The 72,089-nt window shown below is 37.3% G+C and overlaps 1 long non-coding RNA gene across 1 annotated transcript; it reads left to right on the top strand.

The window, feature by feature from the left end:
- The first annotated feature begins 28,182 nt into the window (after positions 1 to 28,182).
- Positions 28,183 to 29,463, top strand: LOC129249917 (uncharacterized). Its single transcript, XR_008582746.1, has 3 exons — positions 28,183 to 28,643; positions 28,705 to 28,929; positions 29,377 to 29,463. It is a non-coding gene; the product is annotated as an uncharacterized LOC129249917 (long non-coding RNA).
- The last annotated feature ends 42,626 nt before the right edge of the window (positions 29,464 to 72,089 follow it).

Raw genomic sequence — 72,089 nt, 5'->3', positions numbered from 1 at the left:
GATACTTGAAATGCTTCGGGTATGTAATCCTGAGCTTCCTTGATCGTCATAGAAGGTCACAAAGCTCGACGAACCCAAGGGTGAGTGTCGAAGCGCTACTTTCGTAGTCTGCAAAGACTCGGCGGGCGCACTGGCGAGACCTGACGGTGTAGTAAGCTACCGACTTTCATCTATAACACTGAGAGTCTATAATAAGGACAGGACGTCTAATTCAAAGGACCGGGTTGGAGCTAAGATAGGCCTCATGGTTGCATCTGGTTCTGGCCCTAATACTGCGACAGTGCTACGAAGGGCATCTGCCGATGGCAGTATCTCTTCCTTGTTAGACAGGTTTTTTGATACTACTCTCTCTGATGAAGAAGAGTTACTGGCATCACACTCAGAAGATGCTAATAAAACGGTGATGGAGATAAAGTCCAGTAACCACTCATAATCCGTTGCGTCCGCCAACCTCATAATCCACTTGTCAAAAGGTGGACATCGTATTGTCCTGATTCAAAAACAATGGGTCTTGAGTGCAGACTAAGGACTTAAAAACATAAGCTGAGGTATGCACGCAACAAAGGTAACCCTAGAGCATGTAATAAGAAAAGGGACAAATGCTTTCATGATTTCCAATTACAGCGATACTGATCAATTAACCGTCAGTCTGGAGTCAGAAAACGAACGGATGTGGCTGGCTATCTTCCTGTTACCTCGCGCATGAACATGCGGAGCTACAGAGATCAATACTTAAAGATCTGGTAACGCAGGCGCAAAAGCTTGACGCAAAGCTTTGGTGCGGATGTAAATGCGCTTCAAATGATATGGGGCAGCACTGATACTAATGCTAGAGGTGAGTGTCTTTTTAACTATCTGATGGGAATAAACAACAGATATTTAATGTAAGGTAATAAACCTACTTTTGTCATAAGTAATAGACAGGCCGCCGCAGTCGAATGGGTTGGTGCGTGTCTACCATTCGAAATTCAGAGAGAACATAGGTTCGAATCTCGGTGAAAGACCAAAATAAAGAACAAGTTTTTTCTAATAGCGGTCGCTCCCCGGCAGGCAATCGCAAACCTCCGAGTATATTTCCGCCATGAAAAAGCTCCTCATACAAAAAAAACATATGTATATATGTATATCTGCCGTTCGGAGTCGGCTTGAAACTGTAGGTCGCTCCATCTGTGGAGGTCCCTTCACAAACAGCAGGAGGAGCTCGGCCAAACACCCAAAAATGGTGTACGTGCCAATTATATATATATATACATATACTAATATATATGAATTAATATACAGGAAGTGTTAAAACCTGCTTTGGCTTTTGACTACGTTATTAACAAAATTAGAAACTGGAAAGTGTTCGAAGAACATTCCTTCTCTGATTATAGATAAACATAACTCATTTGAGGCTATTAACAATCTACCGAAACCTAACCCTCGCACTAATATCAGGAATACAGACTAGGAAAAGTATAAAGATTGGATCGGGGTTACCCTAGAAATTTGTCCATTTGTTATACCACAAAGCATAGAAAGACTAGAAAATTTGATTGGCAAGATTATCTATAACATGAATGCTGCATTAGGTGAAGACTGAACGGTAAACCCAAGCCTAAGCGATGGGCGGTTGAATTAGCAAGCTTCAAAACCACAGCAGAAGACAAAGAAAACGCGTCTTGCAAAAGATTGGAAAGGATATAAAGATGCTCTGAGAATATATATGAAGGAAATTAGAAATGCCCAAAGGTAATCTTGGAAGTCCTTTTGCGAAGAAGATGAAGGGGCAGCTGCGACTTCTAGACTTCGAAAGATATTAGCGAGAAGTTCTCAAAATTGGGAACTGTCCTTCCCTACAACTAGTAAAGACTTTTTAAACACTAATTTTTCAGGCTGCTCGGACATTACTAGCATAGCATAGGCAGATACGGAACATTGTCGTGAAGTCAGAATAGACGCTATATCTGAGGACCGCCTCTTATGGGCGATTGAAAGTTCCAAACACTTAAAATCACCGGGACCGGATGATATTTATCCCGTAGAACTGCAGAGAGTCACTGGGTACTTAGCACCTTCTTAAATGGAGACAGGACAACATTTTTTTTCATTCCAAAAGCTGGTAAAAGCTCACATTCATATTCAACCAAAAAACTTAAGATCGATATCTCTTTGTTCTTTCCTACTCAAAACATGAGGAAGTTGATAGAATTTCACTTAAGCCTAACTATAGATAAAAATCTTATCTCGGCACAACATGCCTATACAAAGGGGCAAATCGGTAGAGACAGCAACCTTATTTACACGACAGAGAGTTCATTGCACAAACAGGAATTTACTTTACCTGCTTTTCTTGATATTGGAGGAGCCTTTAACAATGTTAAAGGGGAAGCAATCAATGCAACACTCACTGATCTTGGATAGAACCGGGCTTGGTAGGCTTCATTGGCAAAAATGCTAAATAGCAGAATCATTGAAGCGAGTCTAGGAGAATCGGTACTAAGGAGATTGGCACTTTCCAATAGGAGAGCCGATCCAGCAATTTTTAAATGGGTAAGCAACATACTAAACCCATGGATAATCACTACCTCTCTGGGGCAAGTTACCCTAAATGTTACAGCCGCGAAAAAATGTCCACAAGAGAGGTATAATCGACCATGCTCTGGTCTATCCTGGCTGACGGTTTGGTACAAGCCCTTAACAATAAAGGATATAAAACAATAGAGTATGCAGATAACATTTCTGTAATAATTAAAGGCAATCACGAAAGGACTATAAAGGACTTAGTGCACGATGACTTAAATATAACCTGGAAGTGGTGTAGAAAAGGGAGCCTTCCAAAACCACTATTATCCCATTTATCAGGAAAAGGGGTTCTAAATATACCCCCCCTGGGAATAAATGGAATATACATACCTCTAAAGGAAAAGGTTAAATATCTAGAAGTTATCTTGGATAAAACACTCAGTTGGGAGGCCCACCTCAGCTCAGTAATAAAAAAGGCAACGAAAAACTTTTGGGCAACAAAGCAACTCTTGGGTAAATCCTGGGGTCTGAACCTTAAATTGACCTTATGGATCTACACCCAAATTGTAAGACCTATTGTACTATATGGGGCTTTGGTATGGTGGGTTACAACAAATCAAACTACTGATATATCAAAAATTGGTAAACTATAAAAGCTGGCGTACCTAAGCATAACAGGGGCCATGAGAACTACCCCAACTTCTGGAAAGGAAGCGCGTTTTAACTACCGCTACATTTAGCAATACAAGGGGAAGCTAATATGCAAGCACTCTCTTTTCTTATAAAAGGAGATCTTGCTGGACACCTCAATATCTTGAACAGGGTTCAACATGCAGTATGCATAACCCAGGCGAATGACCACACAGAACCCGTACTCAATTTTATAAAGAGATACAAGGTTATCTTCCCGTCTAGGAAAGAGTGAAACACTAACCCAACATGGCTAAATGACGACTTACAAAAATGGTACACAGATGGTTCCAAAACGCTCCAAGGAGTAGGAGCAGGAATGGTGGGGCCTAGAGCACACAAATCCCTAACACTAAGTACAGATACTACGATTTTCCTTGCGGAGCTTTTCGCCATAATGGAAACAGTGGAAATCATATCCAAAAGAGGGTTCGAGAAAGTAAATACTAAAATACTTTCGCACAGCCAATCGGTTCTCAAAGGTTTAAATAGCTTCACATTCAAGTCAAAGGTCCTAATAGAATGTAACAATGCACTCAACAAACTGGGCACTCAAAATCAGGTCTCAGCGATTTAGGTACCAGGGTCATGAGGTTCACGAAGGAAACGAGGAGGAAGACTTGTATGCCAAAGAAGGGGAAGAATGGCTATTTATTGGACTCACCGCATTTTTCGGCTTTAACAAAAATTATATAAAGCAGGAAACCAAAAAATGGATCCGAACTAAAATCAGTGAACACTGGAACGGCACAAGCGGCCTTAATCATTCCAAAAAGTTTTTGAATTTCAATGCCAACAGAGCAAAATCTGCCCTAACCCTAGATAAAAAGGGCCTCACTTTCCTCTGTGGAGCACTTACAGGTCACTTTGCCTGTAATAAACACTTTAACACAATAGGGTTATCTATGTAGTACAAGATCATACAGATTCTGCCGTGATGAAGAGGAGTCTTTGGAATACTTAATCACCAACTGTGAGGCATTATGTCACAGGAGACACAGAATCCTGGGCTCGTACCTACTAAAGGGTTTTTTAATAAGAGGTGTTATTTTGATATTCAAAGAAAAATGCTATTTTTTAATATAAATGATCGGATGTTTATTTGATTGGAAAATTTTTCCGTAAAAGATCAATGGTTTCTTTGCTTGTGTGGACCGTAGCGCCGTCTTGTTGAAAATAAACGTTGTCCAGATCACTGCAATCCAATTCCGGCCTTAAAAAATCGTTAATCATCTCTCGATAGCGCAATCCATTCAGCTGTAACACCTGTTATTGGAAAACCCTTTAGAGGAGGAAGAACTATAATTGCTCCCTCCTAAGGAGCTGGCTCGATTCCTCGGTACACTAAATAATTATAATTAAGTAATAACGGGCGCACAATAGATCAATCTGGTCGCAGTGCATAAAGGCCTGAGCCTAACCCGTACAACCATTACCATTACCAAGGAGATTGGTGAGTAGAGATACACCGCAAGGCAGAGTGGGTTATAAGGTGATAGTTTACGCCGATGATGTTGTTAATGCGGTCTCTGGTAAATTTGTATCTACATTAAGAGACTTAATACAAAATCCTATAGAAATACTTTCTAGGTGGGCAGAAAAGTGTGGTATAGGAGTCAACCCAGACAAAGCAAAACTCATAATGCTCACTAGGAAACATAGAATCCCTCAGTTAAGACCAATTATGCTTAAAGGGGAAGTTCTTGTGATTTCGGAAGAAACCAAGTACATGGGACTAACCATAGATAGGAAATTGACTTGGAAGTTAGACACTTTGAAAGGGTTAGGAAAGCTAGCCTGGCTTTATATTACTGTAAGAGAGCTTTAGGTAAGACCTGGGGAATTAAACCTAAGGTTGCTCATTGGCTTTATACTGCAGTTATCAGGCCCATTCTTCTATATGGAAATATTGCCTGGTGGTGTGCTATACAGAAAAATACCTATTCCAATTTATTGATTGAGGTGCAGAGATCAGCGGAATTATCAATATGTGAAATATAGAAATTTTGTTCATTCTATGACAAACAACATCATTCGCTGGTGGCGTCCTTAAAGAAGCCGCAGCTTTAAACGTCAAAAAGGCCAAACAAAAAATTTGACTCCGCGAAGCTAAAGTCAGAAAAAGTGCGGAAAGCCTTTGTGATGGAACTGCAAAGCAGCAAGCTGAATGTACTGTTGACGACCTGTGAGATAACACTAAAGAAGCCTGCGCCTAAACCAGCGAAAAAATAGCTGGATTTCGCCCATCAAGCAAAAAGCCTGGGATGAGCGAGGAGACTTAGGAGCATATCGAACACCGTATGTCAGCCAAATGTGTTGGGAATTTGGCAAAAACAGGAGTACAGAAAAATGAGATAGGAAGAAGGTTCAATAAGTCGATCAAAGAAGTCAAAAAGTCATGTAAGCGAGACAAACACGCGTTGTACGGCAGTTGAGCGAAAAAAGCAGAACATACAGCTGTCCCGAAGAACATGAAGTTACTTTACGAACCACGCGTGAGCTGGCAGGAGGGAAACACCGACAATCGCGACCAATAAAAGACAAACGTACTCACTTATTAAACACCACTGAAGATCAATTAGATCGTTGGAAATAACACTTTCCGGCGATACTTAACAATGATCCTCCGTCTTTCAAGCCGTCGCCTACTAGCCGTCTCTCGCCTTCTATAACAAGCAGAATTATCGTACGATAATTTTAATTGCAGGGTTAAACATAAAGGAAGTCTATCGCCCACCTTTAACTCTATATCTGGTGTTCGGCAAGGTTGCCTGATTTCTTCTATGCTGTTCCTAATCATGCTTGATGACGTGCTTTCAAGACCTCTACGAGGATGCCGCAGAGGCATACACTAGAACTTCAGCGAACACCTTGAAGACCAAGATTACGCCGATGACATCTGCCTATTGTCAAAAAGCACTCCGACACGCAGAGGAAGTACGACGTTTTGGTGGAAGAATCAAATAAAGTCTGGCTGAAGGTGAATGTCAAAAAACTAAATCGCTTAAAGTCAATGTCGCGGATCCAAGAACTAGCTTTAGCGTTATGAATTCCAGCATTCAAACCTCAACAACTTCATCCACCAGGGAAGTGTAATTTCTACGGACGGAAGTGCAGCAGACGACATTCAAAGCAGAATCGCAAAAGCTTGTAGTGCGTTTGCTCAACTGAAGAAGATATGGAGTTCTACATCGATTTCCACGCATACAAAGCTGCGTAAATGTAAATTTGGTCCTTTTGTATGGCTGTGAGACCTGGCTCATGACAGACTTGCTCGCAAATAAGCTGCAAGTTTTTGCTTTGGGCGAATTGTAAGCTGTTACCCATCCAGAGTGAAATAAAGCAGAAGAAGTGGAGTTGGATTGGTCACACTCTTCGAAAGGATCCCATAGAAATATGCAAGCAGACAAGCCCTCGATTGGAACCCGTAAGGTAGTACAAAAATGGACGCCCATCAGGGAGGACAGGATTTAAGAGATATGACAAACAACATATTAACCAAAGTTTCAAACTTTATACACGATTTATAAAAAAACGAAAAATTTTTATTATCTAGTAAAATCTTCCTTTAGCGATGAAAACTTGAACGGTAGATGATCAATTGATAACTTGTATGCCCCGTAATGGAAACGTCAAAAATATTGGGTACTCGAAAAAGTCTTTTCGTATTTTGTCAATAGATGTCGTTGGAGTCATCTATCTCCAGTGCTACCAATCATATTGTGTCATATCATATGGTGTTAGAAAGGTGACATTTTAAGCTTCATTTAACCAAAAAAAATTAAATTCGGAGAAGTTGAAAACAAGTTATAGCTGCTTAAAAATGAGTGAAAATAATGAAAAATTCGCTATATTTAAAAATTTTTGAAATTTGAAATTTTTTTTATGAAAAAGGGAAGAATGCCACGCAAGCCAGCAATGAAATTTGTGAAGTTTACGGAGACGATGCTGTATTAGTTCGTGTAGCACAACAATGGTTCACTCGCTCCCATTCTGGAAATTTCGATGTGAAAGTTGCACCTCGCTCCGGTCGACCTATCGTTGAAAAAGTCGATGAAATTATGGAAAAGATTGACCAGGACTGTCACATAAGCTCCCATGACATCGCCAAGGCACTAAACATTCATCATCAAACGGTTTTGAATCATATAAAAAAGGCTGGTTACAAACAGAAGCTCGATGTTTGGGTACCAAATGAATTGTCTGTGAAAAATTTAATGGACCGAATTAACATCTGCGATTCTTTGCTGAAACGAAATGAAATCGAACCATTTCTGAAGCGAATGGTAACAGGAGATGAAAAGTGGATCAAATACGACAAAAATGTCCGAAAAAGACCATGGTGGTGAAGCTCAACAAATGGTCGCAAAGCCAGGATTGACGCCTCGAAAGGTTATGCTGTGTGTTTGGTGGGATTGGAAAGGAGTCATCCACTATGAGCTGCTCCAGCCTACTCGAGCGATTGATTATACACTTTACTGTCAACAACTGATGAGATTGACGCAAGCAATCAAAAAAAACGGCCAGAACTGATCACCAGAAAGGGCGTCGTCTTCCATCAGGACAACGCTAGGCCACACACATCTTTGATGACTCGGCAAAATCTGGGAGAGCTTGGCTGGGAAGTTTTGATGCATCCACCATATAGCCCTGGCCTTCACCATCGGACTACCATTTGTTTCGGTCAATGCAGAACTCCCTTAATGGAGTAAAGTTGGCTTTAAAAGAAGCATGTGAAAACTCCTTGTCGCAGTTTTCCGCCGAAAAACCACAAAAGTTTTACACTGATGGAATAATATCTCTAGAAGAAAAATGGCAAAAGGTGGTCGACCAAAATGGTACATATTTGGTTTAATAAAGTTCATTATAAATATAAAAAAAAATGAGTTGAAGTTTGATTAGAAATACGAAAAGACTTTTTCGACTACCATAAAAGCAAAGTCATAAAAAATAGTGAAAAGTAAATGTTTATGTTATTTGACAAATAATATAAGGTAAAAATTGTGTTTCAACAGTTTCTGCAACGCTACATAAAAGAGAGTAGATACATTTATTGATACTTTTTTATAGTTAGACAACAAGTGAAGAACAATTGACAAAATTAACAAATATATATTAGCATAAGCAAAAAGAGGTATAGTTATTTAACAGAGTGTATATAAGTATCTAAAATTATGTAACAATTTGTTTGTAATGCAATACAGCCATACTTTTGCCATGTAAAATGCAATATGTTATAGGGGGTTAAATAAGGATTTAGCTTCTAGTTTCCCCAGTCCTTTTTGAAGGATTGTCATATAGAAAAGGCACAGAAGTTAGAAATTGATTTTAAAATTCTAAGATTTCTAATTTCGTTTGATGTAGATATTTTCGGAGGTAATGAAAAATTGTAGACTTTGTAAAAGTTTCGTTATTTTAAATCTAGTATGATGAAATAAAATATTACACAAAATATCTCACAGCCTTAACTAAATTAAATTTGTTTATGTGGCTGTGTCAAGGAGGAAACTCCTGGAAAAGTAGAAAATAACCATTCATTCTGCTATAGAAGAAAAGAGAGAAAAGAAGGAATTACAAAATAAATAAATTAGGCGGTGATGATGGGTGAACTAAGAACAGCAAATCGTTCCGTACTTAAAATGTTTGGCAGGCCGCTATTAATTATCCATGATAGCTTCTCAGACGTCTATACGAGGTGTATTCAAAAAGTATAGCGAATTTTGTGTTTTTTCAAAAATTATTTATTTATTCATTAACATCTATTTAATCCCCTTCAAAGTTATCCCCAAAGTGCCAACGTTTTTTCCAATCTTTGAAGCACTTCAAAAAATTATTATTTTTTTATCTTGTTCAGCTCCTCCTTCGATGTTGTCTTTATCTCGTCAATCGTAGCGTAGCGTCGTCCTTTCATGGGCCTCTTCAGTTTCGGGAACAAGAAAAAGTCACAGGGGGCCGATCTGGGGAATAGGGTGGCTGTGTGCTTCATTAGTGTGTTGTTTTTGACCAAAAAGACGCGCACAAGCAACGATGTGTGACCAGGAGCGTTATCGTGATGCAAGAGCCAATTTTTGTTCTTCCACAAATCCGGACGTTTCTTGCGCATAACTTGCAGGTAATATTCCTTATTGACCGTTTTATCCTGTGGCAAGAACTTATGATGCACAACGCCCCTGCAATCGAAGAAAACGGTAAGCAAAACTTTTACATTCGACTGAACTTGGCGCGCTTTTTTCGGTCTTGGTTCGTGCGGCAGCTTCCATTGAGATAATTGAGCTTTGCTTTCCACGTCATAACCATAAACTCGTCGGCATGTGTGAAAGACTTGAGTACCAACATATCGCCACAAAAAAATCGAAACTCGAATATACGTAACCTGCGAATATTCAAAATTCCCGATACTTCTTGAACACCAAATGTCTCACCAAATCGATCGCTATCGGACAGCGTCTGGTTCAAACCGTGATTAATATCAAGAGTCCCGAATCCTCTCTGCTTGGAGTAGACACCTCATAGCTGCCCTGCTCAGCTCATCTGCATAGCTATCAGATGAGATTCAGAACGAAATAATCGGGTGCAACAGAATGAGAAATTTTTCAAATAATTTTAAGCACACCATCAGCACGGGTTGTCCGGCTGACATTGACAATGCTTTGCCGTTTCTCTTCCCCCGATTAATTATATTTTCACTATTATATGGCCCCTTCACACATCAATTTATTGCTTGTTTTGGTAGTTAATAGAGATCGTTGGGTCGATCTTACTTGTACATGGTGTGAACATTGACATGGAGCATTGATCAAGCTGGGAATTTTCTCCACTTGATTTTCTGATTTTCCTGCTGTACTAGGAACTGATAACAAACACGTTTATTTTATTAAAAAAATAAATAAATAATGCATATAAAACGCTATCTGTATGAATGTGAAGCTCACTGATAATCTTTCGGATGAATTGATAACAAACACGTTTATTTTATTAAAAAAATAAATAAGTTATGCATATAAAACGCTATATGTATGAATGTGAAGCTCACTGATAATCTTTCGGATGAATTGAAATAGATATACAATTACACTAATGATTACAATTAGTATTAGTATGGGGAAAAATAAATAGCTTATTTTCTGCGTAGATGGCTGTAATGATCGATATCTCGTAAAGTCTCGATTATTTTGCTGTTTTTTATTGCAGTTGTGAATTACAGAGTGTTAACAATGTAAGCCGGTAGTACACTTTTTTTCTTTGATAAAGGCGAAAAATACAAGCCAGGCCACTGAAATTGTGACTGGTGTTTATGGTGCCTATACTGTAACAACTAATTAAGAGGAATTACGGTTAAGTCGAATTCGTTTAAGATAATGTCAATGAAATCGTATAAATATTCGAAGTTGACCGGCATGTTAGTGGTCGTAGCATCGCCCAAGAGCTAAAGATCGCAAAACAGTTTTAAACCATTTGCGCAAACATTTTACGCAAAATTAATGAATTTATTTTATTCCCAGCTTATATATGTATGTATATAAGAAAAGATGGTCAGATATTCAAACGTGTAATTATCCTACAAGAGTACCTTACCCTAATGAAGGAAACATATTCACTGAATAGACTAAGCACAAACGACATTGGAATTGTAGCAGCGACATAGAGAACTGCCGAAACAGACAGAGGTTACAGCAATTGCCGCCTAGGTGATGGCGAAGAAACTATCAAGCATTTCGTTAATATTTTTTTCTTCCAATAACCGACATCTATAAGCTTACGAGAGTAAAAATAATTATATTAATTGGCTTCAGTAGAAATAATGCATCATCAATCACGAGAAGTTTTATCCGAGAAACCACCTTTGCACGTCTATCGCATACCAACCTACATAATCATACAATAGTCAAATGAGTGAATGTCTATGAGAAGATTAATTTGTATTGGCGACCAACCATTTGAAGTGGCAGTTGTGAAACAATAATCAAGACGCACACCACAAACTGGAGGAGGAGTTCGGACAAACTCTGAATAAAGAATGTAGGCTCAAATTTTATATATGTATATATAATTTCTTTTTAAAGTTAAATGGCAACATCGGGGATTGTGTTGGACAAATGCAATTGCCAAAAGTTTTTGAAGAATGACAAGCAATAAAGTTTTCCAAGTGGGTATGTGTAACGTAAAGTATGTGTGCGAAAACAGCAGTAAGCAAGTGTATCTCTGTTAATCATAACTGTAAAATAAAAAATTATGACTATTTCAAAATCTTAGACCAATTTTAATGTTTTTGCGTCATTAATTTTTAGAAGTAAAAATTAGTGTAGGAACGAGTAATAATGAAACAAGTCGATCGCGAGTTTATTTTGCGTAAAAAGCTGGAAAATCATAACGACAGCGCTAAAAAACTAAAATTTCCGAAGTTAACCGTTACCCATGTGCTTATATGATATAACGATTGTTTATCTTTTGAAAGAACTTCTGATAGTGCCAAAAAGAAAGGATTTGTGTCCCAAATCAAGGCAAAGAATGTGTTCTCAGCCTTTAAGAGAAATCCTAGGCTTTCGATAAGTTATGTCAACAAAAAACTAAATATGTCTTCAATATAAATGTCACAGGTACGGAAATTAGCAGGACAAACGACTCATGCCTATGACAAAGAAAATTAACATGTTTTAAGTGAAATTTCAGTTTAAGTATTAATATATAAAATCATCATTAATTTCTTAAATCTTCTTCTTCTTAATTGGCGCGATAACCGCTTACGTGATTTTGGCCGAGTTTAACAAAGTGCGCCAGTCGTTTCTTTCTCGTGCTAACTGGCGGCAGTTGGATACACCAAGTGAAGCCAAGTCCTTCTCCACCTGATATTTTCAACACAGAGGAGGCCTTCCTCTTCCTCTACTACCACCAGCTGGTACCGCATCAAATACTTTCAGAGCCGGAGCGTTTGTATCCATTCGGACGACATGACCCAGCCAGCGTAGCCGCTGGATCTTTATTCGCTGCGCTATTTCTATGTCTATGTCGTCGTAAAGCTCATACAGCTCATCGTTCTATCGTCTGCGATATTCGCCGCTGCCAACGTGCAAAGGTCCAAAACTCTTACGCAAAATCTTTCTCTCAAACACTCCAAGCGTCGCTTCATCGGATGTTGTCATCGTCCAAGCTTCTGCGCCATACGTTAGGACAGGCATGATGAGAGTCTTGTAGAGTGTTAGTTTTGTTCGTCGAAAGAGGACTTTACTACTCAGTTGCATACTTAGTCCAAAGTAGTACTTGTTTGCAAGAGAGATTCTACGATGCATTTCTACGCTGACATTGTTATCGGTGTTAATGCTGGTTCCGAAATAAACGAAGTCGTTTACAACCTCGAATTCAAAACTGTCAACAGTGACGTGGGTGGCGATATGTGCGTGCGCTGACTGTTTGTTTGATGACAGGAGGTACTTCGTTTTGTCCTCGTTCACAACCAGACCCATTCGCTATGCCTCTTTATCCAGTTTGGAGAAGGCAGAACTAACAGTGCGGTTGTGTGTTGAATTTCCTAAATGCGTTCATGTTTTGTTCGTGCACATACTTTAGCATAGAGTGTCTGTGCCTGAAATTGCACGATGCAAAATTATTTCAGAAATTACTGAATGTACTGAGGCTAATTGACTTGGCCGGCGGCCCAAAAATGGTAGTCTGCAGCACTAGACTTCAGCACAAAAAGATTCATCCACGAGTTAGGTCCCGTCCGGTTAAAACCTTGGCAGGCCTCAGGTAACGCTCTCTAAGCGGCACCATTCACTTGGTCGTGTAGTTTCAGTTGAATTTTTTCCTGGTTAGTGCTGACCCGGCTCTGAACGCATGTACCCATAAAGACATGTGTCAACCCTCGCATGGCCTCCCTACGTAGTATAGACAACCATGGGATCATAAGGCAACTACACTAGGATTAGAGATAACGGACCTGAGTGGGGACCCTTTTAAAACGGAGACACAACTACATACAAAAACAACAACAATATTAAGTGGCAACGAACCAAAAGAAAAATGCGGCAGCAATAACGGCAGTAGAGATAATAAGGTCGATTTGGCGGAAGATAATGCATTCCGGAGGACATCAAAAACTCTCAGATCTCCCGTTCTTGCTGCTGTATCGCGCGAAAATGAACTCGAGACGATGAAAGGCAATATCGTGGACAGCGCGGATAGTAAGCGAACGGTATTCTGCGGGCTAGGCGAGTAAATACGTAGCCTAGTTCAAATGCTGGAGGATGGCAAAAGGCGCTCTATACACCAGCCTATGAGAGATGCCATAGAGAGTATCAGGGCACTATACGAGCTGGCAGCCATTGAGCAGGGAGACCAAAAAGCCAAGGAGGTAATTAGGAAAAGCAGCGGTTCACAAACATCCCCATGGCTAAGGCACAACCCAGACCCCAAGAGGAAACTGGATGGTGCGGTTTTGACTCCAAAACCCAAGCGGACCAAATTGAAAGAAGAATAGAAAAGGCGTACAGCAAGTTACCGGAACACCATCTACCTCCACCACACGGAGGGAAACTCAAAAAGCGGATGCAACTCAGTGGAGAACGGTGGCTAAGAAAACCAAGCCAAGGGATGCAAGACCAAGGAGAGTTATACCTGACGCGATAGTGATAGAAGCGAAGGGTGAAACTTCCTATGCGAAAATACTGAAGTCAGTAAAATCCGACCCCAAACTCGGAGAACTTGGTAAAATGGTCTCAAAAATAAGGCGAACGCAAAAGGGTGAAATACTCATCCAGCTATCAAATGCGGGTGAACAAACCAAGGAGTTCACCTCAATAATAGGCAATACACAAGGAGAACGAAGGGCGGTACGGAGCCTAACACAAACAAATGTTCTCGAGTGTAAAGACATCGATGAGATCACTACTAAAGAAGACATCATAAGCGCAATATGCGATCAATTCGACATTGGGGCATCAACTGTAGAGGTAGTAAACATACGAAAGGCGTTCCATGGAACACAGACCGCAGTCCTAAGCCTGACAGCAACAGAGGCGAATAAAATTCTCGGATCCGTGAACGCCTAATATTAACAAGATGCTTTAAATGCTTAGAGTTTGGAGACATTCAGCGAGACTGCAAAAACAAAGCAGATCGCTCAAAACAGTATAGAAAGTGCAGCGAGGAAGGCCACATCGCGAAAGAATGCAGCAAGGACCCAGAATTATGCACTGCAAAGCCAGGGGGGAATCCAATTTTCAGCACATAGCGGGCAGTGGTGGATGCCCAGTTTTCAAGAGAGCTCTGAGCGACCAAAGAAGATGAGAGTTATCCAGATTAACTTAAACCACTGCAAAGCAGCACAGGACCTGCTTACTCAGATGTCAATAGAGCAGAGGGCAGAGGTTGTCTTAATATGCGACCCATTTAGGGTTAAAAAAGACGCTAGATGGTGTTGCAACAAAGCCATGGAAACTGTCATTTGGACGCACAAACACCCTCTCTAAGAGATTTATGATCAAGTGTAGGGCTTCGTAAGAGCTAAAGTGGACAACATTTATATGTATAGCTACTATGCCCCGCCTAGATGGACGCGAGGGCGCTTCGAAACGTTTCTAAATGACCTCACGCGGGACGTTGAAATTAGATCGCCAGTAGTAATTGGCGGTGATTTCAACGCCTGGGCTACCGAGTAGGGTAGTAGACTTACCAACGCCAGAGGACGTAGCCTGTTAGAAGCCATTGCTAGAGTAGACATTAGTATCGCCAAAAATTAGTTGCGCGCTTACATATCACAAATCCGGTACGGGATCTATTATTGATCTAACACTTGTCAGCAGTTCACTTTTACAGAAAATCAAGTGGCGAGTAAGTGAGGAATTCACTCACAGTGACCATCAGGCAATTCTATTCGAACTGTCAAAGAATACTATAAAAGAGTACGCGCAACTAAGCCAGTAGGACCCAGGTGGAATGAGAGAAAGATGGACACCGAGGCCTTTGAGTACGCACTAAACGACCAAAGTTTAGAGCGAGGTACAGCAAGTGAGCAAGCTCGACATCTAAAGAGCATTTTGTCTGAAGCTTGCGATGCGGCAATGCCAATAAGAAGGCAAAACCGACAAGGAGCGCCTTGCTATTGGTGGACTGAGGAGATAACGCAACTAAGACGGATCTGCCTACAATCGCGGCGTAAAATGCAAAGGCCCAGGAGCAGAGCTTGCTATGAAACGGTGCTAGCGCACTTTCGAAAGGCAAGGAAAGGATTACAAGAAGCGATTAAAAGAAGTAAAGTCGAGAGCTTTAAGCAACTGTGCAACGATGCGGACATAAACCCATGGGGTACTGCATACAAAATGGTATTAAAGAAACTGGCGGGAAAACGAGCTCCATCAGTCGTATGCCCAGTTATGCTTAATCGAATTGTAGTGACGCTATTTCCCCAGGGACCGAGTATAGATAGATTAGAATCTGCAGATACCGTAAACACCCAGCAGATTCCAGTCGTATCTGCACTAGAGATAATGGAAGCGTGCAAGAAAATCGGCGTCCGAAAAGCACCGGGGCCGGATGGCATAACAAATGTAGCCCTTAAGGCGGCTATCAGCTTGCGTCCCGAAATATTTGTTGCGGTACTACAAAAATACTTAGACGAAGGTGTTTTTCCTACACAGTGGAAATTGCAATGACTTGTGTTGATACCAAAAGGAAAAGGAGCAACCGATGATCCGTCCTCGTACCGGCCGATTTGCCTACTGGACACAATAGGCAAAATACTAGAGCGTATTATTTGCAATAGACTATTGCCTATACTAGAGGAGAAGGGAGCATTGAGTACCATGCAGTTTGGCTTCCGGAGAAACCGTTCGACGATTGATGCAATTACTACGGTTGTCAAAACGGCCATTAAGGCAATAGAAGGAAAGCGGTGGCGTTGGGGCACCAAGGAATACTGTGCTGTAACCACATTGGTTGTCAAAAATACCTTTAATTCGGCAAGTTGGTGGCACATCTTGAATAGCCTGTAAGAAATTGGCACTCCGCCGTATCTTCTCAGGATATTAAGGAGTTACTTCTCCTAGAGAACTGATGTATGATGAACAGTGCTGCAACAAAAATGTATAAAGTTACTGCTGGCTGGTACCTCTGGAATATCATGTACGACAAAGTCCTTCGCTTACCGGTATCCAGAGAGGTAAGAATAATAGGCTTTGCGGATGATATAGCGATAGTGACGGTGGCTAAGCACATACAGGAAGTGGAACAGATTACAAATGGAGCGATAAAACAAGTGAAAGATTGGCTCGAACAGGAGGGACTCAAATTGGCAGAGCAAAAAACGGAGGCGGTTCCGATAACAAGTCGGAAAAAAGTCGAGCATATGAGAATCAGAGTGGGAGAGCAAATTGTTCACTCACAACCGGCTCTGAAATACCAAGGAGTTATGATCGATTGTAGGTTAAATTTTAAGGCCTATATTGACTACGTGGTAGAGAAAACCGCTAGTATATAAGCGGCACTCTCAAGGATCTTACCTAACATAGGTGGTCCTAAGTCTACTAGGAGAAAATTGCAGGCAAATGTGGCCACTTCAGTCCTCCTATATGCAGCCCCAGTTTGGGAAAATGCGGCGAAACTGAAGGATAACAAAAGGAAGCTAATGTCTGTATATAGACTAAGTGCCCTAAGGGCATGTTGCGGCTACAGAACAATATCGGATGACGCGGCGTTTGTCATAGCTGGTATGATACCAACGGATATTCTCGTGAGTAAAATGAAGCGAGTCTATGACAGATGTGCAGCGGATGCCGAAATAAATAAAAAAAGCGGTGAGAGAAGACGAGCTGCTTGTGTCACTAACAAGGTGGCAAGACCGATGGAATACCTCCTGTAAAGGGCGATGGACCTATAAACTGATTCCCGATTTGCGACCATGGCTAAATCGGAGTCTTGAAGATACAACCTACCATGTGACACAGTTCCTTTCTGGACATGGAGGTTTTAGGAAATATCTGCATAGGTTCAGGCATGATGACAGCCCCTACCGCCATGTGTGCATCAATGTAGAAGAAGACGTGGAACATACCAGTTTCCACTGCCCACGTTTTATAACAGCAAGAATAATTCCAAGTGCAACTGACGTAGTCGAGTTCATGTTGCAATCGGAAGAAAAGCGGGAAGAGGTAGCTGCATACGCTACTAGAATTCAAAAAGAGCTCAGATATATTGACCAAATGAGACGCTTTAGCCGATAAACATTGACGAAGCTATATAGCTAACCAGCCCTGCGAAGTAATACGTTGAAGCAGTTCCGCAGGGAGAGTGGTGGAGGAAACGGAGTTCAAGGGTTTAGTACGCAGGTGTACTGTTTTGCAAGTCCAGACAGTATGAAAATTACTGACTGTGCGTGGTCCCGAATGAGGTGTACCCTTAGCAAGCAATATGAATCGTGCATGCCGCCTAAGTTGACGGTATCTATGAAAGACTCCCCCTTCGTTAACAAAAAAAAAACGTGTTAGGTCAAATGACATTGAGCAATTATTATTATTGTTCCATACTCCTTTAGGAGCTTAAGGATTCAACAAAAGTATTTCAAACATTTCTATTTCTAGACATAAATCTCAGTTCATTAAACGATTTTCCAGTTTCATTGCGGATAGTTCTTTGCCAAGTCAACACTCGTCTGCCCCTTCTTCTCCTTCCTTGCGGGTTCCAAGTCAAAGCGGCATACGGTATTTCCTCAGAAGCCTTTCGCAGAGTATGCCCTGTCCATCCATATTTTCTTTTCTTTATTTCACTGTTGATGCTATTTTGGTGCGTACTTCTCCAGAGCTCCTCGTTTGTTATAACTCTTGGCCACCATATCTTAAGTATATTACGCAGACACCTGTTTATAAACGCTTGCAGCTTTGCATTCGTTGCCGATGTCACAAGCCAAGTTTCCGATCCGTACAACAGCACAGACTTAACGCACGCGTTAAAAATTTGGACCTTTGAGTATGTTTTGATGTTGTTGGAGTGCCATATTTCCTCCAAAATTTGGAAGGATTTCTCTTAGAGGTTGAGTATGAAACAACGTTCCATAGAAGGTGACCCATTTCGTGTGACTTCTTTAAGCTGAGGCTAGTTCAATCCTGAGTGACCATGTTTTTAAGAGTGTACAATTGCTGACGTATACCGATAATATTGGTACTAAACATGCAGAAACTCCTTTATGTCGCACGATACAGCCGTGAGAGTGTTCGATGCGGTGAGTGACGGTAAAGGAAGGCCTCCTTTGTGTTGGAAAGATCAAGTGGAGTGTGTAATTTTCGTTAGAAGAAACGACTGTTGTTAAAACCATTTACGAGGTTATCCCGCAAATCAAGAGGAAAAAGAAGGCAACGAAGTTTTTGACAGTACCCAAGGATGACAGATTACTAGAGTTGGCCAACCGAAGCAAAATTGTAAGAGTAGCTTCGGCTCCCACGTCATCGGAGATTCATTGAGAACTCTGCTTATTCATTTCACATATCGCACCCTAAATACAAAAGGGTCACAACTGAAAATGTACTTCTGCTCAAATATGAAGGAGACGTTATCAATAAAACGGTCCGCGGATGACATATGGCAAAAATACATTTTTTGTTTTTTGGTAGGACTGTTATAAGCTTACATGGCAAATTTCAGCATAATATGTCACATAGTTTGTTTTCTGTGCTACTGTAAACAAGTCAAGCTCGAGTGTGGAAAATTTTGAGTTGTGCCCCTTTTGTATTTAGGGTGCGATATATTCACACATTCGCCCAACCAGTTATTTTTCAGATGCCAACGAAGTAACATGAATAAAGGCTCCGTTGATTATTTTCGTATATCGTCAACACAATACCAGTTACCGGTGTGATGCTGGCGACACCTTATTTTCGCCAAGAACAGTGGTATCTACTGTTGATCCAAATTCAAGCGTGTTGCATTTGATTTGATGTCGTATGGGGGAAAAACGTAGTGTACCTATTAAAGTGGTGCACAAGTCGACATATATGTGCTTTCAAGTCATTTGCTAAATTCACACAACAATGCAGTGTTTTGTTCTCAACTAACAGTAACAGGCAATAGCAGCTAGAGAGAAAACCAAATCATGCTTTTGCATGACTTGTTTCTCTCTCAGCATTGTCACTACACACATATTTCGGCAAGATAGCAAGAAAAGCAATGACACTGAAAGGCAATGAAAAACAATTCAATTCAAACAAGTGAATTGTGTCAAATGTGGATTATTTATTTACATGAATTCCTGATATTTTAAAATCAAATAGGCAGTTAATGTTTGGTATGATGGTTTTGTAGAATAAAAATTAAATTCTGATTAATATTTGAATACAACTTACACTTTGCCTGCAAATATTCTTCTGCGCACTTTATTGGCTTTTAAATTTACTAAAAGCTGTCTTATTTCATAACTTCAATAGCTTTAAAAATTATTCATCGAAAGTTTACCGTTATTTATTAATATTCTGCCCTTAATACGCAAAAGTGCGCGGGGAGCGAAGAAATGTGTATGTTTGCAATTTTCATACATCTCGAAGGTGTGCTAATACACACTAGAGCTGTAAAACTATCGATGGCACTATCGATATATCGAATTTTTATATTTTTGCGTCGCTATCGATGGTTAGTGTTCACTATCGATAGTGGCATTACCATACATTGCACATCACTTGTTTTGGCGCAACTTTGCAGGTCGGCAGCAAATTTTGGTAAGAAATACATTTATATGTAAAAGGTAATTAAATATTAAAATAAGTGTTTATTTGTAGGTAAATTTTCGTTGGTGTTGGTGGCGGAAGGATGGACAAATTTCTCTCGAAAAACTCACAGGGTAAGTTCCATTTACTGCTCAGCAACGCAAGTAACAAATTTATGTTATGTATGCATGTGCTTTGTTAAGATGGACAAGACAGCAGCATTGAGGCAATTGAGCAGGACAACCAGCTAGCAAAAAGGCAGCGAGTCGGAAGATCATCGGTGTGGGGCCATTTCGAAAAAATAAACAACGGTATGTCGGCAAAGTGTCGCTCTTGCGGCAAAATGTATAAGACGAGCGGAAATACCTCAAATTTATTTGACCACCTGAAGCGTGCGCATCCCGGTCAGCGTGTTAACGATTTGTCAATCACTTCTGGTAAAATAGATACATATTTAAACACAACATATGAATCTACGTCAAAGCGCAAACAAGAGCTTGATTTAGGACTCATAAAATTTGTAGCTCAAGGCATGCAACCTTTTTCTATAGTTGAGGATCCTGAGTTTCGCGACTTTATCAAACTATTCGACCCACGCTACAAACTACCGTCGCGGACTACCCTCTCTAATGTCATGATGACAAATTTATTTGATGAGCAGAAACCTAAATTAAAAAATTTGCTCAGCAAAATAAATCACTGTGCCATCACAACTGATATGTGGACGTCCCTGGCAAATGAATCTTATATGACAGTCACATGCTCGTTTATTACAGATAGTTACTGTCTTCGCTCTGCTGTTTTATCAACAAATAAGCTAATTGATGAAACAAATCATACTGCTAAGAATATAGCAGATACCCTGCAGGCTGTTTGCAGCGAATGGGGAATTTTTGATAAAATAACTGCAATTGTGACCGATAATGCAAGCTCAATGATCAAAGCGTGTGAGCTGCTTAAAAAAAGGAATTTACCCTGCTATGCACACTCACTTAATTTGGTGGTGCAAGATTGCCTTAAGCTGGATTGCACAAAAGAATTACTTAAAAAATGCAAGTCCATTGTCGCGTTTTTTAAAAGTAGCACGATTGCTTACAAGGAATTTAAAGATTCTCAATTGACGGAAACTAAATATAGTCTAATACAGGAAGTTGCCACCAGATGGAACAGTGCATTCCTAATGATTGAAAGAGTCTTAAAAACACATGAAGCAATCAATATAACACTTCTAAGTTTGTCGAAAGCGCCACAGCCTCTGACAGCTGACGAAATCAACATATTAAAAGACTTGTCACAAATACTTTCTCCCTTTGACATTGCTTCCAAAGAAGTGTCATCGAATTCTAAAGTCACAGTATCACTAGTTATTCCAGTTACTTGTGGCCTCTTAAACAACTTGGAAAATAGCACAAAAAATCTTCTTACCGAAGTTGGCCTTAAAGTAAACGAATTTTTAATTAATTGCGTAATCAAAAGGTTGTACAAGTACGAAGATCGCACAGTAACTAGCATTTCTACATTGCTTGATCCAAGGTTTAAAAAACAAGGTTTCCGTTCGCAATACAATGCCAAAAATGCTGAAAAACTTTTAATTGAAGAACTTATTCATCTGAGCAAGTCTTCAGCTCCCACCTCAGAGCCACCAACACCAATTGATCAACCAAAACCAACACGACATCCTCTTTATGAATTTGTAAAAATCAACATAGAAAATTTGCCTAGGACCAAGCGCTCCGATGCAATAATTGATTTACAACAATATATTGGGAAACATCACTCCTTGGGCGATGTTGATCTCCTCAAATATTGGCTTAACAAAAATTCTTCAAAAATGTTTAATGTTTCCGTATTTACAGCATAACGAAAATAGTATAAAAAACCTTACTACGAAATATTTTTGCATTCCTGCTTCATCGACAGAGTCGGAGCGATTGTTCAGCAAAGCTGGACAAATTATAACGGAACGAAGAGCTGCCTTAAAAGCTAAGCATGTGGACATGCTCCTTTTCCTTAGTCACAATTCTCGGATCTTGGCAGAAGACTGATCCTTAATTTTAATTTTATTCAAATTTGTTTTGATTTACTATGTCCATGAAGGATCTCATTATGTTAAACATATGAAACATATGAAATGTTTATTAAAATGTTAATTTTTATTGTTAAGTATGCGTTTATTAAGTTTTTGAATTTGAAAATATTTTCGATAGTACTATCGATACTATTGAATATTTGTTGCCAAACCATCGAAACTATTGAATGTTGCAACCATCGATAGTTTTGCAGCTCTAATACACACTTCGTACATACATACATATGACACCAATTCACACATTGTACTTGATGTCTTTCGGCAAAGCTTGTATGAGAATGTTTTTCTACCATTGCCATGCAAGCATATAAGCAGCGTCGTGCAATTCGTGTACTGTCGATAGAGCCGAAGTAGTATTGCTTGTTGAAGACAGTTTTTCTTCGTTGCTGTTCAAGTTGTGTGCCTACATTGCTTTTTGTCATCACAAACAGTGTCACATGCAATGTGTGACTTGTTGCTTTGTAATAAGCAAGTCATTTGTGCACCACTTTAGTACCTATGGTATGGTAATTCATTTTCTGTTATAGTACTAGGAAGCGGGGGCAAATAAACCCTGTGCCTGTAAGTGAAAACGGTAATTTGAGCAGCCAGAGACGCAAATAACCTCAGCGTACGTCCAGTATTCTTACAAAAACGGTAGTGATATTTTTTTAAGAATTAGTTGATTTAAATGTGCATTGTTCCTAATATATAAGTAAAATGTACATATATTTAATTTTTGTAACAAACTGAGGAATTAATTTTTAAATAAGAAACTTATAACGTCATTCATAAATGGTATAACTATTATGTTACCATATACATATGTACATAAGTAGGTATGCATTTTAAGGACTCATTTGAAGGTACCCATGTACATATATAGTAGCTGAGGTTAAAGTAATTGTTACAAGAGGGCACACTAAGACCAATAGGTAAAAGTCCATTGTATAACTAGAAAAAGAATAAAGAAGAAGTAGAAAAGTTATAAGAAATTGTAACGTATTTGGTATTTTTCCCCTGGGGCCAAATGTCAAGTACTGGTAAAACAAAGTGAGAACCAAAGTATCATATTTGAATCGTAGATCGCTAAAACAGAAGGTAGAGCATAAGATGATTATTTTTCTCATTTGTCTCGCCACATGGACTTCTATTGGACAGTGCTGTCTGCAACAATTATAGACAGTTATGGCTTGGTTACACTGATGTCTATGACGTCTGTCATTGTGTCAGCTTTATGCATAGGAAAAAAAATTACTTTTCTTCACAAAGTTAGGTTCATGTTTAGTTCGCGATAGAGTTAGAATATTTAATTTAATTTCTTTATTATTAAGTCTATGACTACGTACATAACTTTACGTATGAAAATTGAATATGAAATATGAAATTTTGAGAGAATCATATGAAAGCATTACAATTAGTTAATATCGTTATTTGTAAATATTTGTTTTGAGTTTTATTGTAAAATTGGTGTCGATTTACTGTATTGACATAGCGGAAAATTTCGGAAAACATTTGAAAATAAAGAAACTTTGTGGGTCGTTTTTTTACGAAACTAATCTTTTTAAGGAAGCAGGATGGATGGATTCAAAGAGATTAGAGTAAAAGGATAGATACCCTCAGTTATTATTATCACGATCTTCCTGAAGAGGAACATTTTATAGAGCGTTAATATATCTGGGAGCTAAAAGAATGAATGCAAATATCTAAAGAAAAGGAAAGAGCTAGGGATATGATATTGAACCTAAAGTGTCGATATAGTAGTCAATTAAAGTAATACTCTAACGAATTTAGGTGCTATTCATACCGAAATAACTAGTAGTCAAAATTATCAATAAAATATTAACTCTAGTTCTCTAGCTACTGCTTTTCGTTCTAGTCCGAAGTCGCGGTTTCAAATCCCGGCTTTTGCAAACCTCGGAAAGTACATTATTCTTCACTCTAAGGAACTAGTCATTCGAAGTTGACGAAAACTTAAGGTAAATTCTTATTGTGCCAAGTGCAAGGCATTCAGTATACAATTATTTGATGTTGATTAAATACTGGAAGTCGTGAAAATATTTAAATTTTTTTTTAATAAGCCGTTCCGGTGGCATATAATGACCTGGGTCGCCAGATCTTACCCCTATGAATTTTTTCTGTTGTTCTTTCTTTTTTTTCTTATTTCTAGAAAAGGTTTTATAGGTCTAAAAAACAGACCTCACTTAAAAACCCTATTATGTATTCACCTTAAAAATAAGTAAATAATGATATATATATTTTTGCTTATAATAAGCGATCGACGGAAATGATTACACGTTTGAATATCTTTCAGGATGTATGAATAATAAATTGGAAACGTTAATATACCTGTGATTTTTAAATAATCTAAACATAAAACTATACTTAAATTTTTTATTCTATGTAAGTTTAGACGTTATGGCAGTTACTGCAAGGCAGAGTAATGGAACGAACTAAAGTGACGTGCTGTACTGTTGTACATACGGTAGTAGTTATCTGTTTTACTCTACCATAAATAAGCATATATCACACATATTAATTCTAAAGCACGTTTAACTTTAAACAATCGCCCGAGTATACTTAGTATGACCTGAATTTCTTAATAAGCTTTTAATTAGGTGGATTTAAAACTGCAAATGCATATTCAGGAATATAGAGGTTAAAATATGTATATTTTATATTTCATATTTTGTTTGTTATTTTTAAATGCTTATTATAAAATGAAATTTAATTATTTGCTAACCTCCACCACCAGCATCATTGGTGTCTTGCTTTCGCTTCCGTTTTTTCCCCCGGGACGTATTCGTGCGGGAGCTCCAATCTGGATACATTTGCATGTGCAATTGACGCTCCCTTCTAGCTAATTCATAATATTTGGCTTGCTCTTCACGACCTAATGCGTGCCACTATTATTTTGATCATCATTTTAATATTATTGTAATTATTTTTGTTTAATTATTAATATCATTTATTCGAGTGTAGTATTGGTGCGAAATGCAATTAATTTGAATAAAGATAATTGCAGATGCCATATAAATATATAAATAAAGAAAAAGAAATAGTTTGTTAATAAAAAGCAAATCATAAACGTTTTATAGACGTAATTGATATTGTTTTTGCTTTTGCTTTCTTTTTTATTTCATATTTAGTGCTTTTAATACTTTGACTTTTCCAACTTAAATTTTTTTTTCAAAAGGCGGGAGGAATTCCCAAAAACTGAATCGAAATACATTCATACACATTTATATGTATATATTTTTCTCTATGCTAGTATATGCTGTGAGTCAATTTAACTTGTAACTTGTTTTAGCTTCTCTGTCTAATGTCCGTTAGTTTTATAATTTATGAATAATTACGTCCTCTACAACATTATGACTAATGATATTCAAAATGAGTTTGAAGCCCAGCACCAAAAACTTAGTGCGGAAAACGCCGATTTCAGGCCTATCGCATACAAATAGTTCGCTTGTGGAGTTTTGAAACGTTTGCCAGCACTTGCTATAGTATCATTCGGATTTTTTTCTTATTTCAATTCAGTCTTAATGCTAGATTTTTTAAAATATTCTTTGCCGTCATTATAAAAATTGCCATCACAACTAATCAGAATAAAAATTACGTCAATTACGAGTTTTGGTTTTGAAAGATTTATATTGAATATTTTACATTGATTTAATAGTTTGTAAGATCAGAGACAGGTTACTTAGTTAAGCAAGTTATAGTAGAATTGTAAAGTACATACGAGGTGTGTTCAAAACATAAGGTGAAGGTTTCAAATTTCGCGGGTAACGTACGTTCGACTTTCGATTATTATTATTTTTTATTTTGGTACACTCGTCTTGAAGATTTGTTCACGGTTTTTGTGAGAGGCGTAAATAAGATATGTGCTTTGTGTGTACGGCGATTTTCTGCTATAGACTCTTGGCTCTCCTGAACTCTTCCATTGGGGCGATTGGGCTTTGTTTTCGATGTCATAACCAATATGCCCATGATTCACCACCAATTAAGACTAAGATTAAGAATATTAAGCAAATCTGGATCATCGTTGACGTCATTCAACAATTCCTGAGCGATGCTCATGCGACGTTGTTTTTGGTCAAAATTCAACTATTTTGGAACGAACTTCGCTGCAACACGCTTCATGTCCAAAATTTCTGAAAAGATTGTATGGCATGAGGTAATCGATTAGACGATTCTCCATAACAATTTTCTTCACTTTCTCAACATTTTCATCGGTTCTTGATGTGCTGCGGCGTCCAGAGCGAGCGTGGTCATTCACATCTTCTCGAGCTTCTGGAAAAAGCTCGTACCACTTGTAAACATTTTTTTTTTTTACTTAGAATACTCTCACCGTATGTCAATAATAATCGAAAGTCGAACGTACGTAGCCCGCGAAATTTTAAACTTTCAACTTATTTTTTGAACACGCCTCGTAGACTAGCGCCTGATGTGCCGCCACCAGTTATACATAAGTTATGCAACAATGAGTTTTATACGGTGTGAAGTTCCGTAAAAACGAGACACAGCTACACGTATGGTTTTCACTGATTATAATTGGCTAAGTGAAACAGTCTATGTACCAAGGGATTTCAAGAGGAGGTATGATTAAAAATTTTTGCGAAAGATGTTAAAAGGGGCTTAGTTTCTTCATCGTGTCAGTTGAACGAAGGCATCAAGAAAGAACACGCGGATGAGTTTAAAAAGTCCGTCAAAATACCGCGTGGTCAAATACCTTCTGATGTGAATATTTAATGTTAGCCTCTCCATTTACTAATTTTGTAAATCAAGGATCATATTGAATATTTTTATCCACTTGTTGAACACATTTGATTAATCAAATATATCACAATATACACATATGTACAGAGTGACTTATTTCTACAAACACGCACTCCCAAATATAACTAACTTGGCATTTTCCCCCCTCAAAAGGCACGAAATGAATTCCTACGCGCGAGCAATAGTTCGTATTGTCCGTAATCAAGCACTTGTTTCCCCTGCATCGGTAAAGGCCTGTTTTTGCATACTTCGCACAAACTGTCAGATAAAAATCTGTTGAGTGCATTTTGTATGTGTCAGATTACCCGGATATTAGTACAACTTAGGAAAGCTGAGCAGACTGTTGAATTAAGATTTTGTTTTGAGATTTAGTTAACTGACATTTCAAATAAAGTGATATCAATAGCAATATTTTTACAGATTTGTATGAAAAGTATATTAATATATAATATTATATTAATTAATATAAGAATATTGTAAGTATAATATGATTATAATTTTAAGAAAAATACATCATATATGTATATGATTGTATGCGACGCATTATCAGCCTTAAGTTTTCGTAAGTTGTGCGAAGTACGCACAATCAGACCTTACGTTTCTGCAAAAAATTCATGGAGACTAGTTTTCTAATGTAGCAGCAAAATTAGTTTGCGACTTAAAACATTGACTGAGTAATAACCAGGGTTAGGATCTTAAGGCATTTGCCTATTTTGTCTGCGTGATCCTATCTGTTAACGAAATCAAGAATTATGCGTTTGATATCTTTTTTATACAAAATATAAATTTTTATTTTGCCTTTTTTGTGCCTCTTTTGATTTTATTGCCTTTTTCCGCCTTTTCTAGGTGCTTTGCCTTTTTCTTGCCTTTTTATATTTAAAGCCTGACAAAGTACCTTGGATTTGGCACAGCTTTTTTGTTTTACAACACTGCTCTCTACTCATCAGCTGATTTCTATTTCTTCTTCAGCTTGCGATATGATTAGTTTCTTTTTTTTTGTAGATAAAACTTAACATTTTCAAATTCGTGCGTTAATTTTCTTTGTGAATTCTGTGAAAATCCGCGGCTATATAAAAGAATTTGGGGAAGACATACTTTCGACTGACGGAAAGATTCTCATTTGTTCATGCTGTGGAATAAAAGTAAATCACGACAAAAAACATCATATTCAACAACATCTTCAAACGGAAAAACATGAAAAAGCGGCGACACTGAAACTGGCTCCGAAGGCACAATCTATAACTTCATTTTTAAATAATGCCACATCAAACGAGTTTTTCAGAGATCTCACCAAAATGATGGTAGCCTGCGATATACCTTTAATAAAAGCCAATCATAAAGAGTTCAGATCGTTTATGGAAAAATATGTCCAGAAAAAAGTTGTTGATCAATCGACTATGCGGAAGCACTGTTTAAAAGAAATTTATTAAAATGTTTTGGAAGAAATACCGTCACATAGTGGAAACGGCAGAATTTTTGTGTCAATTGATGAGACTACGGACAAAGCAGGCAGATTCGTTTGCAATGTCATTGTCGGTCCTTTACGGCAAGGTGGCCGATGCTTTCTTCTAACATCGGAAGTAATACAAACGGTAAACGCTTCGGAAATTGCTAAACTCTTTGATGATGCCTTAAAAATTCTATGGCCAGAAGAAGTAAAACGGGATAAAGTACTGATATTTGTTACAGACGCTGCACCATATATGAAACAAAGCGTAGTTGGGATTCAAGTCTTTTATCCACGAATGATTCATATTACATGTGTTGCGCACGGAGTTCACAGAGTATGTGAAAAACTGCGAAGCCAGTATGCAGAAGTTGATTCCTTAGTTGCAAATATGAAGAAACTATTTTCAAAAAGTCCAACAAGAATTCGATTCTTTCAAGAAAAGCAACCAGATCTACCTCTACCACCTCAACCAGTAAATTTTTTTTTTAAATCCATGTATGTATAAATGATTAAAAAATTTGGTATTTTTAAAGGTCTTGACACGCTGGGGAACTTGGTTGGAGGCAATATCATATATGCCAAAAATTTTAACGGAATCAAAGATATTGTTGATGGTCTCAATGACGATGCGGCTTGCGTTATTTTTGCAAAGAAATTGTTTGCAAACAAGGGAATTCGAGAGGACTTGGCTTATATTCAGGCTAACTTTGGGTTTATAGTAGGCGAGAGAAATTCATTCAAAATTCTTCAGAAAAGAGGTTACTTTTACACCTAAACATATTAACATAAATACTTTTATATACTAGCTCAATCCGCTATTAACTTGTTCATCATGAAATCATCCTCATAAAATCGTTTTAATTTCAATATTTTCAAGTGCAGAAAAAACTTGTATTTCAGAACGGTTTTAAATGACTTAAAAGTTGGATTTTAGAATGTAGATTTATACCGATTTTCTACTTTTAATATTGAAATTAAAACGAAATTACATAACGACCGTTTTCACCATCTTCAGTTAACGCTAACTGGCACTATATTTGACAGAAATCGTTCGGTCATCTGTCAGATAAGGTGCCAGTTAGCGTTAACTGAAGATGGTGAAAACGGCACTAATAAATATTGAGTTGAAAAATGCACGGTCTACGAATTAGTAGTGGATTAGGCTAGTATATACTAAGATTTGTAATTTAATAATTAATATTTAGGCGAGCCAATAAATAATGTATTGGATGCACTGCAGAATGTAGAAAACAATTTAAAACAGGCCAGAGGGCCAGTACCTACAACAATATTTCAAAAATTTACCATGGTATGTATTTCAAGCTAATCAAGGTCTGGAAGTGATACTATAAAAAAAATTGGTAGCATGGCCAGAAAATATAAACACAAACGAGGTGGAGTTTTTGAATTAGGCACCATTAGTCTCTGTAGATGTCGAGAGGAGCTTTAGTTCATTCAAATCAATGATTCGTGATAATCGCATGAGGTTATTACCCGAAATTTTTAAAATGCACTTAGTGGCACTGTGCTACTATGATAGCAAGGGCGAAAAATCATAGTTAACCTCTGTATATATTTTTAAATATATTTAACTGTACGTAAAAGTGTGTACATATTTAAAAAAATTGAAAACTAAATGCCTTTTTTTTTTGCCTTTTTTGAAAACTCATTTTGCCTATTTTCAAATGTTTGCTGCCTTTAAATCCTAACTCTGGTAATAACATACAGTCACAATCACTTAAATCAAGGAACACACAGGAAAGGCAAATCGTCGCGTCGAGTTGTAAAGTGACCAATGATGTCTTTGATCGTATACATACCATAAAAATAATTCGAAACGAAGCAAGAGTCGGGTTGTTTTGGCTTCGCTTAAAACTGAGCGAGCATGCGGAAAACGTGCATGCATTTGTATGTATGTACTCGCAAACGTAGCTTACATGTGTGTACAAGCATACATTTTTTCTTTAGCATATTCCCTTACTTTAGTATATTAGCTTTACGAATATGTTTATTTCCTAATTTCTTTTTTTTTGTAAGATTTTTTATATAAAATATTTTATAGATATTTTATTTTTACATTTATGTCGCAGATAATTTCATACTTATGTTAATATTTGTTTACAGAGGCACCGGCGTGCTACAGTAAAAAAGAAAAATACGATTTATTGAATTCGCGAAGTTGACAATTTTAGAGTGGTGGTCAGTGATTTCTTCAATTTTAACCCACCCCTTTGCTCTATGCAATAAATTTAGTGCTTTTTATTCCCAAAATTTTTCAACTTTTTTTAACTTGAAGCTACCAAAATTGTAAGTTAAAAAATAAATGTTTATAATTAAAAAAAGGCTAAAAAATGTCACCCTGAGAAGATTTTAGAGCCATTGGAAACTTGTTGATTCTTATAAAATTTAATGTTTTGAAAGTGCAAATTTAATTTTTTCTCCTTTTAAGGTTATATTATAAGTTTTAAAAAGCCTCTCAAATTTGTGGCAGCCGCCGAATGGGTTGGTGCGTGAGTACGATGATCTCATTCTCCTATTTGTGCTGTGCGTCTTGATATTGTTCCACAAACGTTGGGACCTACAGTTTCAAGCCGACTCCGAGCCGTAGATATTTTTTATGAGGAGCTTTTTCATGGCAGGGATACACTCGGAGGTTTGCCATTGCCTGCCGAGGGGCGACCGCTATTAGAAACGCCTTTTCTTAATTTTGGTGTTTTACCGAGATTCGAACCTACGTTCTCTCTGAATTCCGAATGGTAGTCACGCACCAATCCATTCGGCTACGGCGGCCACCGAGAGAATTACACGGGTACAAAAAATGTTTTTTAAATATGCTCTAAGATCTTCAACATTTTCTGACACTTATCCCTTTGCGACCCTTATCCCTTGGAGCAGAAGGCCGATTCATCGCTTTCTTCTGTGTTTAATTTAATTCAAGGTCACAACGAATTAATATTCTTATTCCGGCGGGAACTTTACGAAGCTCTTACCTCTTTTATCTATTCAGATATTCAAAACGAATTTCGAGTCCAATGCACTTATTGCTTGGACTATACGCGATTTAAAGTGATCTAGTATTCATATCAATTTATTTCTTACATGATTTAATGCGCCAATATAACTGTATTTTGTTAGTCGTAATTGTATATTTTAGTTTTATTTCGAGACTTTTAGCTCTGTCTCCAAGTTTACGTTCATTAAAATGATTCTTGCCTTGTTAGTTGAGACAGCGTTTCTCTACGGCACTCTTAATGAGGACATTTATATTCATCAACCTACTGGTTACGAAGATGGAACTGACAAGGTATGTAAGTTGAACAAAGGTCTTTACGGTTTAAATCAGTCTGAGAGATGTTGTTTTCAGAAATTTACACAGATGCTGGAAATTTGGAACCTAAAAGTCAGTGCAGAGTATCCTTGCATTTTTATCGGTACTTTCAACATTGTAAAACTAATTTTTGCAATTTGTATTGACGATGGCATCATGGCAGCACATTAAGCAGAAGCACATTACCATTTTCACGACCCCGTTTTTGGGACTTTATTCAACAATCCCCCTTCTGACACCAACTGTTACGAATTTTCTTACGTTAAAATTCAAATAAATCTCTGAGTTCGATCTCTGGATTGTCGAATGTGCTTAAAAACTAACGTAATTTTTAGATCTGGCAGCTCGTATCTTCTGGAGAGTTCTGTTGTAGCAGCAGCTTACTAGTCACCTGTCGTCTTCGTGCAAAGCGTGCAATGCCTCTTTATCTGCTGTACCCATCAAGGCTAATTCATATTTGATGTGCTCAAAAGACAATAGTCTTACATACTATACATACTGTAACATGAATAAATAATAAAAAGTAATATATTACATTTGTGCGTACATACGAATGTTTGGTACATATGAACGTACACGTATGTACGCTTGCTCAAAAATGTTGTTCCAAATGTTGGAATACTTCAGAAAGAAAAATGTTTAATCTTCTTCTTAGTCTTAATTTCATCGACAATGTTAAAGCTATGAAAAACAAATCTGATTTTCAGGTTCAGCCTACTCTAGTCCATAAATATATATATATGTATATATGTTTTCCTTATTAATTCCTTGTGGAGCATATGGCGTCTAAAGGAACACAGTTCATAAAGGAACACATTTTTAGCAAAATCCATCAATTTTTCTATCTTTACCCACTTTTGGTAGGAATCCGCAGCATTATGCGTCGTTTACTTTTTGTGTATACGAGCAAATACAGTGACCGACAAAAGTCTACATACACCCTCCATTTCCACTGGATTGAAAGTTCAAAAACTTTACTGAAAAATGTGTTTACACAGTTTTATTTGAAAGCTTTTTCTAATCATTATAAACTTAAGAGAGTCCATACATTAACATAAAATAGCAAAGCTATGGGAACAAAACCTAAAACCAACGTTGACAAAAGTCTACATACAGTACACAAATATCTTACTCCAGTGTGAAAAACTTCACTTAACTCTAAGTAATATTGCTTCTTAGTATTTAGTTGGTCCACCATTAGCATCAATTACTGCTTGAAGCCGTCGTGGCATCGAGGTGACTTAATTCGTTAACTCTGCAGAAATTATATTGGTCCAAGCTTCTATTAGTCGTTCTTTGAGTACTGAAGTGCTTGAAATCGGATTTTTTCTAATTTTTCGATCTAAACTTTCCCAGACATATTCAATAATATTCAAATCTGGGCTTTGCGGCGGTGTATTTATTTGCCTTGGAGCATGGTAAAGCAGCCAATCCTTCACAATGTGTGCTGTGTGCATTGGATCGCTATCCTGTTGAAAGACCCAACCTGGACCAAGCTCCAAATCATCCACCAAAGATTTCAGATGGACTTCCAATAGTGATTTCTATTTATAACGATCCATATTATCTAGAATAAATACTAATTTTCTAACTCCAGATGCAGCAACAGCTCCCCAAACCATTACATTGCCGCCACCATGCTTCACTGTTGGTACTAAATTCTTATAGTGTATTTTTTTGCTCCACACTTTTACTTTTCCATCGCTACCGAATATATTAAACTTCCACTCATATGTAAACAAAACTTTTTGTTAAAAATCCATCCCTGTGTGTTTTGGCGAACTTCAGGCGAAGTTTACGGGTTTTTTCAGAAATAAGAGGCTTTTTTTGTGGTGTTATACCATGAAAGCCGTTTTTGTTCAGAGCTCTTTGAATTGGTCTTGGATGAACACACTTGTTGGATGAGCTTGCTATATCCTCGGCCAATTTCGGAGCAGAAGATTTTTGAAATTTCGCCATATGATTTTTTTTCTTTCCTGAGCTGAATAACTAAATTTCTAACATCAACTGATATTTCTTTTCGAGGAGCCATTGTAGATGCTTAAGTATTAAAATTGCAACTAAAATCAATATTAGCAAGGCAACAAACATGAGAAAAGGAAAGAAATAGACAAACGGTATTTTACCGTTATCACAACTTATGATGTTAGAGTACAAGCTAGGAAACCGCTTCGGTATGTGCACTTTTGTCAACGCTGTTTTTGTGTTTTTTTAGCATAACTGTGTTGTTTTATGTTAAAGAATGGATTTGTTTTAGTTAAGTTGATTAGAAAAAGATTTCAAATGAAATGGCATAAACACATTTTTAAGCAAAGTGTTTGTACTTTGTAAACAACGAAAGGCCCCTCTCTTTTGTATGTATGTATATTTCTGTCGGGCACTGATCGTTGCTCACATTTACAACTAGTCGCTTTTCCTCTTATTTTCATACTTCAAACTTCCCAGAAATGAGTCACACAACATGCTTGAGTGACTTTGAGTAACTGTGCCGAAAAAAATTGTTTTGAAGCCTAACAAACAAAATTGCATTTAACAATCGGAAACATAATTGTAGAGAACCTAATGCAGACGAGATAGTGCGTACTTTGGTGTGGTGGTAATTTTGGCCCATTTTTCTCAAAAAGTCCATTTTCTGGAAAGTACATTAAGGTAGTGAATGAAAAGGCTTATCAAACCACAAAGCCGTTCAAACAGTCGATTGTTTGCAAACTCAGTTCGATAATCGAGCTATCATCAATAATAGCAATGAGCTGGCCCCGGCACCAAAATTTAGCACCCGATAGGTCTGGCAATCCATAAACCTTAGGGCCTAGGTTAATATTCTACGAGTTGTTCGTGAGGTAATTCTAAAAAACTTTTAAAAAGGTCTAGCAGGCTTAAAATACCACCTGACCACCATTTAATAAAAGTATTGCATGACACACCGAAAATTGATTTTGGTTAATTTTACTTTATTTAAAAAAATTAAATTTTTTTATGGGCCACCCTAAACATAAAAAATTTACTTTTTCTATAAAAGATTCTGCGAACGTCAAAAAGGGTTTTAGGTTTTGTTTAGAACGATTGATACTTCGAAAGACAATTGACGTGAACCGATTTGGCTCATATTTAAAGAATATGTTAACCACGGGAAAATATATTGTTTTTTGCCAAAAACTCTTTACCCAGTGTAGGCGGAGTTCAAGTTCCCAATTCAAAGACGCGTGCTGCGAGTACACAAACTAAAACAAGAGCAAAAGTAAGCGAATGCAGTGGAAACTGCCAGACGAAATTATATATACTATATGTATACACTTTGTTGCCATGGCGTCAACGGCAAAACAACTGCATTTGGAAGTATTGTTACAATTCGTGCTTTCACAATTTAATACCGGTACTTCATTTTTATTAGTTTTTTTCTTAGAAACCACAAATCTTAAAATCACAATATTACATAACATCCAATCAATAATTCGTACCAATAACGTATTTTGCTCCTCTATGCTCCTATGCAGAGGGTCTTATGACGCACAAAATAGCAAAATCCACCACTAAAAAAAAAGTTTTTATTTCTCAGATCAATTATTTTGTCTGTTTTCATGAATATGAAATATTATATGTATCTCGTTTTATTAAAAAAAAAATACTCATAAGAACATACTTGAAAACTTCCCTTATATAACTTATATCTTATAATTATTCAAATAACCTTTTTTTTTTGACTGTAAGGAATAACATAAAAATGCTCGCTACAAATAAAAGGAGAAGCCCGGTTAAACATTTAAAAAAGGATGTACATATGTATGTATAATTGATGCTTTTATCTTCCTTCCTAAAGTTTTTTGTGAGGCTTGTAATTTACGATGCGTAGGTCACCGAAACAACTTGTTATGGTTTATGAAATGTTACAAAAAACAAAAAAACACTCACACTGTATGCATACAAGTATTTACATACTTTGCATGCACATACAGTACGCCCTACAAAAGTAGGACAAACTATGCTTATCCTACATTCACGCTAATAAACGTTCCATATGCACATTCAGTCTGTGTCAGAAGAAAAGAATCGTTTTTTTTGTAACTTCAAGATATATTTCGTTCTGCTTTTTGCTGCACAATAGTCTCACTCAAGGACTATGACGTCAGTGCTAACTCAGGTTAGTGTCATTCAAAACTTTCCCGTAAACGCAACCAAACGAAAGGGCGGAAATTATCGGCTGCAAAAGTAATTAATAAATCAAAATGGTTTGTTGTGATATGGAATCGGCGGTATAAGGTGTACAAAAATGTTGATGACTTTTCCGAGCGCGGCTTGAAGCGAGTGACGACAAAAAAGCAGGATAAAGTGATCTCCCTTTTTTTAAGCGAAGTGCACAGGTTCGAGACCTCAGGCACTAAATACCAATAGATACATAGAAAAAATTTTTTCTAATAGCGGACTTTCCTCGGCAGACAATAGCAAACCACATATGGAACAACATCAAGACGCACACCACAAATAAGAGGAGGTGCTCATCCAAGCACCCAAAAATGGTGCGCAAATTATATGTACTTATACATATATAATATATTAATACATATATAATGTACATATATAATATATTAATAGTGAGGGGGTACTCAGATTTGAGCCTGACAAGAGGCCGATAGTGAAATGTTAAAGATACTTCTCTGCGCTGTTTGAAAATATAAGGGCAGTCCACAATGAGTAAAGCCATGTCAAGTGATCCTCGAAAATTTCACTAAGTCACGGATTTTAGGGCAAGATGTCTCGTTGTATAGTCAAAGTCATGTTAACGCTATTCTATAAATATTTCGCGCAAATTCCAATTTTAGCATTTGTTATTAACAATTAAAGTTTTAAGCAAGATTAAATTGAAAAATTAATTACTCCAAAACTACAATAGATAATGACGTGAAATTTTGCATACCATTCAAGTATTGTCTGTACTATTTTTTAATTGTTAATAACTTTTTTTATTGTGACAAATAGATAAATAAATAATAACTTTTCGTAATCAGTTGCATTTTTTCATGCTTTCTTCACGCTGTTAAACAATCGGACTTATGCATAATTGTGCGAAAAACGCTTACCTTCAATAATCTGAAAATAGAATTTTGTACTTTTACTCCATTTCCGAGATATTGACTGTTTTGTATATTAACTTAATGCGCTCGACGGTGGCATTGCTACCATCGGCTGATCGGTCGCACGGCGGCTTGAGGGACCGCGCAAACTGAAGTAGCGTACAACTAATTTCATTAAAATAATTATATTGTATTAGAAGTCCGAAAGATTCCAACTATAGTACATTTTTACCATAATATGACATTTTTACTTTTTACTTTTATTTGCTGATAGTATTTTCAAACAAAGAATCGTCTTTTAAAAGAATTCGACTTTGAACTTTTTTTCCAATTGTAGGTTGAAACTGGTGATATTGCCGCGTATTTTTTATCGCTACAGCTCCTTTGATGTGGTTTTGATATTTTTTTTCATGAGCATCATGCTCAAGTTGAGAGCAAAAATCAAAATCGATTGTTTTATGGTTGATACTGTTCTTTTGAAGCAAAGCGTCTTTAATATTTTTCACAAAAGCTGAGTATGGATTTTCTGTTTTTTTCTGATTTTTTAATTCTGCATTTTCTGTTCCTTTTCCGGAATTAATGAACAACAATTGCAACAATTTCTTTGAGTTCCTTATCGCATAAATCAGAATACCATTTTTTTTAATTGGTGATTCGCCTAGGTCTTGCAGAATTTTGTTCACTTTATCGAATTTAAAAGAATGATCAATGTTCTTTATTTCGAAATGAAAAAGAAACGTGGCGATTTACTCTAGCGGAGTCAGCAATTTTAAATGTTTTATTAACTTTCACATTAAAAATTGAAGTGTTTTTATTTGAGGTTAAAAATAGCAAAAAAAGAAAAAAAATTTGGAAAGTATGTAAATATCTAACGAAATACACATTATACAAGCAAACATCCATTCACTCTGAAAAGAAATAATTTTCAATCGAAATTCAAATCTTGTTTGCAACAGCAGACTACAATAGTTTATTTACAGTATGTGACATATTAATTTCCAATGTGATAATGTAAGCGATAATAATTAAATAATTACTGGAAGAATATTGAATAAATATTACAGCTCATCTCGTATTCTGACAATGTTCACCTAGTGCGATCACAATGGTTTTCGCACCCTGATATAATTCTTTGCGACACATTTTACAAACATATTGACCAATATATTTTTCAAATTTATCATTCCACTTAGATGTCACCAAAAATAAATTGCGTCGGAAACAATTATGGCCTTTTTTCATAAACGGATTACAGCATTTGCTCGATCGAACCATATTTATAATAATATTGAAATATGCAAATATGCTTTATCACCAGTCACCACTTAAATCGAACTGACACAAAGCAGTGACGACTTCAGTCAATAGGCAATAAATCCTGTGCGGGCATGTTCAAACGTGCACGCTGCTTCAGTTTGCGCGGTCCCTCAAGCCGCCGCGCGACCGATCAGCCGATGGTAGCAATGCCACCGTCGAGCGCATTAAGTTACAAAACAGTCAATATCTCGGAAATGGAGTAAAAGTGCAAAATTCTATTTTCAGATTATTGAAGGTAAGCGTTTTTCGCACAATTATGCATAAGTCCGATTGTTTAACAGCGTGAAGAAAGCATGAAAAAATGAAACTGATTACAAAAAGTTATTATTTATTTATCTATTTGTCACAATAAAAAAAGTTATTAACAATTAAAAAATAGTACAGACAATACTTGAATGGTATGCAAAATTTCACGTCATTATCTATTGTAGTTTTGGAGTAATTAATTTTTCAATTTAATCTTGCTTAAAACTTTAATTGTTAATAACAATTGCTAAAATTGGAATTTGCGCGAAATATTTATAGAATAGCGTTAACATGACTTTGACTATACAACGAGACATCTTGCCCTAAAATCCGTGACTTAGTGAAATTTTCGAGGATCACTTGACATGGCTTTACTCCAATGAAATACAAATGAACTGACATCATATCATTTACAAATCTTGGCAGCAAATACATATATGCATTAAGTTGTTGCTTTGCCGCTGTAATTTGTAAAGACGATGCTGGCAGGTGATATTCACCTCATTGTGAACTGCCCTATTATATCACACGGACATTAAAATTTAATACACTTCTTTCAGTTATACGTAAAGCTCTGTGTAAAGCAAATATTGTGGCAGGCCTCATGTCACACCATGCGATACCATTTATGCATAACCAGACCTTCAAAGTTACTATAAGTATAACACAAATTCTTTACTAATATTAAAGTAGTAAAGCAAGTAAAATTTTTTTCGTTTTTGCCAATGTTACGAGGAAAGCATTATAGCTTTATGCGTTATGGGAAAAATCAATTTTTTCATAATAAACGAAACGAAATCGCTTCATGTATTGATTGGGTTTAGTAAGTTGGAAGGACTCTCTTCGGTGATTGGAGAAAATTCGAGCAATATCTATTATTTAGTTAATCAATTTGACTGTCACTTAGTAGTAGTAGTTGATGTTGTTGTTGTAGCAGCTAACAAAACCCTGCTCATCGTATACCACTTATTTTATTAAATGTTATTATAGATGACAGTTAGCGGTAGGTGTAGGAAATTTGCGGTATTATAAAGGTGCATGCGGGATATGCAGCAGTTAAACCAATACCCAGAACGTAATTATCAGATTAAGGAGTTAATAGGGGGACAGTTAGTGTGGATTTCATTTACTGGATCATCTTGACAGAACAGACCAATATGTTGTGCCTATTGACTAGGAGCATGCATGTCTCACTTTGCCTACTTTGTTTAAAACGTGATTCTCGACTTCCATGACGAAGTAGGCGCTACGGTCGGCCAACAGATCGCATTGGAAAGCAAGTTCTCGAATTTTACTAATAATTTGACCTTCTTCTTGAGACAAGTTATCATCGAATACCCTCGGGATGTCATTAGCACATTAGTATCTTTGAGTTCCTTTAGTACTTGGGATAGTTTCAAAATATAAAAGTTAACCAAAAGTACGAGAGAAAAGCATAATATGTCACCTCTGGGGTTAAAAAGTTTGATGACTGTTGATACGTGAATCTGTTCTTCTCGGTATATGCACATATTTGTTTATACACATACATACAGTGTCGGTCAAAATAAGAGCAAAGCGACATATTGCAAAGTTTTAACATTTTTTTAATTTTTTCATAAAGGCTTAGTTCGTATTACAAGAAAACCGATATAAAATTTAAAGCTTCAAACTTTGTAAAAAATGTAAAAAAGAAACAACAAATTTTAATCCACATTTCAAACATTTTGACGGAGTGGTTGAAAATTCCCATTTATATATCACGTTTTTTTTTGGTTGGCGGTGTTCCGCAATTTTTCATTATAAAAAATTTTAGAGTGCTCGTTATAGTAAAGCAACTACATAGCATCATTAAAAAACAATTATTAAAATTTAAAATGCGAATTTTGCGTCACTTTAAATGTTGATGAAATTTTTTGTAATTTGTACTAAGTATGATGCTTTGAAGTTTAGAAATAAATAGTCAAAACATTACAATATGTCGCCTTGCTTTATTTTGAACGCCACTACATATATATACAATCGGCGCTTACACCCTTTTTGGGTGTTTGACCGAGATCCACCTCGAGTTTGTACCGTGCGCCTTAACAGTAGTTTTAAGCCGACTCCGAACGGCAGGTGGTTTTATATGAAGAGCTTTATCATGGGAGAAATATATTCGGTGGTTTGCCATTGCCTGCCGAGTGGGGACCGTAATTAGAAAAAATCATTTGGTGCTTCATGTACGGTAGTCACGCTCCAATCTATTCGGCTGCAGCGGCCGTCAAATTCGTAATACTATTGGTTTCGGGAAAAATAGATCCATTATTTTCTTGGTACATGGATGTAGTGAGCGATATCTCGTAAAGTATGGATTAAATAATTTAAAATTTATGCACGCTGTCAAGGTGACATTTCACACTAACAAAATTCCTTTGCTGTTTTTGTTTGTTCCATTCAGTTGTGAGTTACAAGGTGTTAACAATGGAATTCAACAAAGAGAAAATTAGATGCATTTTATAATTTTTCTTTGATAAAAGCGAAAATGCAAGCCAGGTCGTTGAAACTGTGAATGGTGTTTAAGAGATAGATACTATAACAGTTAATTACGTTCAATTTTGGTTTAGATGATTCCGTTGAGGCATTTTTGATGTTGAAGAAAGTGTCGATAAAATTACAGAAATAATCGAAGTTTACTGACTTCTTAGCGGCCGCAGCATCGCCAAGGAGCTACCATAATACAGCATAACAATGGATTTCTTTTTCCCAAACTAATATTCATATGATGCCCGAAATAACCGATGCAAAGAAACGTAATTTCGAATTGAACACATGGTAGACATGCTACAGGTTCACAAGTGAGATTTTCTCTAATGTACAATATACTATATGAATATTACCTGTATTGACTGCGACCTATAAAGGGCTATAAACTTCTGTCTAGGATACTGTTTTTCTCACTCACGGTCCTTTTTGAAGCCTTTCAATGAAATTTTTCGTATTGTTTATAAATCGGAATATTGGATGTGAAAGCATTGAAATACAACGCGAATGGGGGTTTCGTCGAACAACATCTCTTCAGAGGGAAACGTGTTAATACTTTTTTCGAACGATTAGTCTAATTGAGACAGTCGCCTATGCAAAAATGGAAAACAAATGCAAAACATAAACAAAAAAACGTAAGCGCTCACTCAGGTGTCATCATTGATTGTCAAAGTGAAGCGTAAAATTGAATTAATGTGTATTTTTACAATTGTTTACAAACACATGCAGACTTGTTGATAAGCTTAATATTTTTGAAAACAAATATATATGGATGTACTAAACGTTAATTTTGGAACATTAATTTAACAGGAACCAATATCTTCTACCAATGTTTTCTACCGATTTCAGACAAATAATTAACCGTCTAGTGGTCGCGTGGTCTGCATATGTAATCCACTCAATCAAAATCATAAATTTCCTAATAATAAAATTTTTGTTTTTGTTTATTTCTCTTAAGATAAAAAATGCGTAATTTTTCTTAATATAATATATACGGATACATCAGTTAAAACAAATATATATATTGATATTTCTCAAGTTTGTGTGTTTTCGTTTTTTGTTTTAAACCAGCATACACATGTAGGCCACGCGACCAATTATGTAACATTTATGTTCGGACAATTGCAATGTAAAAACTCCAAATAATTATTGTAAATTATGAAATCACAAGTACAAGCAAATAATGCTGTACTTTTATGTCATCTATTCTAGCTGTATCTAGTTGGAGCTTATTGCGACTTCGACCGTAAACTGCAAAGATTTGGGTTCAACTATTGAAATTAAGGTCAACAGGAACTCTTGAGAAAAGGGTTAGCTTGGTTTTTTAAATATTCAATGCCGGTAGTACGGAGCCACACAGTTCATTGCGCATATACATATACGAATATGTATGTACATTTAGAATTTGTATTCACGAAAAGACATCCTCTCATCAGCTACACGCATTGAAAACAACTGGAGTTCAGCATGGAGCTGCTTCGCTCAAGCCGAAAAGCTGTAATTGCTTCTTACCTTCAGTAAAAACATGAAAATGCCAAAATATTAATCTGAAATAACTCGGACATTTACCAAGCCTGCGTATGGCGTACCAGGAGCCATTACGATGGACCAAAAATATCGATGAAACAAACGTAGCTGCCGAGTGATCATTATACTCAACGGGTGTATTTGAGAATGCATAACTGACTTCTTGCGTAAAATATGATGCAAAACTGAACTTGCACGCCGAATTCAATAGAAAGATCACGCAGGATCGCCTCTTTAAGTAGAATTTTATTTTTCACAGTGGCTCCCGTAGCCGAATGTGTTTATGTGTACCAGAATAGTCTGAACCCGATAAAACGTTAAATATTTTTTTCTTAATATTGCCGAAAGGTAATGGCAAACCTCCGTAATTCCTTTCATTTGCGGATCAAGACGCATGCGACAAATTGAAAAGCATGGCCTGAACATATTTCAAACGTGTATTATTTTTATTGCCATGAATATAAATGGTGTAGTATTCCGACAGCTAATTTTGTACTTGACATTATACAAAAATTAATCGCAAACTTCCTCAGAAGGACCAATGTCGGATTCTGTGCTCCGTGACTGCACGTTTTATTAAAATAAAAATGACTGTAACTTTAAAATTTTAGAATACGGTATTTGAATGGTAAATCCTAAATATAGTAATACGACGCAGAGGCAACGCGTATAACTATGGAGCTGCCAAAACTGTACAGCGTTTGCAGATGCTAAACAACGGAAAGCGTGAAGGTTTGAATGAATGAAAATACTAAGTGCTTCTAAGGAAAAGTGACTTAATACAACAATATTTGGGGCCATACCGCTAGGCTATTTAAAAAAAAATGTTTAAGTAGCTTACTAAATCAAAAAACTAAACAAAAAGATTGAGAAAAATTAGTTTATAGATAGTAAATTATTAAATAGTTAAATATGGTTTTAGTGCGAGTAAAATTAGTGGAAAATATAAAAAATATATATATATATATATTTATGTTTTCTTGGTTTTTGGAAAATAAAAATTATCTGTTATTGGAATACCTCCCGAGTCCGCGGGCGATCGGTCTTTTTTACGTTTTTTCTTTTTCGAAACATAACCGTAGTTGTCCCGAGCGCTCCACCCTGGGTACAATTCCATATGCAACTGGCGCTCTTGCCGCGCTTTTTCGTAATATTTACTTTGATCGTCACGACTAAGTTCATGCCACTAGTTACAGAATTGTGAGTGCGTTGATTCGACGAAGATAATGCAGTCAAACGTAGTTATATGTGGTTATTTATGGTGTTAGTTGTGATATGTGTGGGTCCAACCAAAGCCAAATTTCGTCGAATTCATTTGAAACAGAAAATAAAAGCAAAAAAACGAAAACAAAAAATTGTTTCAATTTTGATACACATTTTATATGCCTGTTGAATTTTGAAAATAAAAATATAATGAATAGAATTTTTGATTGTAAATGAATAAAAAACTAACTGCTATATATGTACTTCCAACACACACATCACTTATGCAAGCTGTGTGCGCGAATGAATTAGTGTGCGCGTGTTTGTGTATTTGATGCCCTCTTGTCGTACTTAACGCTTACATTTCCTACTTAAGTAGAGTTTTTAGTAATTTCTATTTATTAATTGGGGTCTGTTGAAAGCTAGCTAATAAACATTTTTAATTAACAGCATATGAAAATTCCTTCGCTTTAAATTATTTGTATTTTTTTAGTTACATATTTTCCGATTATTTTGAATGTTATAAGTGTCCAATAAATATAAAAGAAAAAACAAAGATGCAAAACAAAACGTCTATTTAACTGGCTTTTTAACAAAAGAATTTACCCAAAGTCAAGCTGGGGTAAAAAAACATATATTATTTAGTGTGTTTTTTCCAGTATTTTTTTACTGTTTGCAAATCGGGTATAGGGATTAACTCAAAAACTTTAAAATATTTAAGCGATGACTATTCCATCGCTTCAGTTGCTTTTTAACTATCTACTAGAAAATGGCAATCATTATTTACTACAGTTTATATATTTTTATAATGCAATTAAATACCTCATATTGAGAATTTGATGAAAACCAATTGCTTAAGCTAAATGAAAAATCAAGAATACGGTCGCCAACACGATTTGTGTTTAAATACATTCCACTTTTTGAAAATGAAAAATCTTTGCATACAAATTCCGAAGTCGATTTGTGTGAGATTCATTGCTTCAATTTAAGACTTTATTTGTCGAAATATGGTATACTTATCAACTCGAAAAATGGAATATTTTGTGCGGCTTTCGAAGTGGAGGCGTAATCGGGTCACCCTTTTGAGAACCTGGCAACGTATATAGTATAGAGCTATTTTTAAATATTTGTTGTTTTTCAAAAGTTCTGGTTTCAACAGAGTGGTGCTGTATGCTCTACTATCGGGAACGTCATGAATTTATTGAAGAAAGCGTTTGTTCCTGAGATTACCAACAGAAAGTCTATAGGACTTGCATATAGTAACCCTTCGAATGCATTTCTGCCACGGAATAAGTAAGTCCCTCCATTAGTAGCACAATCCAGCCAAACACCAAACGAAGGATGTATGTAGTTATAAACTATCTCTAAAACTTTAAACAGTCTTATAACTCAAGTTAAGTAGCCTTTTTATTGGCGTCACAAATTCCAAGAAAATGGAAGAAGAGAAGAAAAGACTGGAATTAACCTACACAACGCGCTGAAGAACCGCTAGCCCCAGGTCAATAACTAGTCATATTTTTTTGCTTGATTTTAAACCGAAAATAACGGCTGTAATTTTAGTTTGAATTTTCAGTTTTTGTTTTCAATCTTTTGCTTGGAGGACTGTACCCTTTGCGGCTGAGTAAAATTTAACCGAAACTTTCTACGCTTCCATAATTCATTACCTATTCGAAACTGCGCGTCACAGTAGTGGAAGACGTTACATTTTTCATTTACATTATCGGCGACTGCCAGCATAAAATTTTTGTATGAATTTTATGAAAAAAAACTTCTCCCCACCAGACTTAACTTGGCCTAGGTTTTGTATTTGAATCTAGAGATCGATATTCCGTATGCAAGATCCAAATTCTTCATTAGTAAAACGCTTTTATTCGATTACGTATATAGCGAGCTAATGTGTTTGGCAAGGGTCGATTTTTTTCGGATCTAATTTTGACAGCTCGAGTATTTGATATCTTTGTTATAATTGCGTAATTTTAGCTGAATATTTTTGAACATATTGGACTTACCCTTCGACCAAGTATTTGATTTATCGCCGCTGACTCTTTCAGTGTACACTCAGCTACCACTTTGGCACGCATCTCTTTCATGTAGAGCATGAACGCATTCAGCGGCTTTTTGATATGGGGTTTCTTCTTTTCATTTGAATTGTCTTTGCACTCGTTGCCTTGGGAATTGGCTGCTGATATTTTTGTATCCAAGTTTCTGAAAATAAGGGAATGTAAACAATGCAAAGTAATACTAATTGAAAAATAAAATGCTTATATATACAAACGAGGACCGAAATATTATATATAAATTTTAGATCAGATTGAATATCTTTGCAAGGGATGTGCGGCAGTATACATAGCTAACTAAGACTATATTTGGGAAGACTAAATTTAGCAGCAGAATGATAACACTAGTTTACACCAAAAATGGTCCTCGACCAAAAGGCGTTTTTTAAACTAATTTGAGGTCGCTGAAACCAAAAATGAATTTTATTATTTGGTTTTTCAAAGAACGGTTTCCGAGATATTCCCTGTTTTTTGGGCAATAGTGCAGTTATTACCTGCAATCTCGAAAACAGTGCGCGCCATTTCTTTGAAGTGCATAAATTTCGAAAGGCACACATTTAACCTACATGGCAATGTATAATTCGTGTCAATGGAAGTCGTAGTTTTCGCAAAACAGCTGTTGAAAGTTAAAAAAAGGCATTTTTGGCGTTTTTTACTAAATTATGAAAGTTTATTAACTTTTTTCTGGAACAAAAAATTTTTTTATATCGACATAAGATAGGTTTTCTGAAAGACAATTTTGTCACCTACATTTTAAGCCTAAGTTTGTCTGAAAAAAAAAATAAAATTCATATTTGGTTTTAGCGACCTCAAATTTGTCTAATAAACGCCTTTTGGTCGAGGACCATTTTTGAAAGTGAAAATTCGTAAACTAGTGTAATCCAGTGCGGTGCTTAGACATTTGATCTGTGCGAATTAACGTAAAGTTAAATCATTTAACTTCGGAAACTCTAAACAGCTTTTCATAGCTAGGCGTAATGATTCTGCTTCTTAGCCGAGTTCACCACGTCCCGGCAGTAGACAAGGATAGCGCTAGCCGATAAAAACGAAGCCTGATAAAAGAATTAATCATATGTGAATAAACAAGAGAGCTTTACGTTTGATTGGATTTTTTTGTGATGCTTAAGTCGTAAGGCCCATCTGGGGCGTGTGTTGTTACGGCTGCTGCGGCGGCAGCTGCCGCCGATATGCTGACTGTAGCATTCATTACTGCGGCTGCGGTGAGCGCGTTAAAGCGTGCTTTAAACATATCGGTGAAAGCTCGCTCCTGCAGTGCCACGACTGCTGCTGCAGCTGTTGTGCTGGCGTTGGGCGTATTGCCTCCTGAACCGTGTATGCCATATATACCGTTATTACTGTTGTCATTGGCCCCACTGAATTGGTTTTGGTGCTGCTGCTGTGGTTGCGGTTGTTTCTGGAGTGTATAGTGTTTTTTCTGTTGCAGGTTATTATTTTTCTGATTAATAGTTGCTGCTGATGTCGATTCGGATGCTACCGTTGGCGAGGTATCAGGGCTTGCGAACCCTTTTTCTGGCAGATTAGTTGCTTGCTCGCCTTGATATCGTTTGACGCCACTATTGTTATCTCCAACATTGCCTTTGTCACAGGTTTTGCTGTAGTGCTGTATTAGAGTATGTGGGTTTTGGTTACCAAAAAAAGTGTTTTTTTTGGTTATGTGTTTAGCAGTAGTCAAAGTGGTGGTTGCTTCAATGCGTCGTGCATAATTTGATTTTCGACGACTTTTTGCAGCAACAGTAGACCCAATTGTGCTTAAAGGAGGCGTAGGTGGTGTTATTGGCGTCGATACAGGTGTCACCGTCGGCGTTAAAGTGGATGTGTTCGAGGGTATTGGTGAGCTCATCAGGGTTGGCGCCGACATATGTAACACAAGTGGTGGACTTTTATCTCTGGACCCTTTCAATGTACCGGCCCCATCGGTGTTATTGCATGGATTGAATTGCAACACCAAATCAGTATTTGATATTCCCGCTGCCGTTACCGCCGTCGAAAATGATTCTTGAAATAGTTCCCCATTTACAGACGTGTATTCTAGATTGCAATCTCGCATTTGTCGTCCTTCTCGCCCAGTGGTGAAGGAACTCTCAGTCATGGCATTTAATGCTGCATCGGGATCGCGCATATTCGTTTGAACCGCCAAAGCCGCACATTCTAGTATAATCTCAGCAGTAGTTAGCGCACGCTCATTTACGCTCAGGCCTCGATTATCTGGGTGCCAAAAGCATATGGGTGACACTGGTGATAGACGTGTATTAACATCATCTTCGGTACCAAATGTGGGCATTTGCTTTCTGCCTAATTTTTCATGCGATTCGTCACAATTTGGCTCGAAATCATTCTCCTCTTTATTATTAGAACTCTTAATGAAATCTTTGGCTTTTTCGTCATTATCTTTACTTTGCATAACATTGTTTTCGTCATTTTTTACTTCACTTTCATTGCAATTTTGTTTGAAAAATGCTTTAACGTATCTCTCGATACCATCCTCTATTTCTACCAACGTACGCTTTGTGTTTATTGCAGATTGAATCCCATATTCTTTATCATCTGCCTCGCTTTTACCACTCTCGCTCACATTCTCTTGATGCATGAGCTCGGTTTTAATATACAATGGTGGTGGCAGTGGATGCGATTCGGCCGCTGCTGCTGTTGCTGCGATTGCAGATGCTGTGGCTATTTTATTCGATATATAACCAAGTGTTCGTTGCCGTGCCTGCGATTGTAATTTTATTTCAGATAACTGCCGTCGTCTCATTGCGCGTTCGCAATAGATATTTGCACTGGCGCATTGATGCTTTAGTTGGTTTACTTGGGAATTAATGCAGTCAATCAATTGCTTCCGTTGTTGCATATTCTCTTTGATAAGCGGGACAATGCGCGATATTAGTTCAACGGATGAGTTCCGTATGGCTAGCTCAACAAACGTTTTGCTAAGTTCTAAGAACTTATCGAGATGCAGTTGCGCTTCCGAAAGTGCCATTTCTTGTGCAGATAATAGCTCGTTGCCGTTTAATTTTGTGTTAATGATGGTGGGGCTAGGGATGGGCGTAGTGCGATTGCAGCCATCACTGCTAATTTCGGTGGGTAAATTTGACGGTGTTGAGGAGTGGAACGCCCCAGTTTGTGTTGATGAAAGGTTTAAAGTATTATAGGAAGCACTACTGTTGTTGCTATCGTTGCCATTGGTGATCAACAAATTATTGCGATTGTTGTTGAAACTATGCGTCGAAAACAATGTACTGCTCGGATCAGAACTAGGTTTTAGAACGGTGGGAGCATAGTCTATAAAGTGAAACTCGCCCTCTCGCAAATGACCCGATAATGTTGATGCATTGGTGCGCAGCACTCGGGAACATAATAATTGTGTGTCCAATAACTGGTTTGAGTCTTGTTTCTCCGGATGTCCCCACAGTTGCTGCTCGTTCGTTTGTGGCGGGGTCTTTACATATGTCCGCTCTTTGTACTCGCTGTTTGGGTTACCATATAAAAAAGCCGGAATGTCGTAAGAAGCATTCTTTGTCCGCAAAGTGCTGCTATTACCAAGGATAGGTAAAAATGGTAGAGGTACAGACAAAGATAATGGTAATTGCAAAGGCAGTTGTAATTGCTGGGATTGCGGCTGTACTGCTGCTGATAGCTTACTTAATTCATCTCTTTGCAAATTTGACATAACATTTGCCGTATTTGCCGCAGAGGAGAGTAGTTGTTGTCGCTGTTTTTGTTGCTGCTGATAATCATGCTGCCTCAAAAATATTTCCGTTAACAATGTGAATGCTGCAGTAGATGCTGGCTGCTCGCCCGCCTCAGTTGTTGACACCATAGGCCTTAGATAATTGGCCTTTAATAGAGCGGGTATGGCAGTATCAGTTTCATCCTTTTCTAACACAATTCCGTTCATATCTGCATTCGTGCTCGTAATCCTGCTATTAGTTTTATGCTCAAGTGCGTCTCCTGCAAGCTCGGTGGGAATAAAAAGTGAATGCTGTAAGCTTCCATTGCATACGCTTGGTGATGAATAAGCATTTAAACGCTGATAACATCTCGGAATAACTAGATCTGTAGCAAAAAGTCGAGCCAGCAGTTGGCTCTTTTTATCTATAATTGCGGTGGTGGGCTCTGTAAGATCATTCGTTGGAAGAAAAAGGTTATGTTCGCTAACAGCCTCTTCAGGGTGGTTAATATTTTTCTGCTCGATGGGGCCGCTATCTGACGTGGGAGCTTGTTCCAAACGTGTGTCCGAAGCTGTTACTGTTGATGGGGGTAAATGTTTAAATGCAACACTTGACACTCGATCATTCAAAACTTCATCGTACAAATACGGGCTGGTGTCTTCAGTTTCAATGTCCGCGACACATTGACCGTCATCTTCGCTGCTTTCATAAAGGGAATCTGTATTGCTTACGACAACATTTTTTCGTTTTGTGTTTGCTGAAGATAGGGTATTTGTAATACTTTTCGACTTTGCCGCCAATTCGGTTTCATTGCATGGCCCCACTTCAGTACTTTGGAGATATTGTTTCTGCTGATGGTGATTAATGTAGTCATGTGGCACTGATTCAGCTTTGAACTCTCGCTTAAAACGAGAATGTGGATTCTGTCCCCGTATACTGCGTGTAGTAGACATTGAGTTGTAGCTAGAATGCTGTACATGTACCATATGCTCGTCCGAAACTGCTGAGCGGCTAATGCCAATAACATTCAGTTTATTTGTATTGGTGATGGAAGATGGTGGTACCACTTTTTCCGGAACCGAGGTTGCTGGTGTTAACCGTAATTGCGACCGTAAAAGCGTTGATGCAACAAGATTATTGCAAGCGTTCATATCTTTTGGCTTCTGCAATCCATGGACGACGGGTGGGTCATTGAGAATCAAATCGAATGCAAGAAATTTTGAATCAAGCAATTTGCCGGTGTCACTGCTAAGGTTTTTGCCATTATCAGTATTGCTACTTTCGTTACTCTTTTTGCTAACAGTGGCTGCCACAACATAGTCGGTTCCATCAGGAGTCAACGTTTTCACTGCAGTGATTTGCGTAGTATCGGTCCAAAGCAGTGGCTATTCTGATAGGGCTGGACTACCAGCTGCAGTTAGTGTCGCTGATCTGGACGTGTTACTACTGATGGGAAGAGTAGCAAATGTAGGAGCCAGCTGGGGTACGGGCGATAGAGCCGGCGACGGGGGTAACACGGCACCCGAATGAGGTATTGTTTCAAGTAATTTTTCTAAAGTCAGTTGCTGATGCAATAAGGACGACATCCGACACACCTCCAACACCGAGTATTCTTGGGCTATTTATAAGATTTTTTTTTCCACTCAAACATTATTCACACATTTTATAATATGCAAACCGTTTGCTTTTGGTTTTTATGAGGTCTCTATCGTTCTCGTTTTGTTTGTAAGGTTATATACCCATATTCTTCTTACTTAGCTGAATTTCATTTTATTTTTATTCGGTTTTGGGATTGTTCTTTATATATGTATGTTCATATGTAGATTTGCCTGCAATGCAGTAATTTTTACAAAATTTTAAATCATATATTTCAAAGAATTAATAAACATATACATTTGTACACAAAATTTATAAAACAAATGCAAAGTGAAAAACACGATAAAATTGGCTCGGAGGGCCGAAATTATTTGAAGTTCAATGTTGTTGATGTGAATCCTTTAATATTCTTCTGTACACAAATTCTCACAGCAAACAATTAAGCAGTCTCGCAAGAAAAACTAGTTCCGCCCTCAGAATTTGTCTTCCATCAAACTGCTGAATACGGATGTAGGACGGGACAGCTGTAACCCGAATTTTACATCGTAATTCTATAATATTGGCGAAGTAACAATTTATTGAATGTATGAACGGTATGTGTCGAATTCAAAATTACCACTCTGAGAAACCCACAAGTTGTGAAACAAATTTAACTGTCTCGGCACAAAATCGCGTTTTTCTAACCCGCCCGTTTAGATTAGGCTTCTGTTTACATGTTCATATATTTATATCAAAAAATAATCAATAAGTTTTAAGTATGGTTAGGGTCGTTGGCGAGTCAAAGCTTTTCTGCTCTAGACGTTCCATTATCTAAATGTTATCTTATTTACTGCTGATTTTAAGTGAAAGAGAAAGAGGTATGTTTCTGTATTGCCAGCAGTTGAAATTGTTCATTGGGATTGAGTGTGGGTTGAATTTGTAAATACGTATACACAAAAGTAACCATGGCATAGCTCCTCTTCAAGTGCATGCTATATTGGCGAATATTTTCGTTAGTTAAAAATTCATCAGTTTTGGCAGAAGGTCCATAACAGCTACACTGTCGGAAGAGAAAATGGAGAGCGCTTGGACAATAGCACTGTACAGGTTCAAAATATAGGCAAAGGTTTCGATTGTTGATCTTATCTAATTGTAGTCTTGTATGTACATTTAACTTTATTATAGAAAACTATTTCAATCTTAATGTATATGTAAGACAATTTAATTAGAATTAATAAATTTTCCCTTTTTGGAAAACAAAACTTCACTTTATCTAGTGGCCATCGGATATTTTAAATCGGATTTCGAAATATATGTATTATCACACAATCACTTCTCTGGAAGTTACATATTATAAAAAAGTACTTAGCAAAACAGTCTTAAAACTGAGGGAGTTATGTATAAAAATGTTTAAAAAATTAAAAATTAAAAAAATTATACAAATACCACAAAAAAACCATTGAAATGTATTGCAAATTGCAACTCATATCATTTACATACATACACGAAGATTTAAATAGGTTTCTATCTCAAAAGTGTTGTCTTGTTAATTGTTAACAAAAAGAAATGCAACCAAAGGACCAAAGGACCTAGTGAACAAAGAACATCTGCTAACAGAAAAAGAGATATCCCACGTGAATATTTAAAAAAAAATTTCGACCATGAGCCCAATGTTTATGAAAATAATAGTTATTTCCTGAAACTCTCAACTCCACTCTAAAAATTGACAATGACACAAAAAACTGTTTTCATACAGTCCAGTAAAAAGAAACTAGAAAAAAAAGGATATATCCAATGAGATGCGTAAAAACTGTAAATGCTCAATTGTATAAGTACTGGGTTGCCCATATTCGACGGACCCATGTGTTTTTTTTGTAATCTTTGGGCCCATTCCAATCGACGAGGCTTGTCCGCAGGCAACAATCTTTGCGTGAATTGAATCTTATACGGGAATAAATGCAAATCAATGCGGATAATTCGTTGTAAAGTGGTGCGAGCAATGCCCAACTGCTGAGAAAGGCGATTTTGGGATGTCCTTGGCGACGTCTCAATACTGGCCCGTACAAGAGCAATATTCTCATCCGATCACCTTGGTCGGTTTTTATTTGGCCTCTTTTTATTAGAAAGAGCATCACCAGTCGAAAACCGTTCGTACAAACGTTTAATGGTGTTCTTAGAAGGCGCACTTTTCACATTATTTAATTTTTTATACGCACGTTGAGTTTTCACAATTGACTTCTTTTGTTGAATGTAAATTTCAACAATTTGGGAGCGCTCGCGTGGGGTGTACTGTTCCATGGTAAAAATCGGCTTGGACTGATGCCTCCAACGCGGTATGTCATTAAGCGATCAAACGTCTTTGTCAAAAGATACAGGGTTGCCAGATGGGTACGTCAAATATGGAAAACCCTGTATATAGTATGTATTCATACCACATATAAAAATGTGTATAAAATTCAAATTCAGATATATACAAGTATTAATGTCGAATAACGATGTGGAGAATAGATTTGAACGCTGCCAATATTCCGCTTTACTAACACTTCAGTCCGCGCACAACCCAAGAAAGTGATTTCAACTGCATGCATCTGCTGAATATATGTATGTATGTCATATTTATTTACGTATTGTGGATTTAGTGGAATGGGACTGAAAACGTATGTTCTAATAATTCTAATAGCGGTCGCCCCTCGGCAGGCAATGGCAAACCTCCGAGTATATTTCTGCCCTGAAAAAACTCATCTCAAAAAAAATACTGTAGGTCATCAAGATGCCCGACACAAGTAGGAGATGGAACTCGGCCAAACACCCAAAAAGGGTGTAAGGGTGTACGTATCTTCACATTTATTTTTCTTATATTGAGACCATCAAAACGTGTTTGTATCATGTGTTTTTTAAAGAGCTTGAAAACTTGAAATGATAATGTAATACAAAACAAATATTGCTGGAATGATTTTCTAAAGAAAGATTTTTTTGTTATAATGTGGTATATACAGTCTGTGTTAGAAAAAAGGAACCGCGATCATTCCTGAAGTATAAAATATGTATATTTAAATTTTTTTATGTGAAAGTATGTACAAAACTACTAGTTGTAATTACTCAATAAGCCGTGTAGTCTTCATCGTTGTCGAGTATAACCTGGCATCTTCTTCATGCTTTGAACCACCTTTTCTGCATAGCTCGTCGACAAACAGGATTAAATTTTGCGAACTTGACGCACGAGTTGCTCTAAATCATAGACTGACCTTCCGGCAAGATGCGTTTTCATAATTCCTCACACATTCTCAATGGGGTTGGCGTTTGGGGAATGGGAAGGTCAGTCCAATACTGTGACGCCATTTTCTTGTTTTGTTATTTCTCAATGTGTTTTTCTGAGAGCAGTGGTTTTGATGATGTTGGACGCCTTCTTCAGTCGACGTTCGATGGTGTTGATACTCACTTTGGCGTAGTCACAAAGTCACTTTTGTTTGGTTGCGTTTACGGGAAAAATTCGAATGACACTAACCTGAGTTAGCACTGGCGTCGTAGCCCTTGAATGAGATTATTATGCAGCAAAAAGCAGAACGAAATATATCTTGAACTCACAAGAAAAAAACCGGTTTTTTTCTTCCTGCACAGACTGTAATTTCTTGGTATTTATTTTTTGAATATGATATCTAGCATTTGTCCACCGCGGCTACGAGTTAAGCGCGCTGTTTGCCAAGTTTCGCCGTCTTGTTGGAACCAAATGTCGATGATGCTTAGCTGATTAAATTCGGAAACAAAAATTCAGTCAGCTTGGCTCGATAGCAGGGTGAAAAGATTTTTAGATGTGTGCTCTTTAACAGACCATTATTTATATGTGTTTAGACGAGTGTGTAAATATGTGTGAACTTTATTTATTTATTTAAAGAGAAACAATTATAAATATTTACACTACACTTAAATTTAAAGGACTGGCTGCCAGGGCAGCCGGCAAGATAAAAATTAACATATGTACGTAGGTAATAATATTTAGTGCCGTAAGGATATTTGATCATATGCTTATTTTACATAGAAATACGAAGTGTAATGAGTATTGACGTTGGTGGCATTAATATATTTAAGATGATCAGAAGTTTTAGAGTTAGTAAATAGAACTGTTCTGATTTGTCGATGCTCTGGACAGTCATCGAGCAGGTGAGATACTATGAGATTGCAATCGCCGCATGAGGGTCATAGTGGTGCAGTTTGGCCGTTAAGGAGATTTGTGTGTGTGTGTAGTAATCGTGTGTCCAATTCTGAGCCTGACAAAAGTTTTTATATTTTTAATTGGCAGATTTGCATGAATGGTCGATCGTGTACCATCGGGGTTGCAGATTTTATAGAAATGCCAGTATTTATTCCGTTATATATGCCATCTTTCGTGTTGCTGTTTGTGCAGAATTTACGAATATCTGCATTTGTGAGGTAATCGTAAAAAAGGAGAGGTTCGGTGTTAGCTTCTTTTGTTCTTTTATCCATAATCTCATTTCCTTTAATGCCTGTATGTCCAGGTAACCGTTAGTAAGTGATGCTTTCCATTTCAATTCAACCGGGCTATTCGGGTCATGTTCTTCGATGTCGATGTAACTGAAATATGTTGCTCTATGGTCAAAATAATGAGACACGTATTTTTTTGTTCGCCCGAAAAAAAATTTTTTCAAGAGTTATCGGCAATTTTGTTTTTCGGCTCAAACTCGATTTTTTTTTAAATATAAGAAAAAAAAATTTTTTAAATGCCCATAATTTAGTCAAAAATGAACCGATTTTAATAATTCTGGGTTCAAAATGATCGTCATTAATTACTCGAGCGACTTCATGTAAAAACAATTGCAAAAAAGTAGTTGAAAATTTTTTATTTAGGAAAAAAGAAAAAGAATTGAAATTTTTTCGAAATTCAATATTTCAAAAAGTGTATTTTTTTGTTTTTTTATAACTTTTTCCAAATCAAGAGGACACCTCAAACTTCAATTAAGATGAATGCCCGGTAGCTAAAATGAGTTGTTTTTGAGTAATGCATTTTTGAGTAAAAACCCTGTTTCGCACTTTTTGTTTTTTGCAAAATAAAAAATTTTCAGCTACTTTTTTCCAACTGTTTCTACATGAAATCGCTCGTGCAATTAATGACGATCATTTTGAACCCAGAATTATTAAAATCGGTCCATTTTTGATTAAGTTATGAGCATTTAAAAAAAAAATTTCTTATATTATTAAAAAAAAATCGATTTTGAGCCGAAAAACAAAATTGCCGATAAAGCTTGAAAAAAAATTTTTTCGGGTGAACAAAAAAATACGTGTCTCATTATTTTGACCAGAGAGCAACATATTTGCGCTACATCGAAATCGAAGAACATGTCCCGAATAGCCCTTTTGAATTGAAATGGAAAGAATCTATATAAGAAAATTTTTTTTAATTACTGATAACTTAGTCAAAAATAAGCCGATTGGAATAATTCTGGGTTCAAAATAATCATAATTACTTACACGAGCGACTTCATGCGGAAACAATTGCAAAAAAGTAGTTGAAAATGTTTTATTTTGCAAAAAACAAAAAGTGCGAAACAGGGTTTTTACTCAAAAATGCATTACTCAAAAACAACTCATTTTAGCTACTAGGCATTCAGCTCAATTAAAGTTTGAGATGTCCTTTTGATTAGAAAAAAGTTATAAAAAAAACAAAATACACTTTTTGAAATATTGAATTTCGAAAAAATTTAAATTTTTTTTCTTTTTTGCTAAATAAAAAATTTTCAACTACGTTTTTGCAATTGTTTCTACATGAAGTCGCTCGTGTAATTAATTACGATCATTGTGAACCCAGAGTTATTAAAATCGGTTCATTTTTGACTAAGTTATGGGCATTTAAAAAAATTTTTTTCTTATATAATTAAAAAAAATCGAGTTTGAGCCGAAAAACAAAATTGCCGATAACTCTTGAAAAAGATTTTTTTCGGGTGAACAAAAAAATACGTGTCTCATTATTTTGACCAGAGAGCAACATATTTAAGTTACATCGAAATCGAAGAACATGACCCGAATAGCCCGGTTGAATTGAAATGGAAAGCATCAAGTAAGTTTTTGTTTATGAGGTGACATTCGTACAATGGATTAAGAATGGCTTCTATTGAAGACTTATAGTACTGTCTGTGCATGAAATATGCTTACCATCTTTACGAGATGAGTACAGTACTGCTTCAAGCAGAGCAGGTACTTCAAGTGTAAAACCTGAGCAGTATGTGGGCAGAGAACCGACGGTAATGGTGGCACCAAGTGTGTTTGTAACATGAAACGTTGTACTGATATCAGGTTTCGGTCCATCGATGTATATACTTTCCCAGCCCTCGTTATATGGCTGAAGGATTCCTTAAATATTTGTAGGTATGCGATAGAGCTGGTTTTGTTCTTATAATAATTCTGAACAGCGAAAATGATTTAAGAATCATGAAAGGTGGATGGGATACTGTTTTTATTAACGTTGTTGTCGATATTATGTCCATTTCCTGTATTAATGGTATTATGCACCGTGATAATGTGGATTTATTCCGTGCATGAAGCAAAACAGCGTTAATGGGGGTAAATATCAGCTGATTTCGGCAATGGAGTAGTTTAGGTATTAGCATCATTGTATTGTACTCGGCTCTGTACGAGATATCAGGTAGTCCGACTTCGGTTAGAACTGCTCTGACTGGTGACGTGGGGAACGAATGTATACTCCTTCTTGCGGCAGCGTGGAGGTCTTTGAGGATGGGGTAGGAGATTTAGGCAATTTGAAAACTTTGGATTCAAACTCATCTAAATTAATGGGAGCTTCTATTGCTAGAACGCTGAGAGAAGGAGAGGGGTTGCCATAGATTTCTGCTATAATTTGTTCTTTTAGAGCGTTGAAGTGTTTGTAGAAGTTGAAGGGGTAGAAGTGTTTTGACCAAGAACATGCAAATTCCTCTGCTATTTGAGGTAAGTTAATAAAAAGGATGAAGGAGGATGATGTAAAGCCAGTAAGCATATTTATATCTGCCCAGATCTGCTTAGGACTTTTCCAGTGATTTATATTTAGTTCTTTTCTGAACGCGGCGTTTGCTTTTTTTATAATTGACAAGGTTTATGTCAGCCCTATCTTTTTTATATTTATGTTACGGAGTTCATCTATCGTGCAATATGGCTTATGGGCGATGTGCGAGTATTAGAGGAATGGATTATATCAGCTATATTCTGGTCGTTACTGTTTGTGGAAGGAGAACCCTAAAGGGGGCTCCAGGCGTTAAAGTCTCTGAGCTGAATAATCGGAGTATTGCAAATTTTAAGCATATTTGGAAGTTCTCTGTATCAATATCTACATCGATCGCCAAACAGAATATGCAAGAGGCTATGGGGATTTGTCTATGGATCACGGATTTTTTCATAAAGGCAATGATATCTGGGTAGAATTCTTTAATCAATGTATTGAGGTCGGCATAAATATTAAATATACCGTCACATTCCACTATAGGGTACGAAACATTTATTCCAGCATTTCGGCTTGCGAGGAAGAAATTAGGAAGTACCCACTGTACCCACTGATTGTTTGAGGTGGTAAGATGTGAAAGCAATTCTGAGACTATTACACTTGTTGTTGGGTCATTGACTGATAACATTGTTGGAATTGTATTCATATCATTCTTTAGTTTCTTTTATTTCTGAGTTCGAAAAGTTATTATGTGCACGGTATGTTTCTACAGTGCTTGGGATTTCTTGTGTTGTGCTTTCGTGGGTATTGTGTATTTGCATATCAATAATTGAGGCTTGTTGTTGAAAGTTGTTATCATTCGTATTGGGTAAGCCGATTTTTATTGCGTCGTGAGTTATTTTGTGATTTTCGTATGAGTTGTTTGGTGTATGATTTGTTTCATTGCTATTTTTATTTAGAATAATTAATTCATTTAGAGAGTTTTGTTGTTGTGTTTGCTACCCCGTTTTGCTGCATGCCCGAAAATCTGACAATTCTCGCATATCATAGAAATGGGGTAATATAGCCTAATTTTGGTAGTATACCAAGAGATACGAACTATTTCTGGCAAATGGCACATGTCAAATGTAAGTAAGACTACACCACTCGGAGTTGGTTTACCGTGAACAAATTTCGCTTCTACTTCGTTCAGATAAGGCGAATAAACAGTGCCTTTAGTGCAATTTAGATTGTTGTGAATTTCTATTTTCAGATTGCATACCCCGATCAGATTTGTAGTGGAAATAAATTTTTTTTCAATGTTATTGTATTTAGCCTCTGTGCAGCAAAAAACGTACATCTACCTACGCAAAGAATGTTCAACATCGAAAAGCTGCAATCACAACAGACAGCCAGAAGATTCGCCACTCGACTCTCACTCCTGCTTTCAGAGAGTACTGCCCAACCAACCAGCATGCACGAACAATGGAGCAACATTTCTCGTTCTCTACTTACCGCCGCCGAAGAAGAAATCGGATTCCGGCGAGCCCGAAAAAACAATTGATACGACGAGGAATGTTACGCTGCCGCAGAAAGAAAGGATACCGCCTATAGAGCCACGCTGCGATCGGGCGCAACGCGAGCCATGTGGGATCGCTACAGAGAGCTAAAAAAGGAAGAGAGACGTATTATCCGAAAGAAGAAAGGAGAGGACGAAATACGTGAGTGAGAAGAGCTTGAGATGCTGGCCAATAGGAACAACGACCGAAAATTCTACCAGAAAGCTCAGCGGCTTACAGAAGGTTTTAAGACCGGGGCGTTTTCCTGTAAGAACAAACACGGCGATCTGGTGACTGACGTACAGAGCAATTTTAAATTATGGAGGGAACACTTCTCGAACCTGTTAAATAGTGATAGCAGCGCATGTCATAAAGAGTGTGAAGATCCCGATACTCCAATCGTTGACGACGGAACTGTCGTTGCGCTACCCAACCATGACGAGGTGAGAATAGCGATAACGTGGCTAAGGAACAATAAAGCCTCGGACGCCGACGGACTCCCGGCTGAGCTATTCAAACATGGTAGCGAGGAGCTGGTAAGGTGCGTGCATCAGCTCCCATGCAAAATATGGTCGGATGAAAGCATGCCTGCCGATTGGAATTTAAGTGTTTTCTGCCCAATCCATAAGAAGGGCGATCCTGCAATTTGTGCCAATTACCGCGGGATTAGTCTTCTAAATAACACCTATAAGGTTCTAGCGAGCGTATTGTGTGAAAGGCTGAAGCCCACCGTCAATCAACTGATTGGACCTTATCAGTGTGGCTTTAGACCTGGAAAGTCTACCACCGACCAAATATTCACAATACGCCAAATCTTGGAAAAGACCCATGAAAGGCGAATCGACACACACCATCTTTTCGTTGATTTCAAAGCTGCATTCGACAGTACGGAAAGGAGTTTCTTGTATGCCGCGATGTCTGAATTTGGAATCCCCACTAAACTAATACGGCTCTGCAAGATGGCGTTGCTCAACACCAGCAGCGCCGTCAGAATTGGGAAGGACCTCTCCGAGTCGTTTGATACCAAACGAGGTTTCAGACAGGGCGACTCGCTGTTGTGTGACTTCTTTAACCTGATGTTGGAGAGCATCGTTCGAGCCGCAGAACATAATCGCTCAGGCACAATTTTTCATTGGAGCGTACAATTGTTGGCGTATGCCGATGAGATCGATATCATCGGTCTTAACAACCGCGCTGTTAGTTCTGCCTTCTCCAAGCTGGATAAAGAGGCAAAGAGAATGGGTCTGGTAGTGAACGAGGATAAAACGAAGTACCTCCTGTCTTCAAACATACAGTCGGCGTATCGGCACCCACGTCTCTGCAGATAGTTATAATTTCGAGGTTGTAAAAGACTTCGTTTATTTAGGAACCATCATTAGCACCGATAACAATGTCAGCCTTGAAATCCAACGTAGAATCTCTCTTGCCAACAAGTGCTACTTCTACTAAGTAGGCAACTGAGCAGTAAAGTCCTTTCTCGACGAACAAAACTAACACTCTACAAGGCTCTCATGATGCCTGTCCTAACGCATGGCACAGAAGCTTGGACGATGACAACATCCCATGAGGCGACGCTTGGAGTGTTTGAGAGAAAGATTTTGCGTAAGATTTTTGGACCTTTGCACGTTGGCAGCGGCGAATATCGCAGGCGAAGGAACGATGAGCTGTATGAGCTTTACGACGACATAGACATAGCGCAGCGAATAAAGATCCGGCTACGTTGGCTGGGTCATGTCGTCCGAATGGATACAAACGCTCCGGCTCTGAAAGTATTTGATGCGGTACCAGCTGGTGGTAGTAGAGGAAGAGGAAGGCCTCCTCTGTGTTGGAAAGATCAGGTGGAGAAGGACTTGGCTTCACTTGGAGTGTCCAACTGGCGCCGGTTGGCACAAAAAGAAACGACTGGCGCGCTTTATTAAGCTCGGCCAAAATCGCGTAAGCGGTTATAGCGCCAATTAAGAAGAAGAAGAAATATTTTATGGTTGAAAAGCGTAGATAAGGGAATTTGAGTTTGAGATATTTTAAAAAGTTTAAAGCTTTTTGCTTATTTAGGTATGTATTTTATATAGATTTTTCTTATTTTTATTATATGTGGATGTATACGGGTGATATAAGGCTACTGGAGAACCGCGCACTAAATACTAACTTCAATGGTGGTGGGCAAACTAAAATTTCCCAATTTTTGTTTAAAAAATACCCATTCAATATTTCTTCTGGTGTGGCATTACTGACGAATGTTATAAGAAATGCACCTATTTTATTGCGCTCATAAGAAAAAGAGTTTCGCATCTAATCATCTATGATCTGAACAACGACTGATTGAACGAGTGTGTACCTGCGAAATGATCGTGTAGAATTCGGCTGCCAAATCTTTCTTTCGACGTGACAGCCAAAGCTCCCCTCACAAATTTCTTTTTCACTATCAGCGTTGCCGGGTCATAATTGGTAGTTTTGGGCGTTTTCCAAAACGTCTGTTGCTTTGTGTTCTTACAAAGTGTCATGTTTCTAAACACAACCCTGAAACTTTGGCGATGTGTTGTGTTCCTAAAAGTATCGTTGATATTCTCTATACGCAATAAGAAAGCAACGAAGGTAGCATTAAAAAGGCTGATGTAATATGTGTACATATACAAAAAATGGCGGAAAACGAAGAAAGGTAAGTTTTAATCAAATTGTTTTTATCATTATAAGACTATTTTATTTTATATATAATTCTTAATACTCAAAGTAAATAAAATGTTCTAAACCGTCAACAGAGTTGCAAGGCATAACATTAAAAAGTATCAATATTTTACATATGTATTGTAGAGATATGGGATTTATACAGTATCGATGCGAGACTTTTACATTGTAAACATAAGTTTTGGAAAATGCTCTTTGTTTCTTAAAAATTAATTTTAGTAGGTTAGTTGGTTTGTTGTAATTTTTGGTAGGAAAACCCATTTATTATTATTTTTCAATATAATTTTACTTTACAGAATTTTCTCTACGAAAGTTTCTAAGATATCTGTGTATGTAACAGTCCTGTGCTTAAAGAAATGTAATAAAAAAGAAAATGTCTAAGTAAGTTAGATAAGTTATCTCCTTCTAGCACATACAATTTGTAAGAAGGAAATTTGACAAGCACAACGCTCAAAATAACAGTTCTTTTGTTAGAAAATTTAGATATATAAATAAAACGCCGAGAACTGATGGGTTAGCGTGCACTGAGAGCCGCACTGAAATTTGTTGCCGGTAAAAGTTATATATAATACATACGTATAAATAAATAGTTTAACTTTTTTTAAGGTGATTTGTTATTTACAGTGATCAAACTGATAAGCAGCCTTCAAAAAGGATATTCCGAAGCGAGTGGCTCCAAATGTTTGACTGGCTGCAATAAAAAGATGGATGCTCATTTTACGTCGAATATTCTAAAAGTAGTTTAAATCATTACACGTATCTAAAAAATCACGAGAAGAGTACATTAGATTAGATTAGATTTGTGGGGGGTTGGACAAGTCCAAGCACTCAGTCAGTAGACCATTGTACTACACCCGGATAGATATCAGTAGAAAGAATATAGATAGGAAAGGTAAAAGGTGGATGGTAAAAACGGATGAATTAGTTTCAGATCACTCTTCCACAAATCTCTTGGATTCATTGATGAATTTTAAGAGATCCGGTAGAGGAAGAGTATGAACTTTCTCCATACTCAGTGTATCACAACCTAATATCCTAAGTCTGATTCTGGAAAATTCAGGACAGCTACAGAGAAAATGCCCCGCATTGTCGTCATTCTCAAGACAGGATAGGCATATTTAGCTGCCTACGATCCCCATAGTAGCCATATGCCAACCACAGACGTTGTGCCCTGTGATTACACCCACCAGTACTCTCAGGTCCTTCCTGCTGAGTTTTAGGGGAAGGTTACTGTTTTACTGTTTGGTTCTTTCACAAGGCACTTGGCTACTCTGCACGAGTTCAACTCAGACCAACGACCTCTGTGAGTAGACCTCATGAAGTCGTCAATCCATAGTTGAATCGATGCGGAATTGACACCTAGAAAGGTTTCAGGGCCTAGTGGCATACTTGCAGAGCCTTCATTTGCCAATTTATCAGCTAACTCGTTCCCTGCAATACCACAATGTCCAGGCACCCAAATAAGACTAACTTTGTTGTGTTTTGCAACACTCTGCAGTTTTGTCTTACATTCACCGACTAACTTCGAAGAGCAGCGTGGGTTAGCAAGGTCTTTCAGTGCAGCTTGACTTTCACTACAAAGTCCAATACTGTTGCCCCGCCACTTTTTCTCAATTAGCCAGTACGCCACATTCAAGATGGCATAGACTTCCGTAAGGCAGGACTTCTGTCCTGTGGCATAGGAGTACTTAGTGTCTTCTATGTACCATCCAGATCCGCTTCCATCGCTGGTTTTGGATCCGTCGGTATAGAAAGTGTGCTGGTATCCCGTTAATAGGTTATCTGGACTTAACCATTGAAATCTATTTGGAATCAAAACATCATACTTTCTACCGAAGCTATCGACAGGCTCCCGATTGTCCACTGGCATCGAGAACAGTGTGCACCGCTCCGATAACTGGTGGTATATCTGACAGTGGCCAGTGCTTACTTTATTTCCCCAGACTCTGTTTAACTGAAGCCTGTACGCCACCTTCATTGCTTCCTTTCGAATTTGAAGATCTGGAGGTTGCAAGTTCAGAATGGTATTACGGGCACCAGATGTCGTGCTCATGGCACCTGTGATACCCAAGCACACACTTCTCTGTAGCCTGTTTAGGGGTTTTACTCTGGAATTAACCATTGTGGCTTTCAACCATACTACAGAGACGTATGTAATAATGGGTCTAATCAGGGTGATGTACAGCCAGTGTACTATCGCCGGTCTTAGGACTTTTAGTGTTCGAGGGGCCTTCTCCTCGACGTGCTTCTTCCAGGTAAGTTTACTATCGAGGATTACTTCTAGATATTTAACCTCAGAAGACAGTTGTAGTGTTACTCCTTTCAATGTGAGTAGTAACGGGCCTTATGTATTGCGTTTTCTAGTGAAAAGCACTAAGGTACTTTTTGTAGGATTCACCGAAAGACCATGCAATTCGCACCAATACTCAATCTTATTTAGAGCTACCTGCATTTTATTGCATATAACTTCAAGTGATCGTCCTGAGATTAGTACGCATGCATCGTCTGCGTAGGCTTGGATGTGTCCAATTTCCTGCAGATCATTAAGAAGAGAGTCCACCACGAAGCACCAAAGTAGGGGATAGAGTACACCGCCTTGTGGGCAACCCTTCTTAACCTCAACCCTGACTCCTTCATCGCTTTCTCTATCCATGGTAAGCAGTCTTTTGGATAGCATAGAGTGGATCCATCTGACAATGATTTCTTCTACTCCATGACTTCTGATAGAAGAACACATAGAGTCAAAGGTAGCATTGTCGAAAGCTCCTTCAATGCCCACAAGCACACCAGGAGTGTACTCCCTTGTTTCCAGCCCTTTTTCGATTATGCTAACGTACTCGTGCAGAGCCGATTCACAAGATTTCCCACTTTGATAGGCATTTGGCTGACGTTGAGAGGGTTTCGACTTAGAACCCTCGTCCTAATGTGCTTCTCCACTATACGTTCCAGACCCTTAAGCATAAACGATGTCAGGCTTATAGGTCTGAAACTTTTTGGTAAAGCATAGCTGTCCTTGCCTGGCTTTCGGACAAATACAACTTTCACCAAACGCCCCAATTGTGGAACATAAGCATGCGCAAGACATGCCGTAAAGATTCTTTTCAAAGCCTTTACTAGTTGTTCTCCGCCTCGCTTGAGCATGATTGGGTAAATGGCATCGGGTCCTGGGGACTTAAAGTTTTCGAATGACGAGAACACACATTCAAAGTTCGCCCCAATGAGTTTGTGACTTCTTCAATCGCAGTTATTGTCCGGAGTTTGACAACATCACGGATTTCCTCTTAAGTGAGATCCTCATATCGTGTCCAATCCGCTTTTCGAGGATTCTGGCCTGCTGGGGTCGAGATTGTCTCGGCCGCAAGCCCGAACTCTACATAACGATGGCCCGACAGGGAATCTTTATCGAGTACTTTCCAACCAGTGATATGATCTAATATTTTATCGTTAGATAATGTCATATCAATCACTTCCTGCCTTCTGCTGGTCACAAAAGTCGGACCTTCTATATGACCAAGCGAGATGACAGAATGAAGTCCATGAGTTTATGCCCCCTAAAGTTACATTTTGTGCTACCCCAGAGTGTGTTCTGTGAATTTGCGTCACAAATTACAATTAGACCTAGTCCCATTGATTCAGAATATCTTACAACTTCCATAAACTCCCTCGTAGGGGGAGAGAGAATGGAGTCGCAAGGAAAATAAGCTGAGACGATAATTGTCTCTACTCACGGTTCTTGAATTAATATTATGTGAGGATTTGTGTGCAGTTTCGCTTGACTGCGGCATAAAAGAGCAGTAGCCGATATGCTATGCTGCGAGAAGAGTACTTTTCACACGGAAAGCTACGAGGCCAAGAAGAATCATAAAAGCATTAAAAATATGTTGATTTAGAAGAAACCAAACTGCAACACTGCGGAATGCGGACCTTGCCTCAGTGATGTTTTGCATTACACATAATCTGCCATCTCATTTAATGGATTATCTCTCGGCTTTAATGGCGGAATGCTGTCCATTACAAAGCTTCTCAAATGCGGTAGAACGAAGGCAACACAATTGACTGAATACGTTGCAAAAAAGGCACATGAAAAAACTTCGGAGGAGCTCGGCCAAATACCCAAAAAGGGTGTAGCGCCAATTATATATATATATATATAATATAGCCACAGATAGCGCGAATGTAAAATCTGGTGATATTGGTAGAATTAAAGCTTTATTAAAGGCTGAAACAGAAATTTTTTCGCGTAAAACGCACATGCAATTCTCTACATTTATAATGCAATTATGCTTTTAAAATGCTACCTAACTCTATGGAACTTCTCTCCCGAAATATATAGGGTTTTCCAAACAGAGGTGTTTTTTTTATATATAAAAACAAAATACTATTTTTTAATATAAATGATCGCATGTTTATTTCATTATAAAGAAGTTAATAGTGGAAAATAACATCAGGCAAATGACCATGCTTACACGACAATATCCTTTTCATGAAATTTTCCATAACCGAATTGCAAAGTGGCTGCCCTAGGTCCTCGATAGCCTCACGAATTCCATCTTTGAGGTCTTGAATCGACCCTGGGTTGTTGTGTCTTTTACGTAGCCCCACAGAAAAAAGTCAAGGTGTTAATTATCTAGATCTCGGTGGCCAATTGTGATCACCTCATCGAGAGATAACACGGACCGGAAACTTTTTCCGTAAAAGATTAATGGTTTCGTTGCTTGCGTGGCACGTAGCGCCGTCTTGTTGAAAATAAACGTTCTCCAAATCAATACCATCCAATTAAGGCCATAAAAAATCGTTAATCATCTCTCGATAGCGCAATCTATTCACCAATAACACCTGTTATTGAAAACCCTTTTGTATACTCATAGTCCCAAGCGAATCACAGAGCTTAGCGAGTTCCAAGAATAGTGCACGGAAAAGCCGGACAAAATTTTGGGAGTTTTCCAAACAAGGTGGCTATCGTTAGAAGGAGTAATTGCCCGAAATTTGGAGCAATGGGATTGCTTGAGGCTGCATTTAATTTTATGTGTTTATGAAGTTAACGGCTTATTTTCTTTTCTGAACTTATCTTTTACCAATTATTAATAACTTGAATAAAAACTTTCAATCAGAGTGTTCACAATGACCATATTTGTATACAAGTATTAAATCCAACTTTCTATTGATTTTGAGCAACTTTATACGGCAGGATCAGTTAGGGACAGGTATTGACATTAATTTTAACGAAAAAGAAAATCATAAAGTTCCATCAAAATTTTTTGTTGGAATTAAAACGAAGGCATTTATGGAAAGTGGCTTGAGTATTGACGAAGTAATCGAAGTTAAGTCAAAGATTCTCCTTTTATATATAGAGTTATTGCCGCAAATCAAATTAAGATTTGAATTCGGCAGAGAAGATTTAAAACTTTTAGATTTAACCCTTTGCACTCGAGGCCTTTTCGCTTGCGCGAACCAGCAACTGGAGACGATTTCGGCTAAATTCGGCTAACACATTACAAGTAATTGAAAAACATTTATAAGCAAACAAACGTATATAAATAATAAAATTTCACTACTTCCGGGAAAACTATCTTATCGCATATTGTAAATAAGGAGATCCAGTTACAAAAGACCATAGCGTCGTAGCAGCGTAGTTCGATTTAAAGTTTTAAAACACTCGGGCGCCGCAGCAGCGCCGCTGACTTGCCACTTCGAATCGGCTGGGGGCCATATCGGCGCCGCTCGAGTGCAAAGGGTTAATAACAAGGTATAACAATCTTTCTTATAAATATTTGACACTTGTTTCCTTGATTTCAAAATCTAGTGGATTGTGCTCCAGACAAGATTGTTACACAGTGGGATTTACTTAAATTGAGTAGCACTTTTGTTTTGACGCGAGGTTAGCACAATTAAAAATGGTTTAACACTTTGACTGCCGAGCGAAATTTGCTGGTTATCACACAGCGCCGCAAGTGTGCATCACATATACTACTGTGGGCAAAAAGTAAGGTGAATTTGGTTGTTAAATGAAAAATCTTTATTTATTCTTGTAAATCGATTTCATCCCCTTCAAAATAATCCCCTCTCGATAAAATACACTTATGCCAACGCTTTTTCCAATCCCCGAAACATGCCAAATAGTCCATTTCCGGTATAGCCATCAGCACCTTCTTCGATTCAGCTTTTATCTCCTCAATCGCCTCGAAACGCGTTCCCCGGAGTGGTCTCTTGAGTTTTGGGAATATCCAGAAGTCACACGGAGCCAAATCAGACGAATACGGTGGTTGCGGAACGATATGCGTGGAATTTTTGGCGAAATGGTCACGAAGAACGAGTGCAGTGTGAGACGGTGTATTATCGTGATGCAAAAATCAAGAGTTGTTGGCCCATAATTCTGGTCTTTTTAGACGAATTGCTTCACGTAAACGACGCATAACGCTCAAATAATATTCCTTATTAACAGTTTGGCCAAGTGGAAGGAATTCATAGTGCACCACACCACGAAAATCGAAAAAAACTGTCATCATGACCTTTATTTTTGAACGACTTTGACGTGCTCTTTTCGATCTGTCCTCGCCTTTAGCACGATATTCGCTTGATTTGTCGGTTGTTTCATGGTCGTAAGCATAAATCCAAGTCTCATCTCTCGTAATGATGCATTTGAGCTTGTCCTGATAGTCTGAAAGCATTGTTTCACACACATCAACGCGACGACTTTTTTCCAAGAAATTGAGAGTTTTCGGTACCAAACGAGATTTGACTTTTCGTAGGCCCAAATGGTCTTTCAAAATGGTTTTCACAGATCCTTCTGCTATTCCGATCATATCAGTAAGGTCTTTAACAGTCAACCGACGATTTTTGAGCACTAACTCCTTCACTTTATTGACGTGTTGGTCATCTGTTGGCGTCGATGGTCGTCCGGAGCGCTCCAAGTCATCAACACGTTCTCGACCCTCGTTGAAGTCTTTGTACCACTTATAAACATTTTTCTGCGACATGGTCGAATCACCAAATGCCTTCTGCAATTCGCTAAACGTTTCCGCAACCGAAATTTCATTCCGCAAACAAAATTTGATGGCACTTCTCTGCTCAATCAAATCAGACATTGTAAAAATCGAAAAATGCACTCTTGGTCGTTTGGTAAACACAAGCGTAAATATATTACTGATAATGACGTTCACATGAAAGTTGGCCCAGATGTTATTAACAGTGCTGCCAACTCACGAAAAAAATAACTAGAGCGAAATTTTAATCCCGCGAGGTTTGACAAATAAATTCACCTTACTTTTTGCCCACAGTAGTATGTATTTCTTGTTTTAATACCATCCATCAAATAAAAACAGCCATATAGTTTATTTATTTTTTTATATACATATACATAATACACGTATTTGATGTATATTATTGAAATACTTCATTTTTAATACTATATGAAATCTTGAAATCATTTCATCATATTTATATTTGAATTGTCATACATTATATATATATATCCTGTTATATGTTTTCAATTTTAAAATCAAACGACAGAAAATATAATTGACGCAATATTACACCAAAAACAATGCGCCGGCACCCATTGCCCGGCGCGGCGCCATTGAAAAGCCATGCGCCGGGCAATGGGTGCCGGCGCGGCAGTCAACGTGTTAAAATAGTTCTATTTCAATAATCTTGCAAATTTTGTATTCAACTTAATTTCACTTACACAGAGCTCCGCTGCTACCGAGCGAAAATTTTCCGAACTTACACTCATTAAAACTAAGCAGAGAAATTAGTTAGACTTTGTTACTATAAATAATATTATGCTATGTAAAAAAATAATGCATACGACTAAGGCTTTCTATGTGTGGCCAGCCAGCAAAACGTGATCTTTGAAACATATGATACATAATATTGTATTTATACATTATAAGTTTATTTAATGCAGTATAATAAGCTGCCCCATATTAAATGTACTGCATTGGTTTACAACTTGATATCTAAAATGTTATACAAATATTGTATAAATACATTATAAATTTTTTTAATTTAGTTTAAAAAATAACCATATTAATGTATTCAACGAAATTGATTATTTTTTTTTTTTTGGAAATTCTTTGTTTTTATTTATTTAACTCAAACTTTTAATACAAATTAAATTTTGGTAGGCTGAGGGCTCTTTTGGTTCAATTTTGGTAGAAAAATAAATTCTGAAGTGTCAACGCTGTTCACCATTGTAAAGGAGCAAACCTCAAGGCAAATTGAGTACAATAGGCGATTTTGACAATAAGTGATTTGTGAGATTAAAACTAAACAAACTAATGAAAACAGAGTGCCGCACACTGGGGATTTAGCGGAAAAAAGTCAAATTTGCAACATACCACCTACGCAATGTTTAATGGTATTTCTAAATTCCAGAATAGAACCAACAATAAAATCAAAAAGAATTACTAAACTCCGACTTACAGTTTTTTTTTATAGATATGTCAAAAGTATAATTTTTTTATAGTATTGAACTGACTAAGAAAAAACTTCAAAGCCCAAGGTGGTTTTTTTTCCTTTTGCTTGAGCCGACTTCCAATTTTTTATTTTTCATTTAGGGTACGATATTTTTATATATTTTAGCCGGAAGAACAAAGACTGTGAAACATTTGATTATCTATTTATAATTAATTTTACGAAAAAAAAAAAAAATCATATTCCTTCATATTCTTGGATCTGCAAGTTGAGCTACATTTACCTACGGTCAGAAACTAGTATCAACGTGTTGCTTAATAGCGTCTCTTTCAGTTTTAATCAATTGCAGGTGCCACCAGGCGCCACTGATTATTTTTTGGCAATGATAATAACTAAACGCTTTCTAGTGTGTGCATAATGATAACGAAACACTTTTAATTTTGTTTTGACATTTTGAGGGTAATTCAGAATTATGAACTTACATGTATCCTGTGCGTAAATATTTGCTGGCTTACATTAAAAAAAAAAAAAAAAAAATTGAATTTTAAAAAACATTGTTTTATAGTAAACATTGTTTTTTAAAATTAAAAAAAAAAGTTTTTAAACATGTTCTTTTCATACACAAATATATACAACTTCGTTAGTAGTAAAAATGTAAATATTTTTTGGGATCTATACTTTTTTCCGCATCTCTGCACAAAAATCCCCAGTGTGTGCCGTGTGTTAAATTGTATAATCACAAATTAATATAAAGCCTTCAAGTACTGTTTTTTGCGGAAGGCGCGTGGCAAAAAAGTGCTAATTCGGAAGGCGTAACCATGTACTCTATCATCCTTGAACAAACCTCGTACATCTATCATCCTTGCAAAGCAAATTTATTACAGGTTATGGCATCCGCATACAAGTAAAAACATACATTTATTTGTTTTTGACAAGTAAAAACATACATGTATTTGTTTTTGCTTTTGGTTTTCCATCACGTCCCAATCAGGGTTTTATTTTAGGGCGATTTACGTGTGCAAAGAATTCAAGAAATGTAAATAAAGCATTTTAAGCTTCGCGTTTAAATTGTCTAGTGCTTTCAATTTTCTTTATTTATTTGTGGGCCTGACTTTTAACTAAGCAAATTGCTTGATTTTCAAGGTGCCAGCATTGATAATAAACTTGGTCAATGCTGTATTTTTGTTTGTGTTACGGTGATATGTATGTAAATGCAGGTACTTAAGAGAGTACTTACCTCTACTTTCATTTAGATAATTTTTCTTCCTAAGCCCAACCCTTCTATGAGGATTTCGTGCAATTACAATGGGCATTAGAAGCGCTCGCCAAAACTAAGCAACGACATACCTCCAAATAATAAATTTTCACTAACCTCTCTTTATTGTTTTCCATACATATTAGCAGAAGAAAAAGAGGAGAACCGTTTAGCTAATTTACCACCTGAAGAAAAGTTAGCTGAAAAACTACGCTGGAAATTGTCGCTATATAAATAGTTGCCACATTTTGTCACAGTTCGTTGAAGATTTAGTACGTAGCATATGTGTGAGTTGTAATATGAAAAAAAAATATCAGATATGCAATACATCTACGTGTGCAGTATTTTAATTATCAATAAATATTACAGCATCTGCCGCGGACATTAAGAAGGTGAAAATGAGTGTAGAAATTTTTTCACACGGAAAGCTTAAAATAAAGAAACAAAACGCGAAGAAACCGCCAATCAACGGCAAAATTAAAGTCTCACTGGGTACAGAAACTAATGTACGAGGTGTCTTCAAAAAATTAGGTGAATATTTCAAATTTGCGGGCTACGTACATTGGACTTTA

This window comes from Anastrepha obliqua, chromosome 6, assembly GCF_027943255.1.
Source record: "Anastrepha obliqua isolate idAnaObli1 chromosome 6, idAnaObli1_1.0, whole genome shotgun sequence".
NCBI classification, from domain to species: domain Eukaryota; kingdom Metazoa; phylum Arthropoda; class Insecta; order Diptera; family Tephritidae; genus Anastrepha; species Anastrepha obliqua.
The sequence above is the reverse complement of the archived record's forward strand: the minus strand, read 5'-3'. Positions and strand labels throughout refer to the sequence as shown.